The sequence below is a fragment of the Canis aureus genome, chromosome 11, assembly GCF_053574225.1.
Source record: "Canis aureus isolate CA01 chromosome 11, VMU_Caureus_v.1.0, whole genome shotgun sequence".
NCBI classification, from domain to species: Eukaryota; Metazoa; Chordata; class Mammalia; order Carnivora; family Canidae; genus Canis; species Canis aureus.
Genome location: NC_135621.1, coordinates 68,962,836 through 69,025,808, shown reverse-complemented (window position 1 = coordinate 69,025,808; position 62,973 = coordinate 68,962,836). Strand labels below are relative to the sequence as shown.

Below are 62,973 nucleotides of genomic sequence, written 5' to 3'. Positions count from 1 at the left end.
ACCTCCCTCTCCCTTGACATTCTTTATCCTAAGAAGTTCCTTCGGAGAAATACTCCCTTAGTCCCCCAGTCCCCTAGGAGTGCCCTGCTTTCCCTCAATTCAATCTAGCAAAGGTCACTAATCTCCAGAGCCATTGACATCCTCCAATTCACCAATGGAAAAACCACCATTTGAAAACAAAACAAAACAAAACAAAACAAAAATCAGCAAAGAAAGGGTTCAGAAACAATGGGTGAGGGGGTAGATTTGCATTACCTCCCACTTCAGCCTTTGTCTTCAAAGTCCTTTCTGCAGAGTATTAAATGGTGTTTGGCTTTTTTTCTTTTTTGTTTTTTCTCCTTTTGGAGGGGAGGAGAAGTCAATGAGATTTTTGAAAAGGCTCAGAACAGAGAGGTCACTTTTGAACAAATGACATGTAAGGCAAGACAAATTTACATTTTTCAGCCTTACGAAAAACAAGGACAGCTTTGTCTGGGATTCACTAAGAAGTCATTGAAGGTAAGCTCTTGTTGCCCACTGGTCGTGATAGAGTAAAACCCAGAGAAACAGAAGTAAAGAGAGTTTATATGTAACCATAGGTTGGACATCCCTAATTTCCCACAAAGGCCTTTCATTTCCATTTGGAATGAGCATGCGATAACCTAGACAGGCCAGCCCCTTAGTCACCGAGCAAAACTCTTGACATTTGCCTAATTATCTTTTCTCATCGTTAGTCATTTTTTGAAGTCTCAGCTTCATTCAGATGCCAGGTATTTCCGAAATTAATCATGTCATTGAAAGCGGCATCTTTTCATGTAAATGGACTTTATTATCTGGATCAGAAAGCCCCCTCTTTGAGTAGCAAAGGCCCATTTGTAGGCAAAGTGTCTGAAATCTGACATGCTGCCTTCCCAAGAAAGATTCCTAGTGTTGACCTCCCGGCAAGCACCCAGCATTTGTCACTGTGAGCTTGTGTGTGTGTGTGTGTGTGTGTGTGTGTGAGTGTGTGTGTAGCTAAGAGCCTTGGGCTGGCTGCATGCTAATTTGCCCCCATTGTTTCAGGGTGACTGCCTTTCTAGTATTTAGGAACAAAGCCTTTTTGCATAAGCCCCTACCTACAATTATTTTATGTTTACTTCAAGGGCCATCATCTTATCTTTATTGCCACTATATGAGGGGATGCCAGAGCTTCTTTGTCTCCTTGTAAGGCTGTAGATTACAGACAGGGTTTAGCACGATACCAGGATACTCCTGTTTCATTTAAAGGCATTTTACAAATGTTTGAGGGCCCTGGACTAGACCAACACATGGCTTTGCCCAGCCTCTCTGAATTTAGAGAAGGGAGGAAGGAAATGCTTCTAAGAATTTAGTGAAGTGCTTCAAATTCAAGTTTTAGGTGTATAAAAGTTGGTCCATAAAGGATGGGCAGATGAGGAATTAGAATGCAGGAAATTCCCACTTGTAGATGTATCACCAAAACTGTAACAGGGCCCCTAAAGGGGTTGCATTCTCATATTCACAGCACCGACTGGAATGTTATCTAATTACAGATCTTCCTCTACTTAGGATGCGGTTACATCCCAATAAGCCCAGCATAGGTTGTAAATATCCTAAGTCAAAAATGCACCTAACCTACCAAACATCACAGCTTGGCTAGCCTACCTTAAACGTGCTCAGAACGCTTACCGAACCTATGGTTGGGCAAAACCAACCAACACGAAGCCTATTTCTTACTAAAGTATTGAATAACTCATGCAATTTATTGAATACTGTGCTGAAGGTGAAAGAGGGAATGCTTGTGTGGATACAGATTGGTGGTAAGTGTACGGGTTGTTGACCTTTGTGGTCGTGTGGCTGACCGAGAGCTGCAGCTGCCACTGCCCAACATCAGAAGAGAGGCATATCGCTAGCCCAGGAACAGACCCAAATTCAAAAATGGAAATACAGTTTCTACTGGATGCATATTGTTTCGCACCATTAAAAAGTCGAAAAATCCTAAATTGAACTGCTGTAGGATAGAGGATAGGGACTTTCTGTAGTTATAGGTTTACCTGATGATAAACCAACCCTGGTAGCACGCGGCGAGGGCCGGTGGAAAAGCACCCCGCCCCCAATCCTTGTGTGTATGGTGACACATAGGGAAAGTTCTTTCTGCATCCCTGACTCAGTTCTCTTTTGTTCTGTGCTTTAGCAACTGAGTGTTAATGATGGGGTGTTTTTCCTCTGGGAGGAGTACAGAAGAGTAATATTAACTACCTGCAACCCTCCCTCCTATGTGGAAATAAAATTAATGTTGTGACATAAGCTGACAAAAACCAGGAAATTAAAAGTTAAGGCTGAGACTCCTTCATGACGTCTTACCTTTTTTGGTTATTGTAAAATGAATATAGTGAGGATAATTTACTGGAGGAAAGACCTAATCATGGAGTTCATCAAGAAAGAGTAAAGAAAAAAATTTTTAATCTACTTTTACTCCCTTCAAGCCAACTGAGAGCTGGTTTTCAAAAGTACTCCACTTTCTCTTATCGCCCCATTTGCTTAAACCTCAAAACTTTTAAAGGAAAACAAAAACCTCCTCTTCACAGTCTTCAAAAAGCCTAAGTAATATTTTCCCCATTCTTTGACACAACAGACCTAGACTCAAAAAAATATCAAGTATGTCCTAAATCAGAAGCAGCAGAGAGCACACTGTTGTCTGGAATTTGGAAATAGAGTTTTGGAGCGTTCCATTAACATCCAAAGTCCTATAGGAAAAACAAACATAAAAATCAACTTTTGAGAGGCTGTACTGAAGAAAGACCTCAACCCCTCCATGCTTTTGCTGTGTTTGAAGATCAGCCAAAAGGGAGGAAAGGGAGTGTAAATTCAAGGAATGAAGCTCTAGGCTGTAGGCCAGAAACTCTGAACATTCATCTTTCCCCCTTTGCTGAGAAGAATGTTCCTGGGGAAGAAGGTCCATGTTGGGCATGTTTCTAAGGGCTTTTCTGAACTCCAAAAAAAAAAAAAAAAATGATTGTAAACTTTACCTTCCTCCCTGCATCTGCCTTCAGTCACGCGAATCTTAGGCTCCTTTTATCTTTTGGGTTCACTGTTACCAATACAAATGGCTTATTCTGGTGCCTGGGAATGCCCTGTGTTACCATCTTTTCTCCTTGGATATACAATTCCACTCTATCTTATTTTGCAACCATACCACCACTTCCTAGGCTGCTCATAATTTCCATAGCTATTGACACGTAACATTTCAGGAAGTTGCTAAATTTCATCCAGAACTGCTAACCGCAATAACTAGATCATAAGTTTCTTGAAGGCAGGCTTCTCTAATGCATTAACAATTCTTACAAAAGCAAAAGGCAGACCATATAGTCTGACAAAGGATTCCTTTCTAATTTATAAATGTATTCATATGAAAAACAAACAGTAAAGAATATTGGAAACTGGCACCATATAATAAACTTCAAGATGCACAATTCCTGTTTGTTCACATTATCTGTAATATCGAACCCAGTAGCTCCTACTAGCAAAGATGCTTAACAAATGTCTGTCAAAGTGAATGGCATCAATGAGAAATCATGATATATCCACCAAGAGCATCACTATCCACTAACTAATGGCTTTTTATCTATTTCTTATTGTCTCAGGACAATAGGAACTGAACATTTTCGCCTGGCTCCCCTGCTCATATAGATATGGGTACACAGCCAGGGATCAGCTAAGCCTCAATCCCCAGCAAATGATCAATTACATACTTTCTAAAAAATTTGCTTATATTTAGTAGACTCAAACCACAGACAGATAGGCTACCTAGGTTGTGTCTGTGTAGAATTGACATACCTAGGAAGTTGAGGAGTTGGCAGTGTGCTGGATAAAGGGATATCGGAGAGTCTGTGACAGCAGGGACAGCTAATCTAAATGTAATCGATGAAAGGAGTCCTGTCTGCTTGGAAACCAAGAAGGCAGGGAACAAAGTAGAGTTTTTCTCCTATGCCTGTTAGATGTGAATCCTTCCCCTTTTGTTATGACTCGGTATACTCGATCTTGATTTTATTTTGATTTTTACTGAATATCAGAAATCGTGGCTCTTTATTCCAATCAATTTCCTGGTTTCAGTTGGCAAGTACTTCAAGAATCATTCAACCTATATAATTCTTCAAACATTTAACTGTCTAATAAGTACATAGCACTGTGCTCGAGGGTTAGACAAGTGCTAGCTCTGTTATTTATAAAATAATATATGCATACAAATGTACATACACATATAAATACGCATATATCTTTCATTAAAAAACTGTCTTTTTTTTTTTACATTTTTTAATTTAAATTTGCCAACATATAGCATAATACCCAGTGCTCATCCCAAAACTGTCTTTCTTCATAAGAGCAGGTTAGCACATCGGTTCAGAGTATGGGTTCCAAAACACGACTACCTGTGTTCCAGGACTGGATCTGTCACTTACTAGCCATGAGATCTTGGGCAAAGTCATGTCTAACCCCTCTTGGTACCTCTTTTATCTCAGATAGATGACAGACCTCATAGTAGAGCCTGTGTGAAGGCGGCTTCATGAGAATTACACCCAGGGAGAAGACTGGCTGAGACCTGATGCACATTGAGTAAATGTTAGCTAATATTGGTATTTCCTCCACTGTAAACAGAACAATAATAGTTCCTCCTTTATCAAGTGGTTGGAGTGTTAAATGACTTTTAATGGGCATTTAAAGTTTTCTACACTGTTGTTATTTTAACAAACATTAGAGATATATTATGGAAATGCTATGAAGCAGCACAGGAGATGAGGATGGGAAGGGGCTCCCAATTTAGATACAGATTTTAGTATAGACATCATCAGAAAGGAAGTCCTCTAAAGCCTGAGTAGGATTTTGATAGACAGATGAGGGTTTTTTTGGCAAAGACAAATAAAAACAGTCTAAGGGAAGATCCTTAAAGAGAATAATATTTGGGGGGGGGGGTCAGCATGTAAGGGATGGATGAAGGTGTAGGAGAGGTGATGGAAAATTAACCTGGAAAAGTATTTAGGCCATACTATCGAAGGCTTTCGGTAGCCTACAAAACTAGACACATGGGGATCCCTGGATAGGTCAGCGGTTTAGTGCCTGCCTTCGACCCAGGGCGTGATCCTGGAGTCCCGAGATCTAGTCCCACATCGGGCTCCCTGCATGGAGCCTGCTTCTCCCTCTGCCTGGGTCTCTGCCTCTCTCTCTCTCTCTAGGTCTCTCATGAATAAATAAATAAAATCTTAAAAAAAAAAAAACTAGACACATGAACAAATAAATAAATGGGCTTCATCCTATAAACATTTTGAAGCCAGTGGGTTTTCTTTTTAAAGGAAAACAATCACCTGATCAACTCCATTTTATGTAACATCAAGAGTAGCATGAAAAATAAATCAGATAGAAAAGAGCGTGGAAGCAGGAAGCCAAACTACAGCAGTGGTATGGTAAAAGATCAATCAATACACAGAGAAATAAAAAGAGTTTGAGAGGGAGGAAGTCTTGGGGGGCAGGCAAAATCAGCAAACAGAATCAAGAGCTATCAACTCCTAGTTATAGAATAAATAAGTCATGGGACGTAATGTACAGTATGTTGACTATAGTCCGTGATTCTGTATTGTATCCTTGGATGTTGCTAAGAGAACAAATTCTAAAAGTTCTTATCACAGAAAAAAAACACCTCCTAAGGAGGTTTGTTCATGTAATTTTCTTGAATAGAGAATGATCCTTCAGTGGCTTAAAACTTAAAGTTTAAATACTCAACGTCAAGTGGTCAACGCCTAGCAGTTCCACCTCCCAACGGACAGGCCATCTTCGGAAACAGCTTTTCAGTGGCCCTGCTTCAGGCCACTTTCGATCACTTACTGTAGCTAATTCTCGATGCCCTTCAGTATTGTGAACAAATAGACCGTCTGGTGTTATGAAGTCCCTGTGCACAGAAGCCTCTGAGACACACGGCCTGTAGGCGGCTGTATTTACAGCTCCTCCCTCTCCAACCATTGTGTTCTCAACCCATTTCTGTGTGCCCCCCTTTATTTCCAAGTGAAATTTTTAGTCTTTCAAAATAAATAAACATTGAATTATCAGCATGACTTTCCTTTCTCTATCTTTCTCTCTCTCTCTTTTTTTTTTTTTATTTTTGCACATTTGAATGGTAACTTCTTAAGCCATCCCTTTGTAGCCCTTCCCAACGACCCAGATACAGAGTCGGCATCACTTGAAGGCAACCCAGAAGAGAAGAAGGGGGGACATCAAACTGAAACTTTGATATTTATTCTCTGGCAAGTTAATGTTAAGGTGTTGACATCCAGCCCAGAGTCTAACTGGTGTCTCCAAAATCTCACTTAGAATTCCCAAATACCATCCATAGCCCATTCTCTCTTTGAAGACTGTCCCCTCTTAATACTACTACAGAGGAAAAACAGAGAGGAAACGGGGCGGGGGGGGGGGGGGACATTCATACCGTAGGTCAGTAATGTGTGACTTCTGCCACCACTATCTCCTTCAAAATAACCCGCTTTGCTAAGTCTAATTATCCCATCATCAAATCAATTACTCATCGAGCTGGACTACAGGATCTTTCTTGCTTCGATATTCAAAACATCACATTGCTTGAATGAGCTGAATGAGAGCTATGCTTTTGATTTCTGAAAAATCCTTTATTTCCGTAAATTATCACATCATCACATTATCACATCCTATCCTGATAAGGGATTTTTTTTTCCTTTGTGATATTTCTTTTGGAGATTTCTCTGATGCTTCCTTAACCTTCAAACAGACATACACAGACATATACTCACCCTCCCTCTCACAAATTTATTTTTCACTTTAAAAAAAAAAAAAAAACTAGCTTCACACATCAAGGCACCTGAGGAAGGTCAGTAGGTTGAGCTTCCAGCTCTTGATTCTGGCTCAGGTCATGACCTCAGGGTCGTGGAGTCAAGCCCTGTGTTGGGCTCCATGCTTGGCAAGGAGTCTGCTTGGGATTCTCTTTCTCCCTCTCCTCCCTTTGCCCATCCCCGTGCTCGCTTGCTCTCTCTCTCTCTCTCTCTTTCTCTCTCTCCCTCTCTCAAATAAGTAAATAAATCTTTTTTAAAAAATTTAAAAATAACTTCAAACATCCAGACAGTTCTCGCATATTTAATTAACCAAGATGATGAGATCCCATCGATTGCTTCTGATTTGACAGTTTAAAATGTCTAGTTCTGTCACCCTGTATGAGACAAGATTTGTCATTTTGCTTTTAGTATAGTTACTTGTCTTTCACGGATCAAATGATTTCTCCAGCTAATAGTAGTGTGTACAAGGTGAGCACCACCCCTGCCTCTCCACCCTTTATGTCAGCCGCATACCACCTTGTGCAGCATGACACCCTCAGTGAACCAGCCATTAGTTGGGCTATGGATGGTATTTGAGCCCCAAGACAATGGAAGGTGACCCGCAAATCCTTTGGCCTAGAGTGGCAAGGAGGCAGACCTTGTCATCCTAGGACCTACTGCTTGGGGAATGAAGAATGAAGGCAAACAGCAGGCCTGGCTCACACTAAACACGGCTTTGCAAGAATATTCTAACATTTCCAGAAGGATGGAATGGACAAGGTCCCAGTCGGAAAAACCATGAATGAATTTACTTCACAATTTTTAGGTTTCCATATCTTCGCTTTACTCTATGTAGAAGTGGATTCAACCTGAGTAACTTAAAACAATAAAATGAAAAATGGCGCGGGAGGTGTGCGAGCAAAGCTAACTTGAATAGAATATATTAATGTACATACACACACCAAAAAAAATAATAATCCTCAAAACTATTGCCTATATTGAGAAGCAAAAATTTATAAAAGAGAGGCAGACATAAAAGAAGAAATTGTTTATTTGTTTGCTTGCCTTTATAAAACCCATTTGGGAGAAACATCCATATATATACATCAGTTATCTGGCTTGTCCCAGTTATACTGATGTTCGAGATGTCCTTTGTTAGAAATTAATGTGTGTAATAAAGTTTTACATTTTTCATATGTTTTGAAGTATATGAGCTATATTTCTTTTGACTGCATAATTACTTTTTGTACACAAGAAAAATGAGGTGCTTAGCCCTAAGTAAATAACCTCAAAACAAACCAAGAATAATAGTTACATTCTTTTCATCTTCTGGGCTGTATACAATAAATATTTCCAGAAACTTCTTAAGTTACACTATTGTGACTTTTTGCCAAAAAAAAAAAAAAAACCACACACACATGCACACACACAAAAAAAACTTTTCTCAACTCAGAACCAAGTTCAGACAAAAATATGCCCTCCTCCGTATTGATATTTTGATACGTTTGTTGAGAGCATAGGAAATTACAGCTACCAGCTTTTTTTCTGAGTTTATATTAATTTCCAAAGTGTTTTCCCTATACATTCCGAAGGAATAAACCTTCTACTCAGAATAAACTTTTTGGGAAAGAAGACAGTAGATTTAAGACAATTTAAGTAGTTTATTTTTCTGTATAGGTGCTTTCAATATCTCCTAAATTATTGCAGAAGAGAACATTACCAACAAAATTACAGGTTATATTGATTACAGTTAGTCTCCTTTGCATAAACTGTATTTTCAAGGCTAAGTATTTAGCTGCTTCTAAATGACAGGACTTTCTTAAAAAATAAAAAAGGAAACTAGCTCTGTCATTCGCACCTTGAAAAATCAATTTGGGTCTTTAAAAATAGTTATATAGAGGCTGTAAAATCTGTAAAATCTCACATGGGGAGGGGATGGTGAGATGGTGCTACAAATGCTAACAGACTTATTAGGAGACCTCTCACCCTTTCTGGTAGCTGGCTCCGCTATAATTACCGGCTGGTCTGTTGTTTTCTTTTCCCTCCCTGGTAGCATGTAATATGACCTTGATTTTTTTTTTTAATGCATTACTGAATTTGGTAAAGAAAGTCTGCAGTTTGCTAACCTTCAGTAAATCAGGAAAATACTGATATCTTAAGTTGCTCATGATGGAGTCCATACAAATAAAGTATGCATGACATGTATTTCCCCCTCATTTGAGTAATTACGACTGTAGCTTGGGTTTTTTTTCTAAAAAGTAATTGGGCAAATAAAACTGTAGTGGGTTTTTCTTCTTTCTCCCTCTGGTTCCTAGATCAAAATCTGAGTGTGTAGGAGTATTGTCTATGCCTGTAGACGTAGAGAACAAGAGAGCAAATGCCACAATCCATATATTAATAGTAATTGCCTCTGCAAATTAGAATTCTCAGGGATTTTATTATTTTTTACTTATGATTTCAATTCCTTCTGTGATAAACGAACATTATTTTTATAGTAAGTACATCTATTAATTTCTTTAAAATATGGGTTCTAACTTCCCAATAAAATCGCGACATGAGGTAAAAGGAGTTTTTGAGTCTCTTTGAAAAAAAGAAACTATTACTTTTCTTCTAGAAATTGTGTATGCATTGGTGACAGTGGGAAGAGACAAATGTCCTGGTCAGAGTAAATAAAAGTAAAGATCAAAGGTCAGTAAGGATCTGTACCAGGCAGTCAGTAATCCACCCTAGAAAAGGTGGAAAACAGAGAGCCATTCAAAAAAAGAAAGTCTGATTTCAGCCTATTGACAGAAAAGAGGCTAGCATGAGGAATGATGGCAAGAATATTTCATCAGTTCAGAAGGCGTGTTTGTTTGCTAATTTATTTGTTTGTTCAAGAACCTGCCTATAAAGAATTACGACACCAGCAGGAAAGCGTAGAGACTACAGAGAGGCATTACTTCGAGTTTCCAAGTACTGTGAGTTTGCAGAAGGAGGGTCCTTCTCTGCAGTGACAGATAAAAAGGCTTCACGTTACCTGTTGCCCCTAGAGAATTCAGTCCACGTAATCATGCCTTGGAGGAGAACCTCTCTGATTTAGAGAGAGAAAGAGAGAGAATGACTGTTGGTTTCCTCGTTCGTTGCTATCTATCATTGATGCAGAAATTTCTAATAAATTTGGTGGGTTATAGGTGGTCAGGAGGTCATGTTCTGTTCCATCTCTCTTTGCTAGAACTCATCACCGGGATGGGGATCCTGGTTTGGGGACTCTAAACTTCGCTGGGAGATGAAACACAACATTCCTGTCCGCATCTGCTCAAGGACTCCTATTTAGATATGGGTTTAAAAGTCCTCAGTGGCTTCCAGTTGCTGCTGGAATGCCAGGTTCCCTACCTTCTCCCTACCTTAATGGCTTTCGTCACTCTCCACATAAAGGTTTTTGCATTCAACTATCCTTCTTAGTGTTGGACATGAAGACTTTCTCACGGTCTGAAAACCCTCGAATTCATTTCTATCTTTTCAATTCTGGCCCTTTTATCAAAGATACATTTTTCAGATTCAGCAGCTACCTACTTTCAAAGATTACATAGAAAACTTCACACCATACTAAACAAACCCATCCCCAGACCTTTGCAGATCTGTGGTTAAACTCCCTACATTCACTTCAATACGTCCAGGCTTATATCGCACCCCCGTCATCCATGCCTAGATCTGGATCCAATCTCCTGGAAGATGAGCGTCACCAGGACAGGGGAAGAACACAGAGCGTGGATGCTCTACACAGACACATTATGTGAGTTTCCTGCCCCTCATTCTCCTCCTACCCCCATATGAGAGAACGAGGAGACAGACTGTTCCAGAAGCGTGGCCTAAGTGCTCACATCTGGCTGACCTATCCTTCCAGACAGAAACTCTGCAAGCCTGGAGGTTTTCCACTGAATGAAGCTCAGACTCTCCACACAAAGACTCTGGCGTCTTCTATCATCTTCCCACCGCCTGTTCCCTCTCCCATGTCACTCTATCCTGTTCCAGTTGAGACTTGGGTCCGTTTAACTGGATGATTCCCATTATGTCCTGCAGCAATTAAAAAATAAATAAATAAAAACCAATACTGCTATTCCTCCTCATAATGAAGACACTCTTCTTTTCTCTTAGTAAGAAAAAACAAGTTTCACACTTTGGGTTTGTTTATTGGATAGAAGCCAAAGACAGAGCTCTAAGACAGAGGACAGAGTTTTAAATGATGACTTGTCTGTTTATAGATGAGTAATTGGACTTGCCGCCCTGGCGCTGTGGGATGGTGACTTGCAGGTCTGATATTTATTTACACAATTCACCGAATGTAACAGATTTTGAAATATAGCTTATAAATATTTAGAAAATATTGTTTCTAAGTATCCGCAGCTTCTTTACAGTGTACCGAGCTATTTATTTTGAAACAGCATCTCTTTTTATTGAGAGGTAGAGTAGATAGCTGAGCAGAGAGGCATGCAGCACGGAACATAATTAATATTGTGGGGGAGACACAGGAGATGGCTGTTAGGCAGCTGACAATCAGTCCTCCCTCACAGGGAAGCCTTTTCCAATATGCAGATGAGGATGTCCCCCCTAGATATGCATTTGAACTTTCTGTGTAAAGTTTCCTTGGTTGTATGATGTTTGAGTGGAAGAGCGCATGTTCAGGATCAGTATAGGCCTCCGGACCAGACAGTGAAGGCTTGGTAAGAACACTTTTTCCTTGCCTCGATCCATGTTCTTGAAAGCAGGCTTTGCAGCTCCATCCCTTTGGAGATGAAGTCTATTTCTCCATTTCTTGAATCTCAGCTGCTATGATGACATGCTTTGACCAATGACAATTACAGCAGAGGTTCATTGCACCAGTCTTGAACATATGCCTCAAAAGACTTTCCACCCTCTGCTCTCACTCTCCCTCCTGGGAATAGCCTGAGCTGTCCTGCTGGATGATGAGACTCTTGGCCTAGTCGCTTCCATCACCACAGGTGGCAGTCATCCAACCCCCAGAAGCAGAGCCTCCCAGGTGACTCAAGGCTGACCGCAGATGCATGAGTGAGCCTGAACGAGATCAGAAACACCCTTCAGCTGAAAGCCCAACTCAAATGGTAGATCTATAAAATCATAAGCTAAATTAATAATTATTGCTTTGAGCCACTAAGTTTTGGGGTGGCTCTTTCAACAGCAAAAGCTAACTGATGCAGGGTTATGATAGTGCAGTGGGTGATAACCAATGACCAATGTCTCAGTCATGTGACCCTAAGGCCACCTCCTTTCAACATGAAACAAGCAAGTCATTTATCCAACCTGAAGTTGTTGAGCACCTAATCTAATTCATTACCGTTCAAGGTTCCAGGAGTACAATAATGAACAAGACCGACTAAATTCCTTCCTTCCTTGAACTCATGTTATTTAGTGACTCACAGAGATAATAACAAATTAAAAAAGTAAATATAGAATATAGTGTGCAGTAACAAAAAGCTCTATAAGATAACCATAAAGCTGGAAAAGAGGACAGACGGTAACAGAGAGGCTGTATTTCACAAGGTAGTCAGAGACGGCCTTGCTGAAAAGGAAATTTGAGCAAAAAAAATAAAGTACAGGAGTGAGCCGTATGGAAATCCACAGCAACAGTACTGTTCAATGGGACATTTTAAGTTAAAATTATATTCGAGTGGCCCCCCCATGAAGATCTCAGTCCAAGATTCCCTTTGTGTCCTTTGGCAGTGATTTCATAATCTTGCCTAGCATTCATACCTATCTTGTCATGAAATCTTCACATTTTAGATTTGATGGTGAGTCCCATAGACTGCTAAAAAAATATTTCTTGGCAGGTTGAAGATTTTCTGATGTTCAACTGTAAACAGTTTTGTGAGCAAAATCATATTTCTGTGATTATACCAATGTACTCCTCTTGTGAAATTCAAGTTATTTCTCTGGTGATCTTTTATTAGATTTTTAAAAAATATATGTGTACTTAAGTCTTTCTTCTTTTAATCCCTCAGAAATCTCTCAGAGGTAAAGCAGGGCTTTTGTTTTTGCTGCTATTGTTTTTATTTGTTTTAACAGAGTATTACATAGGTTTTTTTTTAATGTTGTATAATTATGTTTTTTTGTTCATTGTGAAACAGAAATTGAATGAGACATAGAGACAAAACTTTATAATTCATGTTCTGTGTTTGATTATTAGAAAACCATATCGAAGAGCACCTGGCTGCTCAGTTGGAAAAGCATGCGAGTCTTGATCGCAGGGTCATGAGTTCAAGCCCCACATTGGGTGTGGAGATTCCTTTAAACAAATAAATAGTTTTTTTTTTTTTAAAGAAAACAGTATTGAACCTTTTCATTTACTTGCAGAATTCTGAGAGCGTCTGGCATATCTCGTAGAAAAAGGCAAATTAGTTGACTTCCAACAACAATGAACTCATATGCCTGTTGACGATCGAAACAAATCACCCTCCACAGACCAGATCTAAATCTGAATTGGAACTCATGCAATGGTTAAATAAAAGGTGAGATTTGGGGACACATTTCACCTTGAGGTTGAGCACAGAACAGTGTGGTAAAGACTTCTGGCAGTTTTTTCCTCTTTCTGGCGCGAAGCTGGCCTACATCTCCCAGCCTATCTCTGCCTTACAAGCGATCATGTGACTGAGTCCTAGTCAATACAACGCGAGCAAAAGTGTCCAGGCCACCGTGAGGCCTGAATCCTAAAAATTTACACGCAGTTACGTTCTTTCCCCTTCATTTGGCCAAGCAGGGGTATTCAGGGTATCCATGTTAAGTCTGTCCTGAAGCTGCCACAGCTTGAAAAGCTTTAGGAAGAGCTTCCACTTGCCTGTCGAGTGAGGAATAAATTTTATTCTTGTTCTGTAAGACATTATACATGGCAGGAGGCAGCGAGCTAGGGGCTATTGCTTGGCAGCTCAGCATATCTTAATACGAGAAGAATCTGCCTTCCTGCTATCCTGCCCACATCAGATAAACAAACGTCCAATATTCTTCGGCGAGAATGCCACGGCAGGCAGAATGTTGAATGAAAACAACTACAGGAAAAAAATGCCAACAATGAGATTTCATCAATACATATGTCTAATAAAACCATGTTTCTAAATAGAGATCATAGTTCCTATGTCTTTTTTATTCCAAACAGGTGAAAAAGATGTTGACCTGATAGTAGGTAGTCAGAAAGTAATGAATGAATGAATGAATGAATGAATGAGTACACAAATGAGTAGAGGGTACAGGCTTAGAAAAACCTGAGCAGTGTCAGGAGACATGGGTTTTATCAAATACTCTGACATGACATGACTGTGCAACTCCAGATGCATTTCTCTCTTCTAGAATTAGCTTCTCTCCTGTGAAACTGCAGGGTGGAACTAAATTTTTCCAAGCTGGGAAAGTCTGAGCCCTGTTTCTAAGGGTAACTGGTCCTTTCTGGTGTGTGAATGAGAGAGACATAAAAGGCCCAAGGTTCCTGGAGTGTGAGAACATGGTCGTACAGCCTGGGGAGCCAATGTGTCTGAGGATTCAGGCCCTGGTTATGAGAGGCCTCTTTGGTTTCCAGGGTGTTCCAGCCTGAGCACCTACAAAAAAACTCATCAAAGCAGCTGTTAAATCCAAAGAGGTTCTGGAAAGTCTGTGATCTGAACTCACTTCCATCATAGGTAAATGAATACAAATGAGGCTCCTGGAGGTTGAGTCACACAGTTACTTCTCCCAGCCAAGGCTAGAATTTACATTTCTGAGCCTGAAATTCAGGGTACTTTCTTCAGATTTGTGACCAGTGACATGATGTCTTCCCATGCTTAGCCTTATCCAAGCTTAAAACAATACCTAGGGATCCCTGGGTGGCGCAGCGGTTTGGCGCCTGCCTTTGGCCCAGGGCGCGATCCTGGGTCTCCAGGATCGAATCCCACGTCAGGCTCCCGGTGCATGGAGCCTGCTTCTCCCTCTGCCTGTGTCTCTGCCTCTCTCTCTCTCTCCCTGTGTGACTATCATAAATAAATAAAAAATTAAAAAAAAAAAAACAATACCTAACCCATGTAATAAGAATATGCCTTATTTTGTTTGTTTGGTCAGTTGGTTAAAAATATTTTGTTATTGAGACCTCATTACATCTTTTTCTGCTCCAAAAACTCTAGTGGACCTCTAAACCAGCCCCACTTCTTATTTTCTCTTTTAATACATATACTAAATATAATAACAATAATAACCTCAAAATATTTTGTGACAGGCTTTCCAGTCTGCCATTTTTCCCAATTGAGAGAGGTGTTTTGATCTTTGCCCTGAAATACACTATTTCGCAACCAACCCAACCTCCAAATCCCAGCACACATATTTGTTGTAATTATTGGGTTAGTGTGGTTTTAGTCAGTAAAGCAGGAAATGTGAAAGAAAAATCAGTGTGAGAGAGAAATGCTAGTAAATTTGTTCTAAGACAAATGATATCACCAGGACAAAATGAAGGATGCTGAAGGAAAGGGGGAGCTCCTAAATGTGTAATCAGAAATTTTAATAAAGGGAGTTGACACAAAAGAAACAAATAAAAAATGTAGCTAAGCCCTTAGCTCCTTCATTCATTCAATGGACCATTATCAAGTTATGAAAAGTTGTCAGGCCCAGAAAAAGGAAAGCCTTTTCACCAATACCACGTTATCCTGACTTTTATAGCTTTAGAGTTAAGTTGTGAAGTCAGATAATGTCAGTCCTCTAACTTTGTTCTTTTTTCTTCATTATCAAGTTGGTTATTCTGGGTCTTTCACTGCTCTGTGTAAATTTTAGAATCAGTTTGTCATTCTCCATAAAATAATTCACTAGGATTTTTGTTGGGATTGTGTTGAATCAATAGATCAAGTCCTCCTATTCATGAATACAGAATGTCTCTCCATTTACTTAGTTTTTATTTGATTTCTTTCATTAAAGTTTTATAGTTTTCCTCTACATATCTGATACATATTGTGTTAGATTTCTTCTTCAGTATCGCATTTTGGGGGATGCTAATTAAATTGTATTGCCTTTTAAATTTTAAATTCTACTTGTTCACTGCTGATATATACAAAAGTGATTGATTTTTTAATATTAACCTTATGTCCTTAGAAACTTGCTGTGATTGCCTATTAGTTTTAGCTTTTTAATCACTCTTTTTACATGTTCTACATAGACGATGATATCAATTGTAAATAAAAGACAGTTTTATTTTTTTCTTTCTAGTATACATATCTTTTATTTCCTTTCCTTGTCTTATTGCCTTACTTAGGACTTCCCCTACAATGTTGAAAAGGAGGGGTGAAAAGGAACATTCTTGCTTTGTTCTTGATCTTAGCAAGAAAACTTCTAGTTTCTCCCCACTAAATATATTGTGGCAGTCAGGTTTTTGTAGGTGTTCTTTATTGAATTGAGGAATTTCCCATCTATACCTACTTTGCTAAGAGTTTTTATAAATGAGTGTTAAATTTTGTCAAATTTTTTATACATCTATTGATATGATTATGTGATTTTTCTTTATTAGCCTGTTGGCATGATAGATTATGTTAAATGATTCTCAAATGTTGAACCAGCCTTACATACCTGGCATAAATCCTACTGGTCATGGTATAGAATTCCTTCTAAATATGGTAGATTTTGATTTGCTAATATCTTTTGAGACTCTGGATATTTGTTCATGAAAGTTACTGGTCTGTAACTTTCTTGAAATTTCTTTGTCTGGTTTAGGTATTACAGGGTAATTGGCCTCATAAAATGAGTTAGGAGGTAGTCTCTCTGCTTCTATCTTCTGAAAAAGATTGTAGAGAATTGGTATCATTTCTTCCTTAAATATTTGGTAGAATTTACCAGTGAACCATCTGGGCCTGATATTTTCTTTTTTGAGAAGTTATTGATTATTGAGCCTATTTCTTTGACTTAGACTTAAGCCTATTAAGATTCTTTGCTTCTTCTTGTGTGCAATTTGGCAGGTTACGTCTTTCAAGGAATTGGTCCATTTCATCTAGGTCATTGAATTTGAGAACACATGTCCATGATCTCTATAGTGATGCCCCCTCTTTCATTTTTTTAATTGAAGTATAGTTGACATAAAATATTGTATTAGTTTCAGGTGTGCATCATAGTGATTCTTCAATTATATACATTACACTATGCTCAAAATGAAAGATGTAGTTACCATAAAATCATACAAAGTTTGTCACCATATAAAGTTACTATATTCCCTATACTGTATGTCTCGTTCCCATGACTTTTTTATTTTAGAACTAGAAGTTTAAACTTCTTAATCCCCTTCAGAAGTTTCACCCACTTCATTTTTTATTTAGTAAGTTTAACTTCTCTCGCTCTCTTTTTTAGTTAGCCTATAAAGAAATTTATTAATCTTTCAGAGATTTTGGTTTTATTGATTTTTCTCTACTGATTTCTTGTTTTAAATTTCATTAATATCCTCCCTAATTTGTATTATTTCTTTTCTTCTACTTCCTTTGGATTTAATTTGCTCTCCTTCTTAAGTTTCCTACAATGAAAGCTGTATGCAAATATAGATGCAATATTGACTGGATTTTTCTTCTCCTCTGATATAAGCACTCAATGCTATAAATTTTCCTCTAAGCACTATTTTCACTGCATCTCACAAATTTTGATAAGTTGTGTTGTCATTTACGTCAAAGTATTTTTAAATTTCTCTTGAGACTTCGTCTTTGACTCACGTGTTATTTAGAAGTATTTTGAAATGTTTTAATCTCCAAACTTTTTGGGATTTTTTTTCTATTTTGGGATTTTCTAGCTATCTTTCTGATGTTGATTCCTAGCTTGATTCCATTGTGGTATGAGTATTCATTGTACGTTTCTATTTAAATTTATTACAGTGTGTTTTGTGGCCCAGAGGGTAATTAGTGAATTAGTGAATATTTCATGTGAGTTTGAGAAGAATGGGCATTCTCCTGTTGTTGACTGGAGTAGTCTATAGATGTCAATCATACACAGTTGACTGATAGCGCTGTTGAGTTCAACTATATCCTTACTGATTTTCTGCCTGTTGGACCTGCCCACTTCTGATAAAGAGGTTTTGACACCTCCAACTCTAATAGTGGATTCATCTATTTCTCCTTGCAGTTCTATTAGTTTTTGCCTCAAGAATTTTGACATCCTGTTGTTAGATGTATACACATTAAGGATTATTATGTCTTCTTGGAGAACTGACTTCTTTACCATTATGTAATGTGTATTACATAATTTTACCTTACCTCTGATAATTTTCCTTTCTCTGAAGTTGGTTCTTTGTGAAGTTAATATAGTCATTCCATTCCAAAATCATTTATGTGTCCAGTATCACCCTGATACTAAAAGCAGGTAAAGACACCACAAAAAAAGAAGAGAACTATAGGCCAATGTCTCTGTTGAATATAGATGCAAAAATTCTCAACAACATATTAGCAAACCAAAAAAAATATTAACAAACCAAATCCAACAATATATTTTTTTTTAAGATTTTATTTATTTATTCATGATAGAGAGAGAGGCAGAGACACAGGCAGAGGGAGAAGCAGGCTCCATGCACCGGGAGCCCGATGTGGGACTCGATCCCGGGACCCCAGGATCACGCCCTGGGCCAAAGGCAGGCGCCAAACCGCTGCGCCACCCAGGGATCCCAACAATATATTTTTAAAAAATCATACACCATGATCAAGTGGGATTTATTCCTGGGATGCAAGGCTGGTTTCAATATTCACAAAACAATCAACATGATACATCACATCAATAAGAGAAAGTATAAAAAAATATGATCATTTCAATAGATGCAGAAAAATCATTTGACAAAGTACAATATCCATTCATGATAAAAACTCTCTGCAAAGTTGGTTTAGAGGGAACATACCTCAACATAGTAAAGGCCTTATATGAAAAATCCAAAGCTAATTTCTCACTGGTGAAAAATTGAGGTCTGGAACATGACAAGTCCACTATCACCACTTTTATTCAACATAGTACTGGAAGTCCTAGCCACAGTAATTAAACAATAAAAAGAAATAAAAGACATTAAATCGGTAAGAAAGAAATAAAACTCACTGTGCAGATAACACGAGACTATATATAGAAAACCCAAAAGACTCCACCAAAAAACTACTAGAACTGATAAATGAATTCAGTAAAGTTTCAGGATGCAAAATCTGTTGCATTCCTATACACTAATAATGAAGCAGCAGAAAATGAAATTAAGAAAACAACCCCACTTATAATTGCACCAAAAACAATAAAATATCTAGGAATAAACTTGGCCAAAGAGGGGAAAGACCTGTACTCTGAAAACTATAAAACACTGATGAAATAAATTCAGGACAAAGCAAAGAAATGGAAAGACATTCCATGCTAATGAGTTGAAAGATCAAATATTGTTAAAATTCCTATTCCACCCAAAGCTCTATGATTTAATGCAATCCTGCATTTTTCACAGAACTAGAACCACATTTTTCACAGAACTAGAACAATCATAAAATTTGTGTGGAACCACAAAAGATCCTGATTAGCCAAAGCAATCTTGAAAAACAAAAGCAAAACGGGAAGTATCACCATTCCAGACTTTAAGTTCTAATACAAAGTGGTAATAATTAAAACAGTATGGTACAGGCATAAAAATAGACATATAGATCAATAGAACAGAATAGAAAACCCAGAAATAAACCTATAATTATATGGTCAATTGATCTTTGCCAATGGAAGAATGAATAAACAATAGGAAAAAAGTCTCTTCAACAAACCGTGTTGGGAAAACTGAACAGCTACATGCAAAAGAATGAAACTGGACACTTCCTTTCACCATAAACACAAATAAACTTGAAATGGATTAAAGACCTAAATGTGAGACCTAAACCATAAAAATCCTTGGAGAGAGCATAGGCAGTAATTTTTTCTGACATCAGCCATAGCAACATTTTTCCAAATCTATCTCCCGAGGCAAGGGAAATAAAAGCAAAAATAAACTAGTGGGACTGCATCAAAATAAAAGGTTTCTGCACAGAGAAGGAAACAATCAACAAAACTTAAAGACAAACTACTTAATGGGAGAAGATGTTTGCAAATGGCCTACCCAACAAAGGGTTAGTATCCAAAATATAGAAAGAATGGATACAACTCAATACCTAATAAAAAACAATGACAATCCAATTTTAAAATGAGCAGAAGATGTAAACAGATATTTCTTCAAAAAAGATATCCAGATGGTGAACAGACACATGAAAAGAAGCTCAACATCACTCACCATCAGGGAAATACAAATCAAATCCACAATGAGGTATCACCTCACACCTGTCAGAATGGCTAAAATCAAAAACACAAGAAACAACAAGTGTTGGCAAAGATGTGGAGAAAAAGGAACCCTCTTGCCCTGTTGGTGGGAATGCACACCGGTGCAGCCACTGTGGAACAGTTGGGAAGTTCCTTACAAAGTTAGAAAATAGAACTACCCTACGATCCAGTAATTGCAGTACTGGGTATTTACAAAAAATAATAATAATAATTCAAAGGGATATATGCACTTTAATATCTATTGTAGCATTATTTATAATAGCCAAACTGTGGAAGCAGCATCAAGAGTCCACTGATACATGAGTGGATAAGAAGAGGTGGTACACACGCACAGAGGAATATTACTCAGCAATAAAAAAGAATGCAATGCCGCCATTTGCAACAACATGGGTAGAGCTACAGGGTATAAATCTAAGTGAAATAAATCAGTCAGAGAAAGACAAATACCATATGATTTCACTCATGTGGAATTTAAGAAACAAAACAAATGAATAAAGGAAAATAAAAACAAATTAAAAAACAGACTCTAGGGACGCCTAGGTGGCTCAGTGGTTGAGCGCCTGCCTTTGGCCCGGGCTGTGATCCTGGAGCCCTGGGATCGAGTCCCATGTCGGGCTCCTTGCATGGAGCCTGCTTCTCCCTCTGCCTGTGTCTCTACCTCTCTCTCTGTGTCTCTCATGAACAAATAAATAAAATCTTAAAAAAAAAAAAAAAACAGACTCTAAAACAGAGAACAGAGGGGAGGTGTGTGGGGGGATGGGTGAAAAATATATATGCACATATATATTCTAGTTTTCACTTGATCACCGTTTGTATGATATTTTTAAATCCATTTTGAAGGATAATTTTGGAAGGTACAGAATTCTAGGTTAGTGGGCTTTCTCTGAACATTTTAAGTGTTTCATTCACTGTCTTCTTGCTTGCATGGTTTTCTGAGGAAAAGCTGGATGTAATTATTATTTGTGCTCCTATATAGGTAAGCTGGGTTGTTTTGGCGGGGATGGGGGGATTTTTTTTTTCTTTTTTAGCTTTTTGGTTTTATTTGTTTGGTTTTTTGCTTTACCTCTGCCTTCTTTCCAGACTTTTTCTTTTTGATTTTTAGAAGCTTGAGCGTGATGTGTGTAGGTGTAGTTTTCTTGGCATTTGCCCTGCTAGTATTCTCGGGGCTTCCTGGATTTCTGGTTTGATGACTGATATCAATTTGAGGGAAATTCAGTCATTATTGCTCCGGTTCCTTTCTTTCTTCTCCTTCTGGTGTTCCCATAATATATACTTTATACCTTTTGTAGGTATATAGTTCTTGGTTATTCTGTTCTATTTTTTTTTTTCAGTCTGTTTTTCTATTTTCTTTTCAGTTCTACAAATTTTACTGACATATCCTTAAGCTCAGAAACTCTTTCCTTAGCCATACCTATTCTACTAATGAGCCCACTGAAGGCATTTTTCATTTTACTTACAGTATATTTTATCCCTAGTATTTCATTTTGATTCTTTTAAAATGTCCACCTCTCTGCGCATATAACCCATCGGTTCTTACATATTATTTATCTTTTTCATTAGATGCATTAGCATATTAATCATAGTGGGTTTTAAATGTATGGTCTGATGATAATTCCAACATCCCTGTCCTATCTGGGTCTGGTTCTGATCCTTGCTATCTCTTCAAACTGTGCTTTCTGACATTTGGGGTTGAACGGTGGGCATGATGTAATGGGTAAAAGAAACTGTGGTAAATCCTTTAATGAAGCAGTGGTGAGGTCCGAGTTGGGAAGGGGAAGGAAGCATTCTATGGCCCTATGATTAGATCTCAGTCTTTTAGTGAGTCTGTGCCCCTGGATGGCAACTTCATAAATGCTTCTCTTTAATTTTTTTAACCTCACACCCCCAGGTGGTACAAGATGACCGGAGGTGGGTATTTCCCTTCTCTGGGACTCTTAGGCTCTGATAATAACCCAGTAGATTAGGCTCTTATAAAATAGCTTCTCTTAAGAGAAGGAATTTTTACTTCTCAGACTTGCCCACACCGAGCCTCTAGCAATTCATCAGTTCCAGTTTAGGTTTCCTATCTTGGTCTTGGTTCCTGTGCAAGTTTCAGTTCTTGGGTTTCTGGTCCTCAGAGTTGTGGTTCTGTGTATCTTTGTGTTTGTCTCTCCAATTCTGGGGGCAGAATTTGGCCCTGTGACCTGATTTGTCTCACAGATCTAAGAAGTGTCATTGATTTTTCAGTTTCTTCAGGTTTTATTTTGTTAGGATGGAGTGATGATTTCCAAGCTCCTTACATGCTAGACCAGGGAATTTTTTTTTTAAATTACCATCATGATTCAATAAGAGAAAGAGAGAGAGAGAAAACTTTTTTCAAAACCTCATGTTCCCTCTTGCTTGACATTAACCCATGGATAATTTAATCCACTTGTTTGAATTCAGTTTCCTTCTTTGTAAAAAAGGGATATTGATATATAGTTTTTCAAATATATATAAATATATATATATTCAATTCATATTCAGTTGAGGATCTGGTGAGTCATAAGTCTTCAATAATTGTTAGTTCCTTTCTCCTTCCTCTTATCAGTTGCCACAATAAACCACTTAATCTCCCCGAGGCTATTTCTTCATCTTTCAAATAGGGATAATGATGCCTAAGCTTACAAACTCACAGGACTGTTTTGATAATCAAAGAGTCAATGCATGTTATCATACTTAAAAAAAAAAAAAACCAGGATAAGTCATTAAACAAAGACAAGGCAAGAATATTAGCAGCATAATAATTATTATTATTATCATTACAAATATTCAAGGCTATGCCTGACTCACCTGTCTTTATGAGGTTTAACACTAAATCAGCAAAGTCTTACATGATGATCCAGCCTGAGCTATTTTCCAAACCAAACTGATCATTTACTTGGTTTAACATTTTTCCATCTTCAATAATCAAAGCCCTTTGTCTCCAAGAATGTGTAAGACTCGTCAAGTTTTCAGTTACCTTTCCTGAATTTGAGAAGCCTAAGCACAGAAGGCTGCAGACAAAGCTGTCCAGTTCTCCGCACTCCCACTCCAAGGTAGAGTCACTCGGTCTTAGGCTCACAGGTGCCAGTACGTCACCCACTCTCAGACTCCCTGCCAATGGACATGCTTTGAGTGATGCAGCGTGTGAGCCCTCTACCTCCTTGAGACCAAGAGCATCGCCCTGAGCGTTGTAAGCCCTGCACAGCTGAAGGCAGGAGAAGACCTGGGCAACCGTTCAACATTCTCCTCCACCTGCATCACGTTTCTTCCCCAGGCCTTCCCATTTGCCGAAATGCCCCACTCGCTCTTTGGACCCTGCCAGGCTCAAGTGCCCAACCGACTGTCCCCACAGTTCTCTTTGTCCCACTACTCAATAACTCCCATGCAACATCCTCCTGGAACTCATTCCCTCGGAGCAGCCCAATTAGGTCCCCGTCCTGCATGGTAAACCTCAAGATGCTCCCACAGAGCCGGCAAATGCCTTTCCCTGCATCCTTTTCTGCTACTTCAAGTGAAAGAGCACTGCTTTGTTGATGATGCAAAGCATCTTGCGTAATCACTCATAACTAAACTGTTGCCATGATGTCTTTCTTAAAAAAAAAAAAAAAAATCCCCTTATTGCCTGACTTGCACAGTCAGCAGTTTCCTTACGGCGCCGCTCATTACTGTCCTCGCATTAATCCTGTGCACTGTGATGCCCCCCCCCCCCGCCCAGTATGGGCTTTCCTTTCCTCTTCATATAGTTTGCTTTTCACTGTAGCTGCTGAGCAGCATAAATCAATACAATGCGCACCATAAACACCACAAGTGCTAACCCTGCCAATTGGCTCTCTTTAATTGGTTTCAGCTAAAAACCTGTAAACCTATTTGAAGTGAAAAAGCAGACAAATCAAAGGCAAGATGAATGACCTGAAAGCCCTCACTGAGCCAGGGGTTGCGAGCTCCAACATGGTATTTTTCATCTCTGTCGTGGGTTGTTTTTTTTTTTTTTTTTTTTTCAATTTCTTTCTGGATCCCTTTTACATCCCAGGTATTATGCTTCAGCTGCCACCGCATTTATAATTACAGAAAAGAAAGTGTAAATACTCCAGAGGCCGAGTGGTGCATTTTAGCAATGGAGCCAATGGAGAAAGCAACCTGAAGGGAATGAATATCCCCCACGATTAGGGTTATGTTGACGATTTTCCGTGGTTCTCTTCTCGATGAGTAAACTCGAGCCCTGAAGAATTCTCCCCCAGATGTCACCCACGAATGGCAGATTTGCTGGACATTTTTATCACCATGTTGAGTTTTCAAAACCCATGGCTTTGTTTGTTTCAAAATGCATTTACGTTTCGATTCGCATCGCTGCAGGGACTGCCTATGGTTCAGATATTATCCATTTGCTTATCCACAGTGACAACACTGCCTCGGGAATGGTTTAGTTTCCAAAAGCCTATCATTCTGTTGGGGCCGAGGTGATTGGATAAAGTCATTTCACTTGAAGGAGTCCTGGTCAAGGGTCTACGAGAATGGCCTCTTTGCCAGACCCTTCCGGAGTTGGCAACGGTCCACTTTCTTCCTCTTGCCTCAGGTGAATACTCTACTCAAGCAAATTACCTCGTCCACAATCAGAGCCACTGAGCCAGGGACCCTTTTCTAGAAGGTTCCAAGTCTTGTCAAGCATGCAGTGGTATTTGAACAGGAGAGCTCATGTGTTCAACCAACGATAATTAAAAATACGTGTCAAAGCAGCCACAGAGAAATGCCCTGGGTAGAGACATACCAAGGTTGACATTCATGGAAGAGCTTGTCAAACGGCAAAACATGTGCATGCACATGTCTTACAGACGCACACGCCATCAGAGGAAAGGGGTGTTGGTTGGGCCTGTGTTTCAGAAGTGCGGGCGGCGTCTCGCAAGCAGGGCCGTCTCTGAGGCAGTTGCCACATCTACACTGTCATTTCAATAACACAATCATTTCATCACACTCTGGAAACCACTTTTATCTTCTGTTTCGTTTAAATAGTAGCTGTGGCCACATTTCATGAGAGGCTAGATACTAAGGCAACCCCAAACTCGATTCATAAATCTTATGTTCAGAGTGTGCAAACGCAATCATCTGGCACGTCCGTTCAGATCTTTCTTTGGTGTTATTTTATGGTTCTCATTAGCAACCCCCAAAAATGCTACCAGCGCAATGTTCAGGGTTCCCCGTGGGGCTGAATTTCTAGTCACACCCTGAGCATGAGGCTAACGGTATACACTGTGGCCCACCCAGGGCTAACGCACACAGGGAGAGGAGATCATTACCGGGGTCATCTTGGTCCTAATCACTCATCGGACCAGGCCCTTTGATTAGAGACTCCGAACAGGTTGAAGAGAAGATCTCATTACAATATGGCAGGTCAAGGGACAGTAACGGGGAAGCACAGAGCTCCATGCTCCTGGTTTTGATGAAGTCGTCATCAGAACGCCCTTTCCCTGAGGTTTTGCTTCCTGTGATGGCATGCTCCCCCTCCTTCCTTGACTCTCTCCTTAGGTGACACAGGTACAACTTCATTTATGCTAAGAACCGGGTTTCCCATTTTAGGATGCCTTGAAAGAGCTGTTTTTAAGCTAATGGATCACAGAATACTCCATAATGTAGGTGTGTTATTCAGTGTAAGATGTTTCCCAGACTGTTTCCTTGCTGCCGTGTAGACGAGGAAGGGGGCAGGTGGGGAAGCAGTTGGGCGGACGCTACCTAGTGATAAACAATTGAAAAGAGTTAGAAAATGCTTTTTTTTTTTTTTTTTTGGTAGCCTGTATTACAAATTTACTGGGAATTCAAAAAAAAAAAAAATCACCTCATCAGCTCTGTTTCAGTGAGCTGAGCTATTTAGAGCATACAGAGACCACAGCCGGGGAATTTCCACAGATGAGCTCACCTGGGTGTTCAGAGGACAATCAATTTTCTATAGTTTGTTCATAAACAGAAATAGGTAGATTTCCCAGCACAGAATTTCCTTCCTAACTTTCTCTTCCCTTAACATCCCTTCTCCACCAAAACTAGAAAAAAAAAAAAAAAAAACAGTTGTCTAGGCTTTGGCAAACACCATGTTGACGATCCTCATCTAATTGTAGGCTCATTAGAAAGAGATGTTGAAAGTAGAATTCTTCTGATCTGCCATTCTGTTTTTTTTCTCTTTCTTTTTTCTTTCCATGGCTTATTTCATGTTTAATCTTTAAAGTTAAGATAAATCTCCACAGGAAAAGCAAAATATCCCTTTAATGCGAGTGTACACACAGCTTAACCTTTTCACAAAAATAATTTTCATTTAGCAAAATAGCTTAAATATTAATACCATTGAAAAAGACTAAATGCAAGGTGGCAGAAGGTGGAATGCCGGTGCCAATTTCTGGCTGTAATTAAGGCTTCCCTACCCTGGAGCCACCATGATGTTGAGTTCGTCTACCTTGCGATGGAATGAGCTGGGGTATGTGTTCAGAGTGTGGGGCTTACTGAGAACATGATAGTGCTGCTTTTCTGGTAACAGATCCTGCTCACAGTCACTCTTTTTATCCTTGCCCTGAATCAAAATGCATTCATGAGAATATAGTCAGAGAACATTTCAAGAAGACTGAAAAACCACTGGTGTCCCACCACTTCCAAAAAGACAACACCTTTTTTTTTGCTTTGCCAATGTGGATTTGATTACTTTTCCTTTTTACATTTTTTTTCATTTAAATTCAATTTGCCAACACATAGCTTAACATCCAGTGGTCATCCCATCAAGTGCTCTCCTCAGTGCCCATCACTCAGTCACCCCATCCCCAACCCTCCTCCTCTTTTGCAACCTTTTGTCTGTTTCCCAGAGGCAGGAGTCTCTCCTGCTTTGTCTCCATCTCTAATTTTTCCCACTCAGCTCCTAACACACTCATGTGTTATGGCCACATAGCCCCTTCAGGATTGCAGACAGTGCTCCTTCTCTGGAGCCACACGATTTGTTTTGGAGAAAACTGATCCATGTACCTTTCCTTCTGCCTTCATCACTCTGTTCCTATCGACTCCACAGATCTGGATGTTGTGACACAGTGTCCCCACCACCTTCTCTCCCTCCAATCTGTGATAGTGATAAAGGAAACCTCATTTAAAATGTTGTTGGGAGGGATGCCTGGGTGGCTCAGGGGTTGAGTGTCTGCCTTTGGCTCAGGTCGTGACCCCGGGGTCCTGGGATCGAGTCCCACATCAGGGCGAGCCTGCCTCTCCCTCTGCCTGTGTCTCTGCCTCTCTCTGTGTGTCTCTCATGAATAAATAAATCTTACAAACAAACAAAAAAGAAATGGAGTTGGGAGGCCAGAAGGTGGATCTCTGGTGCCCTAGTACTTGACATACCTTTCATTCCCAACCAGAAAAAGCTGTTTTACTAATCCTAGAAGAAGGGAAGAAGGCTTTCTCCTGGCCTGGCAACAGTCCAGCCAATGAGAGATGGCCGTAAGTCAGCCAATGAAAAGCCCAGTGAACTCCGATGACCTTTTGGTTTATAATAGCCCCTCCCAACTCCGCCCTTTTCTCTATGAAAAATAAGCATTTCTCTCTTTTGTTTTCAGAGATTGCCTAGGGTTTGGCTGCAAGGAGCCTGAAAGTCAGCCTGCAACTTTCTGCCATTCCCGAATAAACCCATTTTGCTGGTGAAATCACAGGTGGTTTTAAGTTCAACAAAGCTAAATGGCGATTCTGAGCCAAATGCACCCGCCCAGTTCAGAACAACCATCACTATCGAGGTACTTGGGGTTCTGTGCCTTCACAATTCAAAGAAATTTGGAGAGTTTTCCCATGTCTCCAACTGGTACTTTGCTGGTCAAGAAGAGGCAAATGGAAGGGAAGACTTGACGTGGTACCATCATTCCAGACATCTACCCTTTCTTTGTCTTCTTTTGAGTGTCAACCAAAAGCATATTTTCATCTTTTAATAAGAATTGTGCAGTGAAAGTGAGATCAGCTAACCTTCTGGACTGCATTCCCCACTGGCTTTCAAAATACATGCATCAACATTCCTATTTAGCACCACCTGCAAGAAAAGTCTATGGTCAGCGTTCAGGCTCAATAATGTAAAACTGAAAATTATTAGTTGGGAAATAGGTTTCAGAATCAGGTCTACAGAGGATAACTTTAAACAGAAACTTTCCTCTTGGAGGCAGCCTTCGTTGTGCCTTACGAGCGTGCTGTACTAGGGATTTATCTGTTAGCTTCATCCCCTTCGAGTCACACTCATTCTTCTAAATCAATGGCCTTCGAATACAAACTCAACGTTGTGAAGTAAGGGTATATCTATCCTGTACCAGCTTTCCCCAACTGGATTCTCTCCAGAGAATTGAGCCCCATTGAAAATGATTCGAATGACCTTTTTCTCAGTTCTCCTCAGGAAAGGTACGTTGCTAGTACTGTTCTAGATGCAGAGTAAATAAATTAATTCTTTACATACAATGGGTGCCCCCGGGCCTTGGGACTTAAATCTTTAGCCAGCCAATGAGAAGGGTTGCCAGGTGTTAAAAGGCCGTAGAAATGTCCTAACCAGCTAATCGTGTTACAAGGACCTCTCTGTCCCCAAACATGACTAACATGGCCACACCATCAAGATGACTCATACTACTACTGGTGAGAAGACACCAGAAAATAACTTCTATGTGCTGACCAGTCACTATACCAAGCACATAAAACTCACCTAACTCTTTTAAACAACACAGCAGCTGTATGACATGAGTATTATTATTATTATTATTATTATTATTATTATTATCCCATTTGACAGCTGGGGAGATGATAGTTGGAGAGGTTAAACTGGCAAAGGCCACATTTGAACCCAGGGCTCACCTGCCTCTTCACCACCAGGAGACAAGAGAAGTGACTTATACTGTGACAGAGGCGAGGCAGAGGTAGTGAGGCTAAGGAGGTGACGAAGCCGAGAGAGCTGATGCGCTCATTGGAACAAACAGAAGAAGGAGGAGGTCGGGATGGAAGGCAGGTTGGTTGATGACCAAGGCCAAAAAGGACAAGGCACAGGGAAGAAGAAGAAACACAAGAAGAGGATTGGGGCCCCAAAGCTTGAACAACCTTCTTCTCTCACTGCCCTCCGCCGTCTACCTCAGCCTTCTTTTTGGCTCCCAAAGGACAGTGTAGGACATTTCTTTTTTTTTTTCTTTTTTTTTTTGTTTTGTTTTCGTTTTTTTATTTATTTATTTTTTATTTTTTATTTTTTTCAGTGTAGGACTTTTCAAATACAGTGTGTGGGGTAAAGAAGCAAGTAGAGCATGCCAGTCAAAAACCTGGAAGCAGCACAATGAGGGCTGCAAACTGACCTCCTCGAGTTCAAGGTGATGTTCAGGGTAGAAGCTGAAGGCTCTGCAAGCCCAGTGGTTTCCCTTCATGTCTCAATAAATCTCTTGTGTCAGTTTTCTCCCCTTTCCCATTTTGTAAAACTGTTTCACCGATTGGTTGATTTGCTTTGATGAGGAGAGACTCCCTCACTTAAAGTTCTTCTCAACTTTAGGACTGCGGCGTTGGATATCAGGGATAGGGTCTTTTTCTTCTTTTCTGGCATTTCATGGGATATAAGCCTTTGGAGATGATAAGATGCAGCATCGTTTTGCGTGCCACCAACGAAAAGGAGCGGCTGTTCCTGCTTGGCCAACCACTCCTGAAAGTGGCCTCCTCGGTTTAAATACGTTAAAATGTGAGGGGAACATGTGTTCCCGAAACCATGAAATGTGGTGGCTCTTTGTTGTTCATCACAACTGCTCCCACAGTCCGTGTCCCCCGGGGAGTTTGGGGGCTGCTCTCTTGAGCCACCATCTGAGGCTGCTGACCAGGACCCGACACCACGGCTGCTCCTTCCTGCTTGATGTAGGTCCGGGCCTGCTGAGAGCTGGGGCCGGGGTCCGTGCCTGGGAGCCAGCACAGGGCCAGGCACCGAGAAGGCACTCGGGGGAAGCTTGCTCTCTTCACAGAGTCCTTTGAAGTCAGGCCGAAGAAGCCCTGGTCTGCGTTCTGACATGCACCGCATGCATGAGGTAGGCCGGGCACATGTCATCGCCTGTGCTTTACAGAAGAACCCGGACGAAGTGGCTCCGCGCGCCCAAGGTCACCCCGGGAAGCAAATGGCGTTGCTGTTGGGAAAGCCTACAGTGTCTGACTCCTCCTGGTGCAGGACTTGTCCTGCCTTCTGTTCCCGGTCTCTGCTCCCAAGCTGAAGTGTCGACTCTGGAGGCTCCATCTGGTATCTCCCGCCATTCTGCAGGCTGGGGAGCACCACGAGCCCCTGGGATTCATCTCTGGGACCTGGGCCCTGTGTGGCTGCCCAGGGGACCTGGGGGCCCTAGCCTCTGGGATGCCACCTGCCACCTCTCTGCTAACCTTGCTGTCCTCAACTCCCTGTCTACCCTCCCAGTCCCGCTGGGATTGCAGGAGCCCACTGGGCTTTTCTCTCTGAAAGGGGAAAAAAAAGTCAAAACATATTATCTTTTCACTGCTCCTTCCTTGCTGCAAAAGGGAAACTTCACTAGCAGAAATGAGAGCATTTAACTCGTGAAGATTTAGGAAAGAGGAGATTTATGGGAGATAATCCTCCCTTGATTTGAATACTTTTGACCCCTTCCTCCTCCCCCCCCATTTTTTTCCAAAAAATGAAGAAAACTATTTTTTTCACGAAGGGGGTATCGACGGGATTGGGACGCTGTGGGTCTCACTGTAATGATACACTTTCTTTCCCATTAAATAATAAAATATGCTGTAGAGTCGCACAACTCCTCAGACCCAGGCGCCATTAAGCCAGGCTCATCAAGCACCATCCATGTGGAAAGACATGGATATATTTTTACCTGGCACATACATATTTCATTTGCAGCTGCCTCACACCCTTTGCTTCCTGTTGGTCACACACTCACTCCTTCCCAAAACACAGAACAGGGAAGGAGGGAAGGAAGGAGAGAGAGAGAGAATCCATTTTATTGATGACCGAGAATAAAAAGAGCTGCAATGTCTGCAAAGAAACCATGAAAGAATATCTATAATTCTTAATAATGTAACTCCTAGCTATTTTTTTGTTTTATTTTGTTTTGTTTTTACCTGTAAGGTGTATTTTTAAGTGGCTTGATTTCAGTGGCTACCGGCTGGGTTCAGTCACGTTCTGTTCTACCAGTTGGGAACGATCGGATATTTTCCCTTTATCTGAATTTCATTTTTCCTCCATGTTGGCCCCGAAACCCCAAAACCTTATGCTTAGGAGGGACCTGTTGAGGCTTATGCGTTGAAGCCCCGTAAAGATACAAATCACGAATTCCATGGCAAAACCCACTAATTGTCAGATTTTTGTGGAAGTCTCTAATTAAATCCCATAGGAAAAGAACACCATGCAGCGGAAAAAGAAAAATCAGTCATTTAAACGACTCTGCTAAGAGCTTAAAATAGACACAGAAGAACATCCTAGAAGTGTGGGGCTGTTTTTTTTTTTTTTTCCAGGCTAGCATAAGAAAAACAGGAACAGAGAAATGTTGGGCTGGATAATAATATTCTAAGCATCTGAAAGGTAGCATCTATAAAAACTTTATGAGATGCGCTAAATTTATTCCAGACCAAAATCGTCATCGACTGACTGCCTGTTAGATTGTCTTTATTGTCTTTCTTTCTTTATAGAGCTGTCACAGGGAGATTCCTCATGCTCAGCCAATCATGGAAGATTCCTTAAAAACCCTGGAGAAGAAAGGGATTGGTACATCAACCTAATCCATGCAGATGAAAACCCCTCCTCCAGTTCTACTGACAACAGCTACCGCCCCCCGCAAAAAAGCAGGGCAAAACAAAACAAAAAACCCAAGTGTCTTTTATGAGACACTCTCCAACGGAACAGATGACAAATCCCCCCAAACATAAAACAGATTTCTCTCAAAGGAAAAGCAGTACACTCGAACCACAGGACCCTCACCAGGTTGCAAATAGCTTTCTCGCGGATACGAACCTGCAAAGAGGCATCAGTGGAGGTTCCTCCAAGAGTTAAACATAGACCTGCCCTACGACCCAGCAATCGCACTGCTGGGGATTTACCCCGAAGATACAGGTGCAGTGAAATGCTGGGACACCTGCACCCCGATGTTCATAGCAGTAATGTCCACAATAGCCAAACTGTGGAGGGAGCCTCGGTGTCCATCGACAGATGATGGATAAAGAAGCTGTGGTCTGTGTATACACTGGAATATTCCTCAGCCATTAGAAACGACAAATACCCACCATTCGCTTCGACGTGGAGGGAACTGGAGGGTATGATGCTGAGTGAAGTAAGTCAGTCGGAGAAGGACAAACATTGTATCTTCTCATTCATTTGGGGAAGATAGATAATAGTGAAAGGGAATAAAGGGGAAAGGAGAGAAAATGAGTGGGAAATATCAGACAGGGAGACAGGACATGAGTGACCCCTAACTCTGGGAAACGAACAAGGGGTGGTGGAAAGGGAGGTGGGCGGGAGGTGGGGGTGACTGGGTGACAGGCACCGAGGGGGGCACTTGGGATGAGCACTGGGTGTTATGCTATATGTTGGCAAATTGAACTCCAATAAAAAAAATTAATTAATTAAAAAATAAGAGAGAGAGAGACATCAGAATTGAGCTGGATGTCCCAGATCTTAGCGAGGTCACCCCCCGGGTCTTGCCTCACACCGCACTCCCCGAAGGCCGGGCCAGCTGCCCTGTCCAGAGCCGCTCCGCTCCGACCCGGTCACAGCTCCCGGCGTCTCCCGTCTCCCCGCCCTCGGTCACCAGATCACAACACTGGCCAGGAAGGTGCAAAGGTGTGCGAGGGCCGAGCTGGTTCAGGGAGCTGCCTGGACTCCGTTTCCCCCCTGCCTGGCCCAAGAGCAGGCCGGGGCTGTGCAGGACTCTCCCTAGAGTCCCTACCACACCCCCCAACCCCATGTGCGTGTCCTACGTGTTGCTGAAGCACAATGAGGCCCCCAGGGGTGGACCTCACCCTCTGGCCCTACCCCACCTCACCCCTGTGTGGCCTCCTCCTCCCCACCCACTTCAAGGACCACAGGGCTGCCTCCCTGTGCCTCCTCCACCCGGCAGGCCCCCAGGCCCAGTGGCAGCCCCGGCCCTCTCTGCCCAGGGTGAACCTTCCCCTGCGGGTCTCCCCCCACAGCGACAACCCGTCAAAGTCCCCGAGGTGGCGTTTCTTACCGTATCTATCACCCCGCTCCCCCTCTCCTGACGGGGCAAGAGCCCGGATCCCTGCTAAGAGCCTTGGCTTAGCCACGTCCACGGAACCCTCCAGCCTCCTCGCCTCAGCTGCCTTCTTTCTCTCTGGAGCCTCAGTTTTCCTTTCCAAAATTCCAAAATTCTCTCCTCCTCTGACTTCCTGAAGGCCTCAGTCTCCTGGTTCTCCTGCTGTTCCTCGGGCCCCTCCTTCCACCCAGCTTGTCCTGGGCTTGTCACACTCCTCTCGCACCCCCCCCCCCTTCTCAGTGCTTCCCCAGCTCCCTCCCCCGGGCCTGGCTTCCACAATGACTGACCGGTGGTGTTTACCATCTCTAACTCTACCATGTGGCTCCCGTCTCTGCCACAGCTCTGTTTACGCCCCTGACAATTTTCCCAGTGAACATACATCCCATTTCACTTTACAGCTTAAAATGCAGACAATCCTTGGAGAAGTAAAATTCCAGCAAATTCTTTCCTAAGAGTTCATTTTGATGGAAGAAGGAGGGGAAGAAGAGACCCAGGTCAGACGTTGTCTATTCCTCAATTTTTCACGTATCACAAGTGGGATGATAGCAGTGTCTTTCTTATATCAGCCATCAGAGAGATCAAAACGTCTTGAACATCTTAAAATTGTAATATTACTATTACTTACTGGCCTGCGTACAACTCGTTTTTGCTCTGGGAAAGCTCTCCTGCCTTTCACGCCTTCCATTCTTTTCTGAGGCAAAGAGAGAGAGTTTTGATTAGAATACCTCTCAAAATTTTCCCTGGTATCTCCCTTTGAAAACCTGTTGAGAGGTCCCTGTCGGCCCCTGAATTCACTAGAAAACGGAGTTTCACAATAGATGAGAGAAGGTATAATGTAGGCATAAAAGAAACAGGAAAATGGGAATTCCTGGTATAAATACAGACTCAAAATCCTTCTTACATCCAGTAGGAATACTGGGGTAGGAAGCATCGATACAAGAAAAGACACCTGTTTCTTAATGTTGTTCACCATTCTGTCTACTGCCAAATATCCAATACAAAATACGTGTGTGCTTGCGATGCACCCTTTCGTCCCTTCTCAGAATTTGGGAGGATAAGGAAGGTGCTTGGGCATAAATTAGGAGGCTGGGCTGCCATCAAATCACCCCCTTGTTTTAGGATCTACAACTATTGTACGCTGACTAATGAAACTCACCACATATTTTTGGTTCATTCTTTCTACCCTGGATGTTAGGCGTGTCCATGTGACTTGCTTTGGCCAATGAAATGTGACTACAGGGGATCCCTGGGTGGCTCATCGGTTTAACGCCTGCCTTCGGCTCAGGGCGTGATCCTGGGGTCCCAGGATCGATCCCACATCAGGCTCCTGCATGGAGCCTGTTTATTCCTCTGCCTGTGTCTCTGCCTCTCTCTCTGTCTCTGTCTTTCATGAATAAATAAATAAAATTAAAAAGAGAGCGAGAGAGAAATAAATGTGAGTAAAAGTGAAAAGGACACCTTCAGGCTGAAGCTGTAAACACCTTGATGCAATTCATTCTATTCTCCTATTTGTTTCCTGCCATGGCCAATGGCAACACTACAGAAGAAGTGCCCATGAGCCTGCGTTCTGAGGTCAGAATAATGCAAAGAAGCATCCCCGGTCGACCTGCAAAGAATACGGAGCATGAGCAAACCAGACTTTCTTTTTTTTTACACTAGATCCCTAGATCTTTACTGAAGAGTCCACTCCCGTCAATCTAGCGTCCTAAACCCCACCTAGTTAGGTCTTCTGCTAGCTTCTGTATCCTTATTTCTCAATATGCTCCAACACAAAACAGAGATCTTGTTCAATTTTTTGATTGCTGTGTAACAGATTGCCATAAATTCAGCAGCTTCAAACAAAACCATTTGTCATCTCAGTTTCAACAGGTCAAGGGTCTGGCATGGCCCCAGCTCCGGCCTCCGATCCAAATGCTATAATCAAGGTGTTGGCCAAGCCATAGTCTTATCTGAGGCTTGAAGGCCTCCTCTAAGCTCATCTAGGTTGTTGACAGGATTTTGAGTTTGGTGGCTGCAGGACTGAGGCCCTTGGCACCTGAGGGCCACCTTTCCCCTTAGGTAATTAGCAATATGGTTGTGTGATTTCTTCTAGTTAATTAGGTCAGGCCCACTGCAAATCTCTCCCTCTTAACTAGCTCAAAGTCAGCTACTCAGAGACCTTAATTACATCTGCCAAGCTTCCTCCATCTTTGCATGTAATGCAACACAATCACAAATGTGACGTCTTATCAAATCCTGGGTCCTGGCCACACTCAAGGGGAGGGAATTATAAAGGATTCGAATCCCACCTGCCACATGAGGCCATTCTGCTTTGTCATGTCCATACTCGAGCTCCAGCTTGTCTTGTGGCTGGGCTGATACAACGGGCTCTTAAACACAGTCTCTTCCTCCCCCTTTTTTAGTTCAAAATTTCTGCATCCTCTGGCCTTAGACAGATCCCTCCTCCTGAAAGCCTCCTCTAAGACTGCCGCCATGTGCAGAGAACACTCTCAACTGCCCACTTCTCAAGTCTCAGCTCTAAGTCCTCATTGACATATAGCACACACGCGACGGGAGATAAACTCTTAGGACCTTGATCATCTGTGGAACACATGTAGTAGGATGAGAAAATGAAAGTTTAAAATGATGCACAAAACCTCAGTGTCTATGAAACTCCTACATGAAGTGCCAGCTGCAAATTTTCAAAAGAAATAACTAAGAACAGGTTTCCTAAGTCAACAAACTTCCTTCCCACAAGGAGAATATAAAGGAATTAAGAGACCTGGAATCGTGGAAGAGTATTTTTACAACAGCTGTTCAGCAGCCTCAAACCTCCTGTGCTGGTTGGGGGGAGAGTTGCTCCCTCTTCACCCCAAGCCAGAAGGGCGTCAGCAAGCAGCGTGGGGAGCTCGTTATGGGAGGAGGTCAGAGCAGCCTATAAGCAGACCGAACTCCCCTCCAATGACTGGTCAAAGATAGTAAGTCCTGAGGACCAAGTGTTCAACTTGAGGCCTGACTTGATGGTATAAGGGGACCCAGGAGTGAGCGCTATGGGGGAAAGGGTGGAGCTAAACATGGGAATCAGGAGGACAAGTCAAGAAACCAACAGCACGTGTGTCCAGAGAAGGGCAGGTGGGGTGTCCAGCAGGTGGTATCTATATAAGCCTGAACTTTCTCCAGGAGAGTCAAAGTCATCTTTAACCCTCTGTTAGAACTTCCAGTGCAAAGAAAGCAAAGCCAACCTACAACAGTATCAGTCATGAAAGAACTTTCCTTACTTCTTTCTACAACCTGAAAAGGGTCTGAGATGGCAGCTACATGGTGGAGGAGATGCCACCTGAGGAATAAAGGAGACAGAGGGCAAGTGGGCAGGTGGACAGACTGGCATGGGGAGAGGTGAACACTTAACTGTGTGAACTCGAAAGGTTGATTTGGACTGGTTGTCTTGACGTCTATGTTGAGACTGTTTTTTTGTTTTGTTTTGTTTTTACTTTTTTCCTTAAGAAGAGGACATTTGCCATCTGAAAATAAGCACCAAGGCCACAGGGTTCAGTTTCTATTCGGTGGTAGAGGGGCAGCCCGAGTGGCTCAGCGGGTTAGCACCGCCTTCAGCCCAGGGCGTGATCCTGGAGACCTGGGATCGAGTCCCACGTCAGGCTCCCTGCATGGAGCCTGCTTCTCCTTCTGCCTTTGTCTCTGCCTCTCTCTCTACATCTCTCATGAATAAATAAATAAAATCTATTGGGTGGTAGGGAAAAACCTTTCCTCACTGAGCAGGTTTAAAGGAAGAAGTGAGGACAAAAACAAAGTTGGTCTTATGATTCTGCTCCCTAAGTTCTGTTCATTCTTGTAAAGTGTTCTTATCCAGCACACCTGTCTCTTCATGTTCTTGTGAGCTCTTTTGAGGGAACTACTTGTTGATTTTAAATATCAGAATCGTGGAGTAAAATCAGTCTTGTCATCTTCATGGAAAACCAAGATGTGGTATTTCTTGTCTTTTCTGAGAAGGAAGAAGCAGTCCAGATTTGAGCTACTACACACGTGCACACACACACAAGCACACCCTCCTCTGGTCTTCTTGAAAGGAGGCAACCCAATTCCAAGAACACCAGATGTGTGACCATTTTACTTCTCAAGCAGACAGCCCCCCTCATCCCCAGTCTCACATTAAAGGCAGCACTGGGTCTTCTCTCCAGTTACTCAACTTTGATTTGGGGTCTACTTGAGAATTCCTGGGAAGGGAGATTAAAAGGGAGTTCAAAGTGGGGATCAGAGATTTTATGCAAATGTGCTGTGATTTGAACTATGAGAAAGCAACCAAGTTGAAATATCTCAGTGTTTTTCAGATGTTCGGAGAGTGAAAAAGGAAAGGCACAGTGGGTGTCTCAAATGCCAAATATAATCATAAATATAATATAATCGTACCTACAATTGATTTGTTTGAAGAAATAAGGAACAGGCGACTTCGGCACTCACTGACAAATAATTTAAGGGGAAAAGTCTGTGTGTGGCTCAAAAGAATCACAAAGGAAACGCATACCCGGAGCCAAGATGATAGGTGTGTGTATATATGTGTGTGCATGTGTACATTCACATAGCTCCAAATTCAGCTCACATGACACACCTCGATCACCCCACCTGCCAAAAACCAGAAAAATCAGCTAGTGGAATCAGATATCATTTCCAAAATACTCATTTCTATCTCCAAATATAGCCCTTTGTTCTACTTTTGTGTATTTGCTGCTTTTTTGCCAGCCAACCCCAACTACTCTGGCTCAGTACAACATACAGATATTTGCTGCATGGTAGCTTGAAAAATAAACCCAAACGAGTCTTTTATTAAATGGCACTCTACAGGGCACCTGGGTGGCTCAGCAGTTGAGTGTCTGCCTTTGGCTCAGGTCATGATCCCGGAGTCACAGGATAGAGTCCTGCATCGGGCTCCCCACAGGGAGCCTGCTCCTCCCTCTGCCTATGTCTCTGCCTCTCTGTGTGTATCTTTCATGAATAAGTAAATAAAATCTTTTAAAAAAAATAAAAAGTAAATGGCACTCTACAAAGACATTTCCCAGTGGCGAGGAGGCAAGAAGAGGCATCCTCCCCTGGCCTGGCCTTGCACAGGGCCAGCCTGCAGTGGGGCACCTTCTCTAGATGACGTCAGTGATGCTGGCAGTGGAGATACCAGGCCTGTGCATCAACCACATGCCATTGGATTGAGAAATCAGAGCCAAAGAAAAAGAGGAAAGCGATCCTGGATAAATTAGGGGACTAATTGGGGAAAAGGGGCCAAGAGCAGATTTATTTGTTTTGTGAATTATTAGCAAATTCCCTTGAGGTGCTGCTGATAAAGTGATCCAGATCCCAGTGTTCTGGAAGAGGAATGAGTCTGAGACACAAAAGAGACTGAGAAGTGTATTATGAATATTAATACTTCTGTTAACAAGGCCTTAAATGGGCCTTCCTCGTATCGAAGCCTCAAAGGAACCTGTGTCTCCAAATGGACTTGAACAGGCTCCCTGCTGAATCATAATCTTCTAAAAGCTGATAAATTGCTCTCTTCTGGGGAAAGAAAGGAACTTCAAAGCAGACATTTCACAGAAATAAGGATTTAGAGGTTAAAAAATAATAATAATTAATTTAATGTAAAATGTTTCCAAAAAAGCAGGAAGCGACATCTCTACAGTTTGTCGTTTATTACAGTGGAATTAAAACCTTAACCGCGGATTGATGATAGGAAGTCAGGAAATTAATACCGGCAGACATGTATTCATCTGCTAAATCCATTGGGAAACTGGTGCACGCTGCCCCTACGGGCAGGGAGTGGGGAGTGTGGGGGGGCGGGTAACAGCAGGTCCCCCGAGAAAGCACTGTAGGGATCTACAGGCCTTCCCCCATTGGGTTCCCACGATGCCACTCCAAAGTAGGTTCTTGCATCATCCCCGATTTTGCAGATGAGGAAACCAAGTCTGGAAGGATGAAGAACTCTCTCAAGATTGAGCAGATATTCATTCATTGGTGGGGCCAAGATCACAGCACGTGTCAGCCCCACTCCAAAGTCCATACTTCCAATTACAATAGCGCTCTGTGAACCTGTAAGACCTTGAGTAGCAGTGGGAGCGAATAGTGGCAGCAGAAGTGAAGAACAGGCCACTTGACTAGGTGACAGACTCGTGTGGAGACAGGAGAATGAGTCCATAATCCCCCTGAATGTGCCCTACATCCTACCTGGCCGCTGATCCCTCTACTGGGGGGCTTCCCATCTGGTACCTGGTGATACTTCTGTCACAATACGTTGCATTATAAAGTGTGCTTGACATATGTCTTTGCCACTAGATGCCCAACCTAAGAGCAGAACCAACAGACAGATGAACCTTATTTAATTGCCCTAGTCATCGGCTCAGAGCTAGCACATGAGGGGCATCTATAAAATCAACGAATTAATAAACGACTCTGAGCCTATGAGAATTGGATGCCACATTCATGTTATAATGAGAAAACTAATTTGGGCAAAGGAAAGTTATATGAGGGGGAACAAAAAAGCCTACGGTGGAGTTTGGGGTCAGATCATGGAGGTCGTTCATTGAGTGCAAAGTTTAGGTGCTCAGACCTTATATGTTGTCAGCAGCGGGGAGCTCCATAGGCTTTAGAAGAAAATGACATGCTCTTCAGGGTTTAGGCAGTTAACCTAGGCCTTCAGCCACGGAATAATAGGGAAGTTAAGGAAACCAGAAGGGAGCTCGCTGAAAAAGGACAGATCTTGTATGATTAGTGCTAAACTTCAGTTGGTTTTATCCTTGCCTTGAGACTTGTGCACAACGAGCATGGACGCAAATACTGGACAAAGCCACTTGACTATATATATATATATATATCTTAACTTAGTACAAGCCAGGCACTCATATTTGTCACATGTATTCCCTGTTGACCTTCACAACCAATCAGAACCCAAAGAAGCTCAGTTATTTATTTTCCTTATCCTAGGGAGCAGCTTGAGTGTTATTTTCCCTACTCCAGGGGAGCTTACATGACTGGCCCAAGATAATACGGCTGATATATGGTGGAGGTGAGTTGTGACCCCAAGGAACTTCCCTCTAGAACTCCCTCAACCCCAATACAGTGCTGTCTCTTGGATGCCTCACAGGGACTTTGAACTTAGTACCTCCCAAAGAGAACTCTAAATTTCTCCCACAGCCTAAACTCGCTCCTTTCCAGCCTGTCTCATCTCAGTAAATGCCACCATGATCCACCACCAATTGCTGAAGCAAAAACAATGAGTCATCATTCATCATTGTTCTTTTATTAACTTCAACCCTCTTCCCTCTGAACCACCGGGAAGCCCTGTCAGTGCTGTCCCCAAATACATCCCCAATCTGCCCACATCGCTCCATCTCCTTTGCCCCCATCCTGGTCCCAGACACCATTGGCTCTCACCTGGGCAACACAACCACACCCAGACAGGGATCCCTGTCAAATGCCCAGTACAACTTACTCTTACTCTTGCCACAGCTACCAAAGCAATTTTCTAGAAATTATAATGTCTCATCACTGGTTGCTTAAGACCCTCCAGTGGCATCTCTTACTTCTCTTGGTCCTGACCAGTGGCATTCGGCCTTCGCACTCTGTGGAATGTTCTTCTCTGCATGCCTGGCTTCTTCTCGGTCAAGTCTCAGTTACCATCCCCTCCTCAGAGAGCCCTCCCCTGACTCCTTTGTCTGATGCAGTCCCCTGCCATGTGCTTGCTATCACATCACACACTCCTACTTTCTTTAAAGCTCTCGTCTCTTCTTGAATGTGTCTTTCTTTATTTGTGGGTTGACTGTTATGACTCTTATCTCGAACTCAACTCTCTGGGTAGTGGCCTTTCTTCTACTTTTTTTTTTCTTTACCCCTTTATACCCAGTAACCAGAACAGCACCCGATGTATAGTATGTGCTGAATAAACATGAATCGAATGAGTGGAACACTGACCCTGCTCCTCATTCCCCGTGTAACACAGAACAGGTGATTTGACTCCCTAAAATCGACCCCACAGAGCCATCAGGAGATTTGCATGGTGTGAATTATGTCACATACATAGCAGGGTACTTGGCACATATCAAGCATTCAATTCATTTCTGTCCCTCTCTCAAGCACGCAGGATGCATGTTCCCTCTAATTATTTCTTCCACCATCTCTTTGTTACTGATAAGCACCCCTCCTGCTCTACCAGCACTTCCCTCCTCTAATGCTCCATTCCGCTGCTCTTTCTATTGTCTGAAACAGCACTGGGAATAGAGGTGCTCCCGGGGTGGGGTCACATGACCGCAAAAGCAGATTTTGCTAGTCAAAAGCGTCCAATAAAGATGGGAAGTTGCTTCCTAAATGTCTCTGGAAGTCTGTGGTTTAGTTCACAATATCTTCACAGATTAAGTTAATGCAAATAGCAGATGTATTTTGTAGCAACAAGACAAATGTTCAGCAGAATTAAAGTTATTCATGTGTAGTCACACTGGGAATATTTGCATGATATTTTGCTAATTGCTCCAAAATCTGACTTATAGCAAATAAACAAATGGGAAAAAAAATAAAACCAGCAAAAATTAGCCCCAGGCCTCTCTGGTTTCTCTTAAGCTCCCAATGTCTTTCTTCAATCCCTCAACCTTTTGCTCTCAAAACCCCAGTGGGATTTCCCAGTCTCCCAAACAAGTTTCTGGACCCATCATTTCCGTGGAGACACTCATGGTTTTCCCCTGGTAATGAGAGGTCTTCGGAAGCACTGGATATTTTTCTCTCCCCGACTCCCAGTACCCTCCTCAGCCTTCAAAGCTGTCTGCTTACGTTTCCTAACCAAAGGATCATATTGATAGATTGCCTCGCTTGGAAACGGTGTAAATTTGTCAAGTTTTCCTCAAATAGTTCAGAAGGTTTTTTGTCAATATATATGAGGCATATTACTTTCGGGGAGCCGACATAACAAAGCACCACAGACCAGGCTTGAAACAACAAAAATAGATTGTCTAACGGTTTAGAGATCAGAAATCTGAGGCCCAGGTATGGGCACAGTTGGTTCTGTCTTGGGCTCTGAGGGAGTCTGTTACGCAGCGACCCACGAGCCTCTCATGGTGGCTGGCAAATCCTGGACATTCCTTGGCTTCTAGATGCATCACTCCAAAGTCCTCCTCCCCACTTACATGCATCTTCCCTGTGTCTCTCCATCTACGTATGTCCGTCTTACCAGGACACCAGTCACATCAGATTGGAGGCCTCCTTTACTCCAATATGACCTCATCTCAATTAAGTGCATCTGTCACAATCTTATTCCTAAATAAGATCATGTTCTCATGTACTGGGGGTTAAGGTTTCAACATATCTTTTTTTTTTTTTTTTTGAAAGGAGGACACAATTCAACCCATAACACTGGCGATCTCCAAACTTTCATAAGCGTACATCCTTAGTAACCAAAATATCCGTGCGCACCCCTCAATATGTCTGTGTGGGTTTGTGTGATAGAAAAACACACATGTAATAGGCCAGCCTATTAACAACAGGTCATACATATTATAAAGCAAGCACAAGAGTAGAAAACTCAAATAATAATAATAATAATAAAATTCATGATGAAGAAGAGAGATTAGAAGTGACAGTACTTAGTTCCCTCCCTCCTGGCGGATCCTCCTGTCCTGCCTCTTTGGAAGACCACTTCCCGAATAACGTCAAGGGGATGACTCTATATGAGGCAGAAAAAGGAAAAAAAATAAATCATTCAAGAAAGAAGAGCAAGGCGGCTGAACTTGAAAGATCTAGGCTGGAACAAAATTGAAAAGTTTGTGCTGAAATGCACATTCTAAGTTCAAGTTCATCATAATTAAAATAACGCACCATTAAATTAGACATGGGAATTTTATTCCAGAGGAATAGGAATCACCCTATCCTGCCCCTTGATTGGACTCAAGAAAGCCTGAGGAGGAGAGTCCCGTTGTCGGAGGCAGCGGTCCTTATTGCTCCTCTCTTTTGTTTCCTTTTCCTTGTGAAATGACTTTTCCCCAGTGTTGTTTAGTGCTCAGACAAGACAGAGGTCCAAACGGGAAAGCCCAAGGCCGTCATGAACTTCGCTGTGCAGAGTCCAAAGAACATGAGAAGATGACTCTCGTCCCCGGCTCTCAGCTTCCTCATCCAGAAAGTGGTGGAAATACCTTCCTCCCCTTCTTCTGGGAGACCAAACACGGTTCTGTGGATGGGAGCAGCCTCTGAAGAGCATGACGTCCTGGGGCCGCCCTCACGGAAGCCAGTGCACACGACTCCCCTGAACCCAACCCCAGTTGCTCCATCTGTGAAATGGAAATCAAAAAGCCCATTTCAGAAGGATTTTGTAAGAATAAAATGGGAACGTGGACAAGGGAGTATTTTACAATCAATAAAAAAAAAAAATGCACCTTACTATAAAGCCGTAATGTTTCACAGTGGTGGGTTGAGAATGTAAATGCAGCTCTCTGCTACCTTAACGATGTGAAAGGAGACGTGGTCTTCAGCTTGGAGAGACCAGCAGAGGAAGCCTGGTGCCTTCGGCGGGTTAGTGTGTGACCCCTGATCCGATTCAGACACGTTAACACGAAGTCAGTGATGAGGGAGGTAAAAACCAGCGCTGGGGAGCACTTCCTGGGTAAACCCACATTTCAACTAAAACATCGGAGTAAAACCTATAGTCTTACATTTTCATGTCACCAGCTTGCTAAAATCTTGGGGGGGAAAAAAAAGAAACAAAATCTTGGGGAAAATCATAGAAAAGCTTATCATGCAATTATTGCTCTATTGCCATGAGCTCTACTGTCTATGTCTCTACTCTATGCATTTGGGGTTAAGGTCGTAGGACCTAGAGGGGTCAGAAGCATGGAGCTCTGAAGACAGTCGCGGCGTCTGCATGCCCACCACTGGGGGCACTGCCTTCCTCAGTGCACGGCCAGCGAGGCCACGCCTCTGTGAGGGGACAGTTGCATCTTGAGAGGACATCACATGCCATCCGAGTGTCACTGAGGGCCCGCAGATAGGACTCCTGTGCAAAACAATCCCCGGGGGCCCTGCCCCTTGGACAAAGAGCAGCTGTGACACGGTCTGGCACGTGGGTGAGGTCTGGGAGCCTCCTGCCCGCAGTCCACCCCGGGCTTCTCCAGCCCAACACTGGCTTTCCTCCTGATCCCAACCACCTGGTAGGATTTTCCCTCTCCTCACCTCAACTCCACCTCAACTCCTCACCTCAACTTCCTCCCAAACCGCCACTTGCTGCAATGCCCTCACCATCCTCTCTGCACAAGCTCCAATACCCTACTGCAAAAGCCCCCTCCTCATTTTTCAGCATGTTTAGAAATTCCCCATCCAGTCTTCTGCAACATCTGAAACATCTGGCAAGTCTTCTTTAGCTGGCTGAAGCTGCCCACCTCCAGCCTAACCACCCTTTCCTCTCCCGGGCCCCTTATTTACCATCCTGGTCTCACTGTGCATCTGACCCAGACTACTAGGCCTCCTCTTATCTTAGCCAATTACCCACTCTGCTTTTCGTCCCCACTCCCATGGGAAACTGCTCACCACCTTCCAAGGCACAATGGAAGATGACGAAAATGGGGCCCACTCACAACTGTATTTCAGAGGAAGAGAGGGTCTGGGGCTTTGAAGGTGAGAATTAAGATCCGAATCCTAACTTTGTGATGAAAAACTCTGTGTTTGAGGGCAGGCTCTCTGAAGCTCTGTTTCCTCATCTACAGGATGAGGACAGCAATACACCCCTCGTGAGACTTTTGTGAAGATTAAACTCAGTGAGATAATCTGCTAAACTCTAGGGACACTGACAACATCCAGCTCGTTAATAGCCATCCTCTTGGAGCCCTTGGGTGGCTCAGGGGTTGAGTATCTGCCTTCAGCTCAGGGCGTGACCCCAGGGTCCCAGGATAGAGTCCTGCCTGCATCAGACTCCCTGCATGGAGCCTGCTTCTCCCTCTGCCTGTCTGTCTCTCTCTCTCTCAGTGTGTGTGTGTGTCTCTCATGAATAAATAAATAAAACCTTAAAAAAAAATAGCCATCCTCTCATTTTGTATAGCACACCTATGAGCAGGGAGCTATTCTAATGATACGGATGAAGCTAGCAAGCCTTTAGATTAGGGATTCATAACCCTGGCTGCACAATTCATTCACTGGGGAGCTTTAAATGTCTTGATTCCCAGGCCAGTTAAATCAGCTTCTCTGACCCAGGATCTGGACATTGGTATCTTGAAAGTTCCCCAGATGATCTCATAGCACAGCTCAAGTTGGGAGGCCCTGCTTCAGATCGTGGTGTTTGCTTTTGCAAAGTACAAATGAGATGAGGAGACCTCCGCTTGTGAACCTTGAGGGTGAAGGGAGGAGGATGAAGAGGAAAACCGGCCCCAGAAATATCCAGTTTAATGCAACTGTACCGTCAAAAAATACAAATTTCTTGTCCAAATATATTCCTTTCCATGCAGGTGGTAAACATCTAAATGACCTGTTTTCGGTCACCATATTTTGTGAAAGAAAGCTACCCCACTACTGCCAACAGCAGATGTCAAGACGGTACTTCATTATGAGACTTCACTGAGTGCCAGCAAGAGTGCAAGTAAGAGCATCGTGTGCCCCTGCCCAGCCCACCCCCATCACACTCGGAAATCCAGGGTGTGTTAGTGTAGGATGTGTGAATGTTCCCGTTTCCCCTATAACCTTGAGACTGCAATACCCCCAAAATAAAAGTTTCTACTAAGCCAAATACACAAAGCCTTACCTGATATTGCAGAAGCCAAAGGATCAAACTCAGCACAAGCACAATTTAGTTTTTCTTTCTCAAAAAAAAAAAAAAAAAGGCCCAAAATAGTATTCTTGCAGGAAGCATAAATTGTATTGCTAGAAGTAATAGCAATCTCTTTAGCTATATCCCCTAGGACTCACTTCAGTCTATTTTCTTAAGTGCTGTATTTTTAAAGCTCTGTTGCATACCTCCCTCTTAGACATACTGAACTGAACATTCTAAATTCTGAGCACTTAGTGATGCAAGGTTGGTTGAAGATGTACTCTTAGAAAAATGAGCCCCTTTATCAATCACTATTGCTATGTGAGTCCCTGGGGAAGAAATTATTCACAGATCTGCTGGCCTCAATTTAGAATTTCTCCTGTTGTTATACTTAGTGGTAGATTGATTATTGCTTAAAAATATTTACCCCTGACTGCCTATTTCTATAGGAGAAATATATTTCCTTGAGTTTGGACCCAGCCATTGACTTTCTTTGCCAGTGAGATATTAGCAGATATGAGGCAAATGATGGCTTAAAATGTGCTTGTACAAATGAGCCTGGCCTTTCGTGCCTCTAGCACTGATATGGAAGGTCCTGGGCCCAGGATGAGTGAATGCATACAGATCAGACTTGAACCCAGTCTGCAATAAGGAACTGGACTTAGTCAGACCTACAGCCATGAATCGGAATCACCTAGCCAAGCCCAGCCGAGATTAGCCAATTTCCACACAAGCCACAATTGCATGAGTCAGAATAAATGTTCACTCTTTTAAGCCACTATGTGTTTCGGGTGGTTTGTTATACAGCAATAGCTGACTGATATGCACCACAAGACCTGATATCAAATAGACAAGAAACTGCAGGGGGAATAATGGTTTTGAAATGCACTACTTATGACTTAAAATATTTTTTAAGGGGCGCCTGGGTGGCTCAGTTGGTTTAGAGTCTGACTCTTGATTTCGGCTCAGGTCATGATCTCAGGGTTGTGAGATTGAGCCCCACATCGGACTCTGTGCTGAGCGTGGAGCCTGCTTAAGACTTCCTCTCTCCCTCTCCTTCTGCACCTTCCTCACTAAAAAAAGAAAAAAAAAACTTTTTTTGAAATGAGTTGCTATGGTGAAAGATTCATTTCATGCTACAAAATAATCATTCTATTGTGATCATAAATGAATGTTTATTATTGGCATATGTAAGTAAAGCACTTAATTACTTCTCTGAATGACTATTTTAGATGGTGCAAAATTCAATATCTTTGAGGCTGAATGGAAAAGTTGGCCACAAAAAAAAATAAATAATAATAAAATAAAATAAAATAAAATAAAATAAAATAAAATAAAATAAAATAAAATAATAAAAAAGAAAAGTTGGCCACAGTCCACAGTGACCGTCCACAGTGACAAAATAACAATTTTGCTGTTAGCTATAGAATACTAATCATTACAGTTGTCATTCATTGTACACTTACTACAGTAATTTACTAATATTATCTCAAAATACTGCACCAAGGTAGTTGTGGTTATTTATACCCATTTTATAGATGAGAACATTGGGGCTGGAAATGGTTAAGTAACTTGCACAAGGGCATCAAGCTTAGAAGCAGCAACACGGGGGTCTGTCCCAAGTCGGTCTGGCTCAAGAGCCTAACTCTCACTACTGCCTCTAGAGTTAAAAAGACAAATGTGTAAGCAGAATGATGCAATATGAATAAGATCATTAATATGGTTCTTTTCCAATCAAGGATAAGTCATAACATAAATCTCTATGACAAAATGAGGCTTTCTGGTTCCCCTCTTCTACCGACCATCTTGAGCTAATGTCTCAGATGTAAATATTCAATGCAGTCAAACAATTATTTCTTTGGCCCTAATAGGTACCAGGCTTTATGCTTGGGCTCAGAATGACAGTTGAGTATAGGACACAGTTCTTTCTTTTTAGAAGCTTTCAGTCTAGGAAATAATTGATGCTGAAATGATCCTAACCAAAAATCCCAGTGTGAGCTCTATCATGTTCTAAACGCAGGGTGAACAGATGTTCCAACTAATGATTGCTGGGGTGGGAAGAGGGTGAGGGTTGGGGAGTTAGTTACATTTACTCACTGAGAATGCTCATTCCTTTCTGAAGGCAGCCAGCAGCCAAGAAAGAAGACAAATTCTAAATTAAAGGGGAGATCAAGCTGTGCAAGACTGCTGACTATAGTGAGAGCAGAAAGATAACGGCTGCACGAGACACTGAGTTCTAGTCCATCGTGGGTGAACCAGAGGAGCAGCACACCCAGGCCTGGTGAGTCCGATGGGAATGGTGCTGGCCAACTGACAATAAAGTAAGGAAATTAAGAGGCAAAAGGATGGGCTCCATAGAGCATTCTAAGGCCGTCTCCTACATAAAAGGATTAAAAGTTTATTAAATGGAGATGCTTTGCTTACATGGAAGTTATAACACAGTGTTGTGGTGCTACTATCCAAATGGGTCAAATTTTCTACTGGCCTAAGACTAAAGATGACAACGGATCCAAACGTGGACTCTGTTTCCCCAAACAAGGTGATGTTTTCTGGCACCTTTTATTCTATCCAGCAAAAAGGTAGACCTCATAAGAGCTTCCCCCTACCTCTCTGAACCATTTAAAGAGGAGGAATGAGGGAGTTTGCTAAAGCCATTTCACAAGTGGGATGCTAAATGTCGAAAATATTTATCATGGAGAGAAAACATCCCATGTTCCATAACTTTCCTTCACCAATTTAAAATAAATTGAAATAAATAAATAAATAAATAAATAAATAAATAAATCATTCCAATCTGAACTGTTTGGTAAACAATTACCATCAGGGTGTATTGATGTCATCCAGCACAGAAATATCAAGCATAGTCATCAAATATTGTATACTATCAAATACCGTATATCTCTCTTTGCACAAGAAAGTCAAAAATTCACTTCTCTCCATGATTCTAATTCCAAATGTGGCATCATCGCAGCAATGCTGCTTGCTACTTTACCCCTATGTTACTTAGCTGATCTGAACTTCAGTTTCTGACCTGTAAAACAGGAATGAGAAACCTACTGAAAGGGTTGTTATGAGGGTCAGAAAAAAGACACTCGGAGCACTTTGCAAGATGCAGAGCAGAAAAATCAAGAAATGGTAACTGTTACAGGTTTCCCCACTGTCTGAAAGTAGAGCGTTCCTATGAAAACTTTCACAAGCAGAATGGCACGAAATGAAGAACCAATTACCACTAATTTATATGGACAGACTTTTGAGAGTAATCAGACCCCCAAAGATATTGTTGGGTTATTGGCTATTCTCTTAGGCTTTTCTGATACCTTAGGACACATGTTGCTAATGGAAATATAAAATAAATCGAGATAAAGCCCAGATGCTCACAGACACAGCTGAAAGCTAGAGCGGCTGGATGCTGAGATGCAGAGTGTCGTTCCGGGGAAGGAGCTTGGCGGGGCCACTCCCGCTGTGCAGGGTGTACGCTGCCTCTGTAGGTTTGCTGCAAAACAAATGCTGAGTGCTATTTTTTTCATAAAAGCAAAGATCCTCTTGGGATTCCTTTCAGTTAGCAAAAACAAGTACTAACGTAGGTCTTTCATAAAGAATCCAAACCAGAAAGACAAGGAATACTTGTATCATTATTATTGACATTGTTCATATTTAAAATTCTGTTATCGCTCATATATCCTAATTATTTCATCCTATGCTTTGAGAAGTGTGCTTCTGAACAGAAAAGTCAAAGCAAATTGGCCCTAACTACCTATTATCTTGTTGTGGGTCACGACTCCCTTGGATTTTCAAAGGGGCGCTGCTCTTGTCTCACTGCTCTGTGTAGACGTAGCTGGAGTTCACTACCTTAGCCCCTCCTGCCTCCCAGGCTTCTCGGGACCTTGCTAAAACCAAAGTTTAGATTTATGATTTAATGTTTGTTTAAAATTAGTGACGAGTACTGCGTGTTATACTGTATGTTGGCAAATTGAATTTAAATTTTAAATAAATAAATAAATAAATAAATAAATAAATAAATAAATAAATTAGTGTCAACCCCAAACTTTGATGGAGAGATGAGATTTAGAGACAGTCCCTATCAGTGACAGGATCCCAAGAAATCCTAGCAGTCAGCCATCCCCTTAGTGAGCAGGGACATGGTTCCTCTCCCAGTGGTTCATAGATACCAAGATGGGACATGAACATGCTTATGAATGGGTCCTAGCTGGCCCTGAATTTGGGGCATACCCATTCTCTGAGTCGAGTCATTACCATTGTCACATCTTGGCACAAATTCTTATCTTACTGGCTATTAGCATAGCCTAGAAAACCTCAGCCAGAGGGAATGCCACTGTAGTTAGAAAAATAATCTGACAATATTTTTTCATGATGGATGATGTTAAAAACACTCATGTTCCCCTATTCAAATTCCATTTCTCTTCTTTGGAAATTAGCAACCACTTTTAGACTTTCTACTTGAGAAAAAGTCCAGGGAGTCGAGGGTTTGGGGAGCTGCTGCTTTCCTCCCAGCATCCGTGTTGCCCTTCCTCTTGGTAACAACACCCAGATTTCCTTTTGGGATCATGTGCAATCTCAGTGGGGCCATGACACAAGATGCCGTGACTGCCCACAATTCGTTCCCTCATCCGTTCTCCTCTTGATGGACATTTCAGTTATTCTAGTTTTTTGTTATTGTAGGCAGAATGGTGATGAATAATCTTTTGGGGCTTAAATTAGCCAAAGGGGGTTTCTGTTGCTTGCAATCACAAAACATAAACTTAACTATGGGAATACAGAAAATCCCCAATTATCATGTATCATTATTTATAGATGTAATTCATTGTTCCTTAGCAGGAACAAATTATGTTACAAATATAGGATTTAAGGAATTCCCAAGGGCACGGTGGCACACTGTTCTGCTTTCCCAAAGAGACACTAGTGCACTCACTTTAGTTTCTGGTCATCTGTCATCTACCGATTGTGGATTTAATTATAAAAGACTTTAATCAACTGACTTCTCTTTCTTTCTTAATGAGAACTGAATAGGTAGTTACCTTGCTAGTTAAAAAAAAAAAAGCCAGGGGTGACACAAATTGCTAATAAATATTTGCAAAGATGCTCAAACTCATTAGCAATCATGGAGATGCAAATTAGGACCACAATGAGATACCGTTTATACACTAGATTGGCATAAATTAAGACATCTTATAATATTAAAGAGTAAAAATGTGGATTTATGGGAACTTTTATTCATATATGCTGCTGAAAGGAAAGCAAATTGGTAGAACCACTGGGAAGAAATGTGGCAGTGTGTTATAAAGTGGAATATTCACATGCACTACAACCCAGGGCAATAATCAAAGACACTTTTGCCCATGTGTCCCAGGAGATGTGAATAAAAATATTCACAGCAGTTCTGCTCACAGCAGCCGAAAAAAAAAAAAAAAAGAATCTGGGAAACAACTTAAATGCCCACCAGCAGAAAAATGGATGAACAAATTGTAGTATTGTCCCATACTAGGAAACTACAGAGCAAGAAAAATAAATAGACTAGAACTTCACAAACAACATGGGTGCATCTTAAGGTTTTTTTTTTTTTTTTTTTTTTTTTTTTATTTATGATAGTCACACACACACACACAGAGAGAGAGAGGCAGAGACATAGGCAGAGGGAGAAGCAGGCTCCATGCACTGGGAGCCTGACGTGGGATTCGATCCCCGGTCTCCAGGATCGCGCCCTGGGCCAAAGGCAGGCGCCAAACCGCTGCGCCACCCAGGGATCCCGGGTGCATCTTAAATAGTGAATAAAAATAACAAGTCCTAGCAGACCATGCGAGGTGTATCATTTTTATAAAGTTCAAAAAAACCATCAAAATCAAGCAACATTCTATATGGGTGTGTGTGTGTGTGTGTGAGAGAGAGAGAGAGAGAGAGAGAGAGAAGGTAGGGGAAATGTTTTTTAATTAAAACAAACAACACAAAGTTCTTCCCCAGGCTTGGGGGAGGCAGAAGGACTTGATGTGGGAGGAGCATATAAGCAATTACAATGTTTGGGATCTAAAATTGAGGGGTGAAGTCCTACCCATTCATTTCACTATCCAGCTTCATTACTTACATGTATGTTATATTACGTAGACCCTCACATTGAAGGATGTAATAAAGAAAAATAAGCAGAAATAATAGCTTCATCCAAGGGCGTTATGGGAGCCTAGAGCAATGCTGTAGATATCTGGGATACGTTCTGAGTTTCCACTCACTCAATACCTCAATAACCTCTCTTGCTCTGACTTTTTTTTTTTTTTGTATCTGACTCGTCTGTTTTTCATAGACCACTTCCCAGTGAGCAGTCTGCTGCATTCTAACCACTTACTAGTCCTATAAACCGAGATAAGTAGAGTGAGAAGGTAACCGATCTCTTATAATTTTGCTAGTCACACGTGTTTAACGTGTACATTTTCTTCGTAACAGAAGAGCCCATTTCTATCAGAACCATGAGGTTAATGTATTCTTTCCTTTCCAATCTCCAACCCCCTGTACACTAACCAACTCCTCTGGGAAAAAAGCTTTTATCTTATCAGAGGCCGATGCTTTGGGGATAATGCAGCAATATTTTATTATTGCTGCTAATATGTGCATGTGGCTATAGATGGAACAATAAGCAAAGAAAGTTGCTTCGTTCTATGGAGTCATAAACCTACGTTGGCCAGTTTAAGGGGCCTCTTTCCTTTGACAGCTGCCTTCTCAAAGGTCTGGATATGCCGAGGTCTAAGAGAAGGTCTTTGGAGGGGATTTTCGCTCACTAAAGAGAAGAGCAGGTCTAAGGCTACTACAACTAAAATGGTTCAAGTACATGATTTGCAAGAGTAACGGGAAAGCTTTCATCACTGTGAGTTTAAAATAGTGACAAATTGTTAACAATTATAATGCCTGGGCTTAAAAATTAGTGAAGAAATGGATTAAGTGGCCTGGCATACACAAAAAAAATGTGTTTTTTTCTCACTAAATCTTTGTCTCAGCTACTCCTTCGCTCATATCATCTTTACCTTTGCAGTAAAAACTTGGACTGGAACATTAATCCATATTTATATTACCACATTATGTTATGTCAAGTTATGCTGAAAGCAACCCAATTTGCTAATTGCTTGTTGCTCTCTAGCTGCATTTCCCCCAGGCCTAATACCATTTAATCCCACCTTAGGGTTGCTTTCTTCAGGGGAAGCTGATTGAGAGCTAGACTTCAAATCTCTTCTTCTTTGGGAACAACATAAATAGGGATCAACACCAACAGCAAAAATGAGCGGACAATATGAAGTGGATATGGTATCACAGAGATATGCTAATATGACACCACTGACTACGACGTTACGCCAAACATTCACATAAGTTATTTTTTGGAAAATAAATGATTATTTCACCAAAGAATGAACCCTCACCATGGAAAGTTCCACTCATTTTTTTTTTTTTAGTTCCACTCATTTTTAAAGCTATCCCAGGCATACTGAATCAATCAGGAAAGTCCAGGTTATGCTGCAGTAACAAAAGAGACCACATAGCCCAATGGCTTAAAACACAAAGGTGTCATTCTTGCACTGACTGCATATCTTGCACAGGCTGGCTGAGCGCTTGTCTCCATATCCTCCGCCTTTGGAACCCAGATGTGCAAAGCCCACATGAAATTAAATGTTGCCGATTGCTAAGGCTCAGGGAAAGAGGAAGTGAGAATGGTGATTCGTATGCAGGCTCTTACAGCTTAAAACCAGAAGTGACATTCAGAACTTCTTCTCACACTTCGATGGTTCGAGCAAAGGCCATTCCTAACATAAAAGAGGCAAGGAAGTATTCTATCAACCACCTACAAGTAGAAAAAGATATTTTGCAGACAGTAGATAATGAAATAGATCTTCTTAACAGCCCCAGAAATCTATTCCTGGGTAGGGAATAGCAGTAGGGTAGGCATGGCTTTACAAACAGGTTAATTTTGATACTTACTAAAAGCACAAGGGCTAATGATGATGAAAAAGTATGGGCAGATGGAGAGACTCATTAAGTCCGAACCCAACTCTGGAGCTGATACTCTGAGTGGATGATTGCTACTTCCAGACCCCTGAATAAGTTTCTCAAAACAATTTAATGATATGAACCCAATGGTACTGGTAATTTTGGAATTGTAGCTAGTAGACTTTCCATTTTTAATATGCAGGCTAACGTGAACATTTCCAAAAGAAATTTCATCTTCTGAATTAACATATACGAAAATATTTCAACCGACGGGTACAGAGAAAAATTATTCATTATTTTTAAGGAGCCAAGAAAAGAAAATGTTGTAACTTGGAACTTTAAAAGATGAATGTGAAAAGCCAAAATGCTATAAATGTTCTCTATATGCCAGAAACGCCTGAACTTTCCATTTTTACTAAATTACATCTAATGTAAGCACATTTGGCCTTTTCCTTGCTTCCTCATACTATGATATTCCAATCAAACTGTTTCAATATAAACTAAATCTTGATCCAATACTATTATCTCAACCAGAAGCTCATTTTAAAGCAATATAACCTTTAATGAAATATATGTACAATGGGTATGAGCAGTGATATACCTAAAAAGCTATTTCTCCAGAAAAAGAAGAGATATTTAATATATTATTCTAGCATCACCTTCACATTCCACTTGCTAGGGAATTAGGGGCAATAGCCTATGTGAGTTTCCAAGGAGTCGGAAGGTTCTGCTATGAACTTCTTCCCCTTCTTTCTTCTTTCTTTTATTTTCTTTTTTTCTTGATTTTCCAGAAGAGAGAGGAGAGCTCTAGGGCCCATGAAGTATCATTTTAACCTCTCCTTGGCATTGAAAGCAGGCAGCAGGGAAAGAAAAGAAGGTAATTCCAAACAGTAAAGACTCCCTCCAGCCTTAGTAGATACAAGTGCCCTCAATCTAGGGCAGGGATCAGCAAATTTCCTCTGTAAAGAGCTAGATGGTTAATTTATTTGGCTGTGCAGGCCACAAGGTCTCCGCTACAAATATTCAATTCAACCATTTTGGTATGAAAGCAGCCATAAATTATACATAAACAAATGAGTATGTCCCTGTTTCAATTAAACTTTATTTATAAAAACTGGACACTCAAGGCTCCTAAGTGGTTCAGTTAAGCATCCAACTCTTGATCTCAGCCCAGGTCTTGATCTCAGGGTTGTGAGTTCAAGCCCCTCATTCGGCTCCACGCTGGGTTTGGAGCCTACTTAAAAACAAAACAAAGCAAAACAAAACAAAAAAACTGGAGACTGGTTATATTTGGCCCATTGGCTATAGTTTGTTGATCTCTGCTCTTTGTGAGAAGGAGCCTAGTATTTGAATCTTAGATATGGTCATGGGTCTGTCCAGCTTCTCATGTTCTTTTATGAGAACCTACTACCTTAAAAAAAAAAAAAAATCAAACCTGTACCTTGTTTCTCCCTTCAAATTTCTTTCATTTCAGAACCAATGATAATTGTTGAGTCCTATAGGTGAAATTTCAGGAAATAAAAGTTGTTTCCCTTATTATCTAGAAATCGATGTATATTTACCTATAAATCTCATCAACCCATATCACTTTTTAGCTAGTAATGTGTGAAAAGCTTTTTACTAAGTCTTGAGCCAATGAAAATAGAAGCAGCCAATCGGCCTTTGCCTCAAGCAGCTAATACTTTCATTGGAAGTGTCATGAGAAAAGGCAACTTTGTATTTCTTTAACAGAAACATGAATGTGTGTATAAGAACAGATGAAAGAGGACAAATGGCAAACAGGTGTCTGGAGTTAGAAAGGTGTTCATGATGCTTAGAACTCAGAGCATTAGGAAAATCCAAAGGCTGGAAAGTCACTGGAAAGCCTGGGGAAGAAAGATTCATGTGGAGAGGGAAGCACAAACACCTGAAAAGGAGGAAGACATGGCTTCTTCCCACTTTTAATTATTTCCTGATTCGTCTGACTTCCTTTTGATAAGAGACAAAGGTCAAAGCTAGATTTCCCTCCATCTCCTCACCACTCTCCAGCCCACCTCCAAAGAAGAAAATCCCTGATGTGGATCTAGACCAATAGCACTACTATGCCCCAGCACCAAGCAAGGAGTGGGAAAGGAAGATAGAGTCGGGGTGGAAAGTCTTCCATTGTGACTGGAAAGGATGTTTACATCTCAAGAGTACCTGTGGCACACTCTCATTAAAATCCCACATTTGGTTATTATTCTTTGCCCCCCCCCCTTCTCTCGTGAAGGTAATGTGGTAAGAAGGGCATGGAATTTCTTCCATATTTAAGAAGGCAGCTCTAACCTCTATTTGGATTAGGATCCTATAAAATAGAGGCACTGGTCAGACCATTAAGTCTGTCTCACTGTTTATCAAAGGAGCGTCTGAAACTCACGTGAGACAGCCCAATGCACCAACATGAGAGGTTCTATGCAGTGGTTGGTATGAGGCAAAAACTTACATATGTGCTATGGACTGAATTTTTGTGTCTCCTCCAAAATTCATATGTTGAAGCCTAATCCTCAATGTGATGGTGTTTGGAAGTAGGACCTTTGGGAAGTGATTAGTGCCTTTGTAAAAGAGACCTCAGATAGTTGTCTTGCTCCCTTTCTGCCACCTAAGGACACAGAAAGAAGACAGCCATCTATGAATCAGGAAGCAGGCTCTCACCAGACACTGAATCTGCAGGCACCTTGGACTTGGAGTTCCCAGTCTCCAGAACTATGAGAAATGTGCGTTAAGTCACCAGTGTATGATATTTTTCTTATAGCAGCCCAAACAGACTAACATAGCATTTCATTGATTACTTTTTGTCTAGATTATCCCCTAGAGCATCACTCTTGAGCAGAAGTTTCTATCCTTTTCTCTCAAAAACAAGGCAAAGATCAAAGATCTCTGTTTCACACAAGTGTGTTCATACACAAGGAAGAAGACCTCAGCATGTTTGCTTGATCAGGTTAATGACATGCAGTGTGGTTATGACACTGGTAGGGAGAATTCTCAGCCACACCACCTTCCAGTTGTGCAACCTTAGAGAAGGTAATTAACTTTTCTGAGTTTCCGAATTCTCATCTCCAAAATAAGCTTTATTACTTGTTCTATCCACTTTACAGGACTGTAGTAGGATTAACAAAAATAATGGTTGTACAAGCATTCTATACATGGAAAAGCTATTAACAATATGAAGAGGTGGGATCCCTGGGTGGCTCAGTGGTTTAGCACCTGCCTTTGGCCCAGGGTGTGATCCTGGAGTCCTGGGATCGAGTCCCACGTCGGGCTCCCCGCATGGGGCCTGCTTCTCCCTCTGCCTGTGTCTGCCTCTCTCTCTCTCTCTCTCTCTCTCTCTCTGTGTGTGTGTGTGTGTCTCTCATGAATAAATAAATAAAATCTTTTAAAAAACAATATGAAGAGGTTATAATTACTATTATGTTTGACATTAGAGATTTTAATCAATCAAACTAGAAGATAATGTTTTTTTTCTCAAGCACTGAGTAGGATACCCCTAAGCCAATATTAATACTCTTAATAGATCAAGATAGGATTTATCAAACCAAGGCTCTGCAGATTACTACTCTGTTAGATTTAAATAGTGATGTCATTATAATCCCAGGTATTCCAAGGGATTCTGGAAACATGGCAGTGGTAGTAGCAGCATAGCTGCTAGATCTTCCAGACTCCCTACATAAAAATTGGCAGACCAATTAAATAGCAAAACCAAAACTCATGAACAATTTTAGAACAAAACTAGATAGCAAAGTGTTCTCATAAAGCTAAAAATATAAGCAGGTAGAGGTAAACCACCAGTAGCCTCAAGAACAGCATGCTATCCCATCTGTGCAGGTAAAAGCAGAAGGAAGCAATGAGGTAAGAAGAGAGCCAAAATAGTGACTAGGTGTTCACAGGAAAGCTTGCAGGGCTAATGTAAAAACAGCAACCGAATCTGGGAAGGATCTTGCCTACTTACACAATTGGGCCACCACAGACTCTTGAAACTGACTTTTCATGACTTCCTTCCCAGACAGAGCCCCATACTGAAGGGGCTAGGAGTGGATTCAAATCTGAGCATGTCAGGAATGAAAGAGATGAAGAAAAGATGGTGTAGATAAAAATGGGAGAGGGAAGTAAAGTCAGGAGTCTTTGAAAACAGCCACCATTTTTTTTTTAATACTACATAAAAGCAACAGAAAGGATAAGTCTGTGGAGTTTGAAAAGCTAGCTGAATCAAGCCTCCTTATAAAAGTTCATGAAAACTCATTTCACGTTAAAAAGTGCGTGGTAAAGAAAAATACTCTATACAAAGTTAATATCAGAAAAAGAATAATGAGCAGAATATTACTATTGCAGAAAATAAAAGCATGCCAGAAAGACACATTCAAAATATAGATCACAACTGTAACATCCTATTCTGAAATGAGCTAAAAGACATTAAGGAAATGATACAAGGCATGAATAAAAAACATAAACCAAAATAAAAACTCAGAAATGAGATGATAAACTCAAAAAAAAACTTAGATTTTTTTTTAAAGCATTAAGATTAATCTAGTTAAGATGACTGATTCCAGAAACAGGGAAGGAAATACAGAAGATTAGATAAAAAATTCTTGATATGCCGGAAAGTAAGACAATTCTCAACAATTAGCAGGCCACGTCATAAAGAACTCAAGACACAACTGGAGGAGAGTCTTATGGTCAAAGATTCAACAAGTGAACTTCAATAGTATTAGAATTGCAATTAATTAAAATTCATCGACTGTGTTTTAACTCATGAGCTCATAAAGATATTTGCCCAATAAGAGCATTTTAAGTTAGAAAATTGGGGGAAAGCTGAGTTAAATAGATTTTTTTTTCCTGTGGGACTTCTCAGAGCTATTAAAATGTGTTGTAAATCTTTAAGAGGAGATACACTGAATGTCATCAAGTCTAAAACTCACATTTGTTTTTTACACTTTAACATCTGTGAAATTGGGCTGCATCTTCCAATCAATGGCATGACATAATTTAATTAACAGTGTTTTTTCTTTCTTAGTAGTACATAAAATAATGGTGCATCTTACAATCAAAGTTTTCTTAGATCTGTGAAATACAATGGTGTGCTGCCCTTTCCATTCATCCTACCACCAGTGCTTTTTCCAAGTACACATATTAATGGTTCTATGCTCAAGAAATGTTATATTTGAATAAAGGTACAGACCACATATCTGCCCTCAAAATCTCCCAGAACTCCTCTGACATACAGACATTTTATTCCTCCACATGGAAAAACACTTTCACTTCTGGTAGCTTATCTATCACAACTCGCAGCACATCTGCCCTATTGTGGGCAATGACCTCATCCTATGTATCTTTCCTAGCTCATCCCAAGCTTAAGCAGCCTTTTAAAGATAATTATTTTCTACTGACTAACTGGCATAATTAATCTGCTGTTGAGATATCCCTTAAAAGGGATACAATGAAAGTGTAGGTTTCATCTTCTTTCTTTTAAAAATTTCTATTACTATTATGCTACTCTAGGATCTAAGAGAACTGGAGTAATGCATTCTTGAATGATAACCTGGGTTATTTGATCCAAAATAGGTCTCCTCTCATAAGGCCACCTTGACAATGCTGGAGAATGCCTATCCTTATGGAGAGGCCATTACATTCAGATTTAGTGGATTCATAACAAAAGGATAAGAAAGAAATTTTCACGTAGAAACCCAACAGATACAAAAATAGGGTAATAAAAACCAAAACGGTAGCCTCTGACACACAGCCCATAATTGTAGAAACATAACAGAGATCACAAAGGAAGCTGACCTCCCCCACCTCCTCTCCTATTCACCAAGCTCTTTAGCTGCTGGCAGCTGTGTGGGCATGGGTGCCAGCAACAAGGCCACTGTGGAAACAATTGACGCTTTTTCTTTCGGGAAGTCACATCAAGAAAGTCATTGAAGAAGAAGGACTTTTTTCCAAACCACAAAACTGAGTCAGACAACACATACCCAGCATGAAGGATGGACTACTGCCACCAGTTTCTGCTTCAGGCACTGGATTAAGAAGGAAATTATCATAATTCTAAGTCAGTTCTGAAAGTTAGAGGAAGCCATATACATGGATGGATGGATGGACAGAGGGATGGATGGATGGATGGATGGATGGATGGATGGATACATAGATGAGTAGGTAGATAGGTAGGTAGGTAAGTAGGTAAACACATACACACATACATGATAGATAGATAGATCGATACATAGACGGGTAGATACGCTGATGGATAATTGCTGTGCCTATATCTATACAAAAGGTATAAGTGTATCCTTCTCTAATTCCTGCTCCATCAAGCAGCTCTACCTCCTCCTTGGCAGATAAAACAACTCTGGAGGAAAGTTTTCTCTTTGTCCCTCCTTTTCCCTCTCTCGTTCCCTCTCTCCCTCCCCTCTCTGATTCTCTTCCAAATAAAAAAGAGGGCCAAAAATGGCATTAAGGGTTTGAGACACATGTTCAGAGTTGGTAGAAGGACAATTATTCCAGTTCTTTTTTTTCTACTTTAGTGATTGTTCAAAAAAACAAAGAAACAAGTGAAAACCCTAAAAACTTATTTTGGGGGAAAAAATGAAAATATATGCTAAAGAAAATGTGAAACAGGGATAAGATACTGGAGTGAGGGTCCCAAACTTGAGCTCCAATTCTAATTTTGTGTTACAACTTAGAAGCATGTCGAGGTAAAAAAAAAAAAAAAAAAAGCCTAAGTATGCCCAACAAAATATCCCCTTTGGTCCTGAGCACACAGCTCCCTCCACATGGCCTCGTAGTGCTCGTCAGGAATCATCTTGGGATCACCAAGTCTAAGGTGGCCCATGGACTCATTGGAGTTGGCCCTACAAATGAAGGACAGGGAGGTAGCCTATGTGTGCACTGCAGGGACAAGGTGTCCCCAGCTGCACAGCCCTGGAGCCAGCTCAGGGTCATTGGGATGGGCAATTCCAGACCCCCAAGCACCAGATCATGGTCTTGAAGTCTCCTAGGCACATCGCTGACAGAAGGGAGTTCTCTCTCTCTTTTTTCCCATCTTCCTTTGAGATGGACATTACCTTACAATGTTAGTGATATTTTAGGGTTAAGTGTATGAATAATTGCAGGGATTGTTTGTAGTTTCCTGAATGCAGGCACAATGCCCTCCACCTCTTCACATCATCTGGTACAGCCCTAAGCACATTAGAAGGCCCAAAAATACATGTGAATATATATTAATTTTAGAAATCTATTCCAAAATTGCCTATATGTGTGTGTGTATATATATATATACACACACACATACACACACACATATATATACATATATGTGTGCGTATATATAGATATACACACATTTCCCTATAATGTGTGAAATTGTACCACACACATGCATGTGCAGATGACTACAGATATTTTTCATCCTACCTGCACTGCTTGGTTAGTATGTATACTCTTATTTCCCTGGAATTGCCTTCCTGCTAGAATAATGCCCAATAGGCTGTGTGACTCTGGTTGTCTATTTTTCCCATCAAGATTCACAGAGTTATCTTGTACTTTACGAGCATTTGAAATTGGACAATTTCAGTTGTGCAACAGCCCCAAATACATGAGTTTATGTACCAATAAGAGGAGCTTATGGTTTCTATATTTTCTGGTTTCCCAACATAGTATACTAGTTTCAAAGAGTAATTTTTGGTTTTTACCAAATTTGTCTTTTACTTAAAGCTTCTTTATATATGAAACTCTAGAGAACTGTTTGTGGGAACAGGAGTGTGCCAGAAAACTCAACCATATAAATGAAAAAAGAAACAAACCATCATACTGATAGAGAAAGCACATATTTATAGGTTGACTATCTGACTGGAAAGCAGAAATAAAATAAAAATGTTCAAGGTAAATTTCTGCGTTTTGGACACTAGCAAGCCAATTCCCTGTCGCCAACATTTATGGGGATTTTTTTTCCTAACAGTTACGGAATATCAAGACACTGAGGCAATTTTTCCCTCACAAAGTAGAATTAGCTTTCCGTCTTCCTCCTCCTTCCCCGCATTAACCATTTCCCCAGTGGCTACACACAAGAACCATTTATATTTACATTAAAAATGATTTGGCCTATGTACACTGTGTTGTTTGACAGGAAAGATGGATGTTCACTTATAATTAAGTTTCAGCAAAAATGACATCATTCAGGAAGATAAGAGTTCCCTTATTCCCCCTCTGCTGGTTTTCTCATAGGATACTGCGGGTTGTATGAAGACTCTGATGATTTTTCTAGGTCTTCTCATCAACAAACAGTTCTACAGCAACTCAGTTACCTCTGAAAATCTGGAGGAAATTCTCCCTAATTCATCAGATATCTCTTGGTTCTTTGCTTTTGGAAAAGGAGGGGCGTAGAGCACTGCCGCGTGAATTACTGTCTGTTGCAGCATAGACATCACCTGGACGTTTACTAGAAACGGAGGACCTTATGGTCCCTCAGACCTATGGAATCAAAATCTGCATTTAAAAAAGACCCCCAGGTGATTTTTCTACATATGGCAGTTTAAGGAATGCTGGTGTAAGAGATATAGGTATGTACAATGGGCAGCTTTGTAGAAAAGGTGTAGTGTTGGAGGGTTTTTTTTTTTTTTTTCTCTCTCTTTTAACATCAGGCTTTGAGAGCTAGGTCTTCAAACTCTCATGTAGCCCCTTCCCCTACTATAGTAGGTGAACTCTAAAATCATTTTCTGTCTTGTATAATTCTCACATTACTCTATGTGCCTAACCTAATCTTCCCAACCAAGTTAGAGGACAGCAACCATATAAAAATAAATCATTCCACCTTTATTGTGTATTAAATACACTTAAAATGCTATACCAGATATTAGATGTGCTATCACAGATGCAGCAGATATAATCCCCACCAACAGTTAAGTATTTGTTTGTTTGT

The 62,973-nt window shown here is 41.3% G+C and overlaps 1 long non-coding RNA gene across 1 annotated transcript; it reads right to left on the bottom strand.

The window, feature by feature from the left end:
- Positions 1 to 22,837: 22,837 nt before the first annotated feature.
- On the bottom strand, positions 22,838 to 33,519 carry LOC144324305 (uncharacterized). Its single transcript, XR_013389831.1, has 2 exons — positions 33,278 to 33,519; positions 22,838 to 25,814 (listed from the first exon to the last, which is right to left on the bottom strand). It is a non-coding gene; the product is annotated as an uncharacterized LOC144324305 (long non-coding RNA).
- Positions 33,520 to 62,973: the final 29,454 nt, after the last annotated feature.